At 46.0% G+C, this 60,948-nt stretch overlaps 1 protein-coding gene across 1 annotated transcript; it reads right to left on the bottom strand.

Moving 5' to 3' along the window:
- Positions 1-14,550: 14,550 nt before the first annotated feature.
- On the bottom strand, positions 14,551-60,442 carry KCNA6 (potassium voltage-gated channel subfamily A member 6). Its single transcript, XM_064591673.1, has 2 exons — positions 54,992-60,442; positions 14,551-14,867 (listed from the first exon to the last, which is right to left on the bottom strand). The coding sequence occupies exon 1, from the start codon at positions 59,762-59,764 to the stop codon at positions 58,178-58,180; it is 1,587 nt and encodes a 528-aa protein (XP_064447743.1). The 5' UTR covers positions 59,765-60,442; the 3' UTR covers positions 14,551-14,867; positions 54,992-58,177.
- Positions 60,443-60,948: the final 506 nt, after the last annotated feature.

Consider the following 60,948-nt stretch of genomic DNA (forward strand, 5'->3'; position numbering starts at 1 on the left):
GACTGGCACGGGATCCTGGCTGGTGGGGGGCGGGCGGTGGGGAGTGGGAATGGGACTGAGAAGCAGGATGAGAGTAGAAACTGTTTCAGTGAAATCTCTGAGACAGGGCAGCACAGAGCAGCCTGGGCTGGTGAGGTCTGCTCTCCTATGCAGGTCACTTTGGGAACACTTTAAGGAAGCTGCACCAGAAGCTGGAGAAGAATGAAGGAATCATCAGGAGGGGGCCTCATGATCAGGGGCACCGGTAGCAGGAAAGGTAACCAGTGGGAACCGAGCACTTGCTGCCAGGACAAATTCAAGAGCACAGGAGGCACTTTGGGGATGCTCAACACCACGTGGGAAGAATCCTGGTAGACCTGAGTTTCCTCCTAGAATCCACGGAGGCAGGGCCCAGGAAATGCAAGCTTTCGACTTCAACCCTGACCTGATGTATATGGGGGTTGCTCCCCAGCCCTAACCTAGGAAAATAGGACTGTGCTTATTCCCACAGCCCCCCACCCACCCACCCCCCACCTTACTAACAGACGGCAGTTTGCCTGAGTACTTCCCCTGCGCAATCTGCACCTCTGTTTCCTCCTTTACAATAGAACCTACCTATAGGGCAATTGTGAGGATTGATTTGGTTCAAACATGCTGAGTGCTTTGAGTGGCATCTGGCATACCGAACGTGCTCTGTAAGTGTTGCTGCATCTCACCACCGCCATAATCATCTTCACCCAGAGGGAAACGGAATGGCATAGTAGTTCCAGACCCAGATTGTCGGGGTCGGCATTCCAGCCCCTCCCCTCTTATTAATGGTGAGCCTCTGGGGAATGTGACTCTGTTCTCCTTTCCCTGAGTGAGGGCAATCCTGATGCCCATCCCTCAGGATGGTGTGGGATTCAAGGGCCCAGGGTCCAAACTAAGAGCTGGTGTTCAGTCTGGTGGTCTTGCAGAGTTCTCCTAGCCCCTGACAGCCCAGCACCCCATGGGACAACGCTCAGCCTCGCTGCAGTGTATTAGCCCATGCTGCCCCCCATGTGGAATACTCTCCTTTCCCCTATTGTTTTTTTTAAAGATTTTATTTATTTATTTGGCAGAGAGAGACACAGCGAGAGAGGGAACACAAGCAGGGGGAGTGGGAGAGGGAGAAGCAGGCTTCCCACTGAGCAGGGAGCCCAACGTGGGGCTCAATCTCAGGACCCTGAGATCATGACCTGAGCCTAAGGCAGACGTTTAATGACTGAGCCACCCAGGTGCCCCTCCCCTATTGTTTTTTAGGGCCTAACTCAATCCCACCTCCTCCAATAAGTCTCCCTCCCACAGTGAACCCCCCCCAACCTCTGGCCTAACGTGCTCCCACACATTGACGCACGGAGGTGTCCTCTGCCCTAGGCACCTGCTTGGGACTGGATCCCATGAAGATATGAAGGACAAGGTCATCAACTGGAAAGGTCCCTGCCCTCAGACTGAGATTCAGGGGGAGACAAACTGATGAGGGGGCGTTTGAGTCGAATGACAGATGTCACCACAGGGATAAGCTCAGGAGTTGACATAAAGAGGAGATCCTAACCAGGAGAGGTGGCTGGAGAATCAAGCCCCCATGCTGAGTCCGGAAAGGGGAGGGGCTGAACTACAGAAACTTACCCTCTCCCATTTCTGGAGGCCCAAAGTCTGAACTCGAAGTGTTGGCAAGGCCGTGATCCCTCCAAAGGCTCTAGGGTGAGTCCTTCCTTGCCTCTCCCAGCTTCTGGTGCCTCCAGCTTCACGTGGCTTTCTCCTCCTCTCCTCTCTCCTCTGTGTGTCTATGGTAGGAATATTTATCACCAGATTTAGGGCCCATGCAGATAATCCAGGATGATTGCATCATGAGATTGTTAACTTCATTACATCTGCAAAGATTCTTTTCCCAAACAAGTCACACTTGCAGGTTCCAAGGGTTAAGAAGTAGACATAGCTCTGGGGCGCCTGGGTGGCTCAGTTGGTTAAGCGACTGCCTTCGGCTCAGGTCATGATCCTGGAGTCCCTGGATCGAGTCCCGCTTCGGGCTCCCTGCTCGGCGGGGAGCCTGCTTCTCCCTCTGACCCTCCCCCCTCTCATGTGCTCTCTCTCTCATTCTCTCTGTCAAATAAATAAATAAAATCTTTAAAAAAATTTAAAATAAAAAGAAGTGGACATAGCTCTTAGGAGGCCCCCACGCAGCTCCCTGCACAGACAGTGGAGCGGCATGAGTGAGGGGCAGTGGCCAGGAAGGTCGGTTGCTTTCCATTCTCCCACAGGCGCTCTGGGACTCTGAGCCTAAGACACCAGTGTTGACTGTGGAGCCTTCTCACTCCTCAGGGTCTTGGAACTCGCTCCCCACCTCACGCTGTGAGCGGCACTGCTGTCCCCACAACTCTCCTAACACACATGCACTGGTGGGGACGAGCAGACGGGGGGTCTCAGAGAGGGAGCCTCAAGGGAGGGCTGGATGGAGCAGCCCTGCTGCACCGGGCACTCCTTGGAGTGACAAGGTTCTTACCAGCCTGAGGCGGGCCCTGGCCAGGCTGACATGTTCCGTGGCCAGAGAGGCAGTTCCCTCCCTCTAAGCTGGGCTCGGAGCCACTTCCCTGAAGCCAGCCCTGATTAACACCCCCTGGCATTTGTCATCCGGTAGCGTTGGTTTCAAGGTCCAGCTCTGCCACTTCCCTGTGGGAGAGACTTTGGACCTGGGACTTAACTTCTCTGCCCCTCAGTTTCCTTAACCATGGACACAGACAATAAATCCTTTACCTGCTCATCTCAGAGGCATATTGTGAAGACATGCAGTGTAAAGGGGTGTGAAAAGTACTTGGCACATTGTAAACATGATAACGTAATGAATTCAGTTGCCCTAAGTCTGTTTGGGTGTAACTTGTACGTGAAAATATCTAGTGCACACACTTATACACACACGAACTCACTTTTATTTTTGATTAATACCATTGCTTTATGACCTGGTTTCCTCATTCTCTAGTTACACGGTTGTCATCATTTCAATTTGTACTTGCAGATTCACATATGTTATCATAGTTCCTGGGTCTGGGGGTTGGACAGGAAGAAATATTTCTTGCCTCCCCATGAGACACTTAGTCTCTGAGCTCAGGGATGTACTTCTGTTTCTCCAGGGTAATGGGATTCCGGGCCAGGTGGGAATCAGTGTTACTGATGAGTGAGCTGGCTGACAGACTGTTGTTCCAGAATCTGAGGCACTTCACTGACTTGTCCTCACACAGTTGCTCCTGCTGATGGCTTGGTGACATCCACATGGGCCACTCCAGATGTGGAAAGCACGGAGTTCGCAGCCCCCTACCTAATGCCCCACAAACTCCCCTTGGTGGGGACTCGGACTCCGCTGGGGATGAGGCTGATGCAGCCCTTGATCACCTCCTGGAAGCAGAGTATATCTCTGCTGTTACGGTTTCTTTACAGCTCATAGTCTGGGTCCTGCTGAGAGCAGACGACTTCACAAGCAGATTTTTTCCACAGCCTGCCTGAGCCCTCCAGCTGGCTGAGAGCCCATGGACTCAGGTTTGCTGATTGGTTTGTCCCAAGTTTGAGGGAAATTCTTCCCCACGGATCAGAAAGACACTTACCTCCTTGGCCTGGGAGAGAATGCAATGTTTACCCCACATTTCTAGGCAAAGAGTGGTCAATGGCCACTGGGACTGCTGGAATTCTCCACTCTCTGCCACTAGTTGGCTGTGTGATTCTAGGCAGTTTACTGCACCTCTCTTTGGGCTTTAGTTAACTCTTCTGCACAAATGAGAGGCTTAGATCTAATGATGTCTTTGGCCTCTTCCTGCTAAGGTTCTGAATGGCTTGTTATTCTGGGGCCTAAACTGATGTGTGTGTGTGTGTGTGTGTGTGTTGGGGGCTGGGGGCTACTATTTTTACCCCATCCCCTCCCTGAACACTCTGCTGACCTGGAGAGCACACTGGGAGGGTCAGAGAGAAGGCCTCCCATGGATGATTTTCCCACAGCACATTTTGCTCTTTTTATTAATTCATTCAACAAATATATATGTTCAGTGCTTAAAATGCGCTAACACTGGTCTAGGCACTGAAGGATTTGTTGTGAACAAAAGAAGTGATATCCCTATCCTTGTGGAACTTAGGCAATGGATAATAAACCAGAGAGGATAAGATATACATTCAGAGTGAAAAACTAAAAATTAAGCAAGCGGGGGTAGAAGGGGTGGGCACTAGAGAGATCTGGGAGGGAAGATGCCAATTTTAAGTAGAGTGGCAGGGAAGGATCCCCTGAGTGTCATGGAATGAGAGTCCAGAAAGAGGGGTGTCCCAGAACCCCGGGCTCACATGGAGCCTGACATAACAAGCAAAGAGGCCACAGTGGGATCAGCTGAGTCTCAGGTAGTGGTGGGGAGATATGAGGGTGGAGAGCATGGGGGTCTTTTCAGGGGCACTCAGAGATCTGGCCCCTTCCCCTTCCTGCTGGGGGCCCTGGAGCAAATGGGTAAGTACCAGGAATGGAAGGGGGAAAAGCAAGATCTAAGGGAGCCTCTGAAGGACACACAGCACACCGCCCCATTAGCATCTCTGCTGAAGTCAGTCCTAACCAACTCCCAAGCTTTCCCAAAAGCAGCCCTGCCCTCTGAAGCCTCGGTTTCCTCCTTCCTCTCTTCCTCCTGCAGAGCCTGTGACCCCCAGGGCTCTGCCCACCTGCCTACTTCCTGCCACATGCAGAGTCCATCCACCCCTGGCCACTGCCCATGGCATACCTGGGCCCCCCATCCTCTCCTAAGGCTGACTCTGTGCCCAATCCATTGTACAAAACCTCCCACAATGCAGCTCTCCTCTACAAGGTGGTGCCACTGGAGGGGAGGTAGGGAGAGAGCTAAGTGTAGAAATGTGGCAAAAGAAGAGAAAAATGTGGTAAACTAAACCAACTGCCACCACATTTGAGGGCAATGTCATTGCAGCTGCTGGGATGTGAGTCAGGCTGCTTGGGCCCGAAGCCCTGGGCTATTGGAGGGAGGAGCATGGTAGGTCTTCATGGGCAGCTCCCTAGCACAAAGATGTAGCCCTTCTCCCCTTGCCTGGGGTCCAGCTTTTGCCAACCTCCCTTAGGCTTTTCCTGACCCCCCTCTCCTCTTCAGGAAGACCTCTGACCCCCATTGCCGTGGCCTCTCCCACCTAACGCCAAAGTCCTTACGAGAAACACGATGATTTGGCTTCCGTAAGGGCTTTAAAAATAGGCTGTGGATCCCCTGCAAAAAGAAGAAAGAAGAAGAAGAAGAAGAAGAAGAAGAAGAAGAAGAAGGAGAAGGAGAAGGAGAAGGAGAAGGAGAAGGAGAAGGAGAAGGAGAAGGAGAAGGAGAAGGAGAAGGAGAAGGAGAAGGAGAAGAAGGGGGAGAAGAAGGAGAAGAAAGAAGAAAAAAGGGAAAAAAATCTCTGGCTAAAAATAGCTCTCAGCATCTAGGGGAGGAAAAAAAGAAACTGCAGCAAAATTCAGTTGGAGCAGTGACTTTCCTGCCTCTGATGTTCCGGGTCAGTTACAGCAGTGGGGAAGGCTGGGAGGGAGGGAGGGAGGGAGGGAGGATGGGGGTCCTACAAGGACAGGGAAAGGATCAGCATGGTAATCTACAGCACACACTGCCCTGCAGCCCCTGACTTTTGGTCCTTGGACCCCTTCCTGGTCCTAGCAACCAGACAACATTCAAGACAGCAGAAGGAAGCTGCAGAGCCCGAGTCAGCAATGGGCGCTGTGCAGAGTAGCAGAGAGGAGCTGGGGGCAAGCCCTGCAGTATCCCAAAGATACGAGTTCAGGGATAGTGATACATCAGGCTAGGATCTGATGTTGAAAATTCCTGCCATCCAAACAGCTGCAGAACGGTCAAGGATTCAGGGCAGGTGCTCTGTCTTGAAGAGCTACTCCTTTTGCTCCCAACAAGGGACAAAGCCTTTTTTGGAAATTGTCACTAGGAAAGTCGGAATTTTATCAGGACATCAGTGCAGGGGGGGAACCCCATGGGCTCTTATTTAAGATCCCTTTCAGTGGCTGGCAGGAAAGAGAGCTGTGTGGGACAGAACAGCATGGAGACATGGTTTTGCTTACTTAAAAACACTTTACGAAGTGTGGTCAAGGTGGGAACTCCACACACACACATACACACACATGCACGCTCCTTTTCATTTAGATCTATTAAAAAAGGACTCTGCTCATTTGCTCATGCCAAAAAACATCACAGTGAGATGGAGAAAAATCAGGCAACAGCCCGAGGAGAAAGGGTTCTGGTCCCTTCATTTAGTTGTAAGGGTGGGGGCTCTATCTGAACATGGGATTTGCATGTGTTGGTCACAGGGACAGGAAAATGTTCATAAGCTAATTCGAGAATTACTGGGGGCAATGGAAGGATTCCTTAGGGGAAGTATGGGTGGGTCCAGGAAATAATACACCAAGTCCCCAAACTAAATGTTTACTGCCTGTGTTTTGTTACCATAATTTGCCATAGGGGCTGCAATCCCACGTGCACACAAAGGGACACACTTACACACACACACAGAAACTTGTCCCTCAAATGAATTAGGGTTCAAAATACATATGCTGTGCACCAACAATCTCACCTGTTTCAATGTTGCCTGGCCTTGTATCTTTCTCCAAAATCACAAGGCAACCACTTTCATGCCAAGAAAGGAAAGAAAGGAGCTTTGGGGGGCTGAAATGCAAATCCCTTCCAAAAAATCTGTGAGAGATTCATGCCCCCCACCCAGTGGGAAGAAGAGGGCTTACTGAGTGGGGAAGAGGCAGGGATTCCGTGGAAATGTCCTGTGGCAAGCTCCCGGACAGTGGACACTGTGTCTGCTTCGCTGCCTGCCTGCTTGCGGTGCTGCTCAGAGCGCAGGAGTCCCCAGATGACACTGGCTCACAGGGCACAAAGAGGGGACACATGACAGCTCCTGGACACACTTCTTTGCAAAGGCAGGGCAGGTAGATACCCTTTTTGTCATTTTGTGTGTTCGCCTTGAGGACTTCCTTACCTGATCTCTTTCCCCCTAAAGAATTCCTTTGCCTTCCCCACCCCAAGGAGCACAGTCTGATCAGGGACCATGGCCGTTTGTTGGGATCGACAGAGACCTCAGAGCTGGCCAGTCCACCCCAGGCCTACACCCCTTCCACAGGACACCTGGGCAGGAGATATTTTGGTCCAGTCAGCCCAGCCCTCCCCTACTGTCACCTGGCACAAGCCCCTTTCCGTCTCTTCTCTTCTCAGGCTACAAAACAGGGGTAGTGATCATCTCCTGTCACCTTCCCCCTCTTGCCTAACGGGGTCACCATTGAATGCGCTTTGAGACAACGGGAGGGAAACCAAACAACTTGAAAAGCAAACCACCCCCGTCCCCACCCCCTCCCGCCAAGCCCGAGTTCCCGATGGTGTCCATGCCTGTCAGGATCGCAGTGCCGTGCTACAGCTCCGGTTTTGCTCATTCTCTTCAGTACTTTCCTCTTCTCAGACCCTCAGGCCCGTGAAGAAGCAGTTCCGGCGCCCCCTGCTGGCCAGAAGCTCCCCGCAGGAACCTGGATGCTTCCCTCAAACATGGTAATTAACCAGTAGGCAGCTCATTGACTAACAGTGGGAGAAGGGACTGTCCTTGTTTCCTTGGAGATCTAGCTACTCACACATCTATTGCGTGGACTGCTCCCTATAAGCTCGACAGTCCCCAGCTTATTATTTGCACAGTGCTCGCTGTGCTGGATGTAGATGACAATAGGAGTCCTCACTGAGTTCCAGGCCAATGCTACTCCAAGTGTGGTGTCCTGACCTGCAGCGTGAGCATTAGTGGGAGCTTGATAGAAATGCACATGCCTGGGACCCTTCTCAGACCTGAATCAGTAACTCCAGGGTTTGCAGCCCAGAAATCTGCATTTTAACAAGTTCTCTGGGTGATTCTGATCCACGGTGAAGAACAAGGACTGTCCTAGACCAAACATGCCCTGGCATTTTGCTCCTATTAACATCCAGAAGCCTTTCTTGACTATTAAGGCACTGGGCAAAAGCAAAACTGAAAAACACTTTTTCCTTATCCCAACACTGTATTGACTGGAATAATGTATTGATTGGCATAAAGAATGCCTCCTCCCAGGTTTACCTCTAAGGAAACCCCCTCCCTACCCTCGCTGTCATCCACTTCCTTTTTCATCAAAACCCAACTTGGAACCAAGTCTGTGCCATTTCGGCAGCTTTGAGAGACTAAGTAGCGCTTGGAGATTAAGAGTAATGAGGACCCGGCCCCAGGATGTGGGGCAACCTCACAGAGCCCCTAGGGAGCTGCCACTAGCCTTTCAAAAGTCAGGAGAACCAAAACAGAAACCAGACAACAGGCAAGTCATTGTGACATAGGGAATGTAAACCTTAGCCCTGTTTTTGGACTTCTCCTGCCTATTGCTGTGACCCTGTTAAGCACAGAGGGACTCAGAATCATTTTTAATGAGTTGACTAGTTCCAAGAGGTCAACCTAATTTTATTGTTACTGATACTTTTAAAAGATGCTTATGTAGGAATGCCTGGGTGGCTCAGTCGGTTGAGCATCGACTCTTGATTTCTGCTCAGGTCATGATCTCAGGTTGTGAGATGGAGCCCCATGTCCAGCTCTGCACTGGGCCTGAAGCCTCCTTAAGATTCTCTTTCTCCTTCTCCCTCTGCCCCTCCCCACCCCACCCCACCCCCACTCACATGTGCATGCTCTTTCTCCCTCTAAAAAAAATAAATAAATTTAAAAAAAAAGATGCTTATGTGGAAGAGGGAAACCACTTTTAACATGGTTTAAGCTACAGAGAGCAGAGAGTTGGTGATAAATGATCCATAATGCAAGAGGACAAACTGAGCATTGGTCTGTTGCAGGGGGGATCTTGAAGATCATCACCTCCCTGCTTGGCAGAGGAGGGAACTGAAAACTTGCTCTGGAAGAGAAAGTTTGTGCACAGGTCCCCTATTTAGGTAGGAGCTCAAAATAACTCAGCCTGATTCCTGGCCTGGTGAAATTCCAGATCATCTCTGCAACCAAGTGGTATTTGAACTGGAAAATCATTTTTTCCAAAAGACACTTGATTTCTTTGCGATATTATTGCCTAGCCCCTATGGATAATTTCTCTCCACAGAGAGCAAATTGGGCAGAAGTTCCTAGGATGCCAGGCCTCTGTGTGGAGTTTCCAGAGCAGTTTCCTGCTGCTCTCCATTGCTCTGTCGCCTCTTCCAGGAGGTTGGCCTCCCCAGGCAAGGGCCCCTGAAGATGCCCACTTGACTTCACAGGCCATACGATCAGGGAACCTTGAAGCCCTGGCTCCCACCACATGGGCCCAGGATCCCTGAGCAGCCACGTTTACTATTGCACCCATTTCAGGTCATATGCAGGTCATCACCCATTTCACTGGACTACCAGTTATTCAGGACTGCTGGGAGGAGAGCCAGGCAGCCCCCAAGGAGGGGCAATGCAGACTCTTAGCCCTGCGTGGATTCACACAGCAGGTTTGTTTAATCATGCAAGGACCCCCTCGAATGACCTTTTTTTTTTTTTTCCATTCAGCCTGTGGGAGAGATACAAGTGGTGGTGGCTCCCTCTAGTGGAGTTGTCAGAAATGGAAAGTGGCTCTGAATCTTACCTGGAGATTCAGAGCTGATGAGTGTGGCCCAGATTCTCAAGTATGTCATCTCTATTGTACATACAGTTTTTGGAGGAGTTATTTTGTTTTGTTTTTTATCACCTCCAGCATGGGAGGCTGTGGCTGCAAGGACAAGCACTCTTGATTTCTGGCTTATAAGCCTCAGAATCAGCAACATTCCAGAAGCCAGAGGGTCAGGAGCTCTGACCTCCTATGCAGGAAGCTCTACCAGCCACTGCCACACCGTGGACAAACCCCCTTCACTTCTCTGGGGCTTGCTGGGGGTGGTGGCGTGCAGGTCAACCAGCTGATCTCCCATCTCTGAGATGCTCTATGACTGAGTCAAGCTCACAGGCTATTGTTCATCCAGGAGGAAGACACAGGATTGCTCATAACCTCCTATGTTTGGAGGGAGCCTGATGGTCACCAAGCACTTTCACGAACATCACTGCATTGTGCTCTCACAACAACCACCTGACACACCTTATCCTGATCTCACTGACTCTGCTGCAACCACTAGGCTGGCTTGGTGTTCTGAGACTGAGCTGAGAGATGGAGGATCCTCCCATGTGGCCCACAGAGCCAGATTCCTGGCCAAGAGTTCCATCAGGCTTGCTGGCTTGAGTTTGGAGCTCTATGAAAATGAGACTGAGAAGTTCCATTCTTCTTTATCAGGAGAAGAATGTCTGTGTGATCCATCCTATAGTAGGGATGAAAATAATGATGATGGTGAGCACTTAGACATGATTCCTGCAGGCCAGGCACAGTTCTAGGCACTGCTTAAATATTAACTCATTCTGTCTTCACAACAACCCTATGCCATAGATAATCCATAAACCTGCTATTCTTGCACAGATACCAGAATAATTTTACTAAGAGTCAAAGTCACCTGGCTGTTATAACTGACTGCCATTGAGTATAGATGCTTAATAAGAATTGAATAAACATGACTCTCCCTAAGCAAGGGGAGAGGGCTTTCATTTTCTATCATGTACCTGGAAATTAGTTTGCCCTCAGTTATCCACATTGTCATACTGTGAATTCCAATAAGAAATATATATGTGATCTTCATCCTGTTTCTCATGCAGAACTCCAAAAACACTGGGAATTTCCTAAATGATGAGAGCTATCAAGATGTCTCCTGTTATGTTAATGAGGCAACTTCTGGGCTGCACCTAAAGATGAGGGCTAGTGGCCAGGAGAAACAATCATGTGATTAGAAGGTTGGAACTTCGAGTTCCTCCCCTCTGACCTCTGGGGAGGAGAGAGGGGCTGGAGGTTCAATCAACTGCCAATAGCCAATGATTTAATGAATCATGTCTGGGGAATAAAGCCTTCATAAAACCCCCAAAGGACAGGGTACAGAGAGCTTCTGGGTTGGTGAACACATGAAATTGGGCAGAGTGGTATACCCAGAGCAAGCATGGAAGCTCCATACCCATCACCCCAACTTTGTCCAATATAGCTCTTCATCTGGCTGTTCCTGAGTTATACCCTTTTATAATAAACCAATGAGCTAGTAAGTAAAATGTTTCTCTGACTTCCCTGAGATGCTCTAGCAATTACTGGAACCCGAGGAGGTAGTTGTGGGAACTGGTCAGTCAGAAGCATTACCTGGACTTTTGATTGGGGCCTGAAGTGGGGTGGAGGCAGCAGTCATGTGGGACTGAGCCCTCAGCCTGAGGGACTTGAGGCCACCTCCAGGCAGACAGTGTCAGAATGACTTGAATTGTAGGACATCCCACTGGTGTTGAAGAATTGCTTGGTGATGTGGGGAAAACCCCGCACGTTATAAATGGAATCAGAATTGTGCACATGATGGAATTAAAGATCTTGAAATTACAAAGTGGGAAGAGATATTGGAGATCATTTGGTCCAGTTCTCCATTTTTCAGATGAAATGGAGGACTCGGGGATAAAAAGGTGACAGGTCTTGATGTGCATTGCATAGTAAGTTTAGTGGCAGGGCCAGGACTAGCCCCAGGGCCCCAGAGTTTCAGTCCAAAACTCTTACCACTCTACCATGTTGTGACCGTCATGCACTTGAGCAGATGAACAGAGATCCACTCAACCCCATTCCTTCTGGCCCACCGAGCTCCCTCATCTTCAGCCAGCCATTCTGAGCTCAAGAAGCAAAATCCTTCTGGTAGTAGAATAAGGCACCCAAAAGTGGTCTGGTACCTCACCTAAAACAAAGACAATAGTCACCCTAGAATGGTGTGTTCCACAGGCAGTCAGATGGCAGACAGCAGGGACAGTCTGAGAGCAGCCCATGAGATTAGGCCTCCTGCTCATGACACGAGGCGTGTCCATCCTCCTTGATCCATCTACTCTGGACAAGGCCTCCATGACCCCTCCTTAGGAGCCCATGACAGTGGTCTTCTCAGCCTCCTGCTGATTTTTCTTCTTTTCTCAGACTGATTTGGGGTTCTGCTGGTCCACTTCATGCACCCCACTTTTTCCTTCCCCATTATCTCTGCCTTGGGGTATTTTGGTCTCCTGCTTCCTATTTAGGAATGTGATTTTCGCCAGGATGTGACAACACTTTGCCTGTCATTTCCCAGCTGGGGCCAGTGTCAGTCATATCCCCAACTTTCCCAGGAGTGGTCTGAGTTGAAAGAGGACCTTCCGGACAACCTCTCTTTACTGTTCTGTGGCCATAGACTTGCGTGGCAGTCTCCTGATCCAAGGGCATTCTGCTATGGGTGTTCTGTCACTTGGCTGAGGAGCAGGCTGCTCTACTCTTGTTTGAGTGGGGAGAGTGAAGAACGTGCAGAGAGTAGTGAATAAAATCAGGGAGTGGGTGTGTGGAGTGGGGGGTACTGAGAGACTGAGAATTTCTCACAGAAACTCAGACATAGCCCATCCCAGACATGGATTCAGGAAGAGAGCCTGGCAGGAATGACAATGGTTGCAACTCCCCCACTGGCTTCCTGGAGAGGAGCTGAAGTGCGGGCAGGTGCTCAGCCTGCTTCCCTGAATGAGGGTCATCCCACCAGCCAGCTTCTGGGAAGGGACCACTGGGCCTCCAGCAATAGCCAGAAAGGGTGGTCCAGCTTCCATGTCTTCCCTTTCTTCCACACACCTCTCAAACCCCCAAGCCTAGAGTCATCCTTGCTTCTCTCTTCCTCTCACACCCACCCCCTTCCAATTCCTTCTGTCATCTCCCCCACTGCTGACAGTGGTCCAACCTGCCGCCGGCTCTCCCCCAGACTATTCCAATAATCTCCTAACTGGTAAACTCTGTTAAATCCTATTACTTCTCTGCTCAGAACCCTGGAGGAAGGACTTCCCTCCAACTCAGAGTACAAGCAAAGTCTTTTTAGGATCATCAGAATCCCTGTCTAGTTGGCCACCCACCTATTTCAGGCTTCATGTCCTACTCGTCTCCTGCTTGCTCACTGTCCTCCAGCCACAGCGGAGGACACACTGGACTCCCTGATGTTCCTAGAGTATGCCAAGGATGCTCCCACCTCAGGGTCTTTGTACTTGCTGTCCCCTCTATCTAGAATGTTTCCCCCAGTTACCTTCATGGTTCACCCCTTGACCTCCTCCACTCTTCGCTTAACATTACCTTCTAGGTCAGGCTTTCCCTGTCTCCCCTATTTTAAGCTGATTTCCACCCCCACCCCCCACTGTATTCCATAGTCCCTTTTCTTGATTTTCCTCTATTGCCTAAACACTCATCTAGCGAACAATATATTTTAGTGATTTATTGTACCCACTGCCTATGTCCCCGCACCAGAACCTAACCTTCACAAGGACACGGATTCTTGCTGATTTTAATCATTGATATTGGCACATAGACACTCAAGGAACACTTGTTAAATGAAGGAACAAATGGTAGACACAGGTTGGTAAATAGACCTTCATAAAAAATGTCAGAGTTATAGGGCTTCTCTAGTAAGAAGAGACACCTAGGAGGGAAAAGGGTGTGTACATGTGTGTGTGTGCATATGTTTGCATGGGTGTGCATGTGTGTATGTGTGTGTTGCAGGGTGGCTTGACAATTCCTTCACTTCTAATAAACAATGTATAAGTTCTTGATGATTCATATATACGCATTTTAATGTTACATATTAACTAGAGTCAACACCTCATTCACTCATGTCCTCACTCACTCATTCACCAGACATCTTATGAGTGACAATTCTATGTCAGGTGCTCTGCTAGACATTAAATGGGCACATGGCTAAGAATATGGTCCCTGACCTAGAGACTTCCACAGTGTGGTAATGAAGCCCCACATTTAGCACATATCTGGGAGGGTCCAGGCATTATAGCAAACTGTAACCCCAGACACACTTAATTAGGAAAGTAAAGTCAGGGGGGAAAATCAGCCTCATCACTTGGAAGAGTGACAACCAGGTAGAATTTCCCCCTCCAGAGAACCAGGAAGGAAGCTGGAGAGAGGGGTAAGTGGGCAGGAAGGAGGGACCTCCCCAAAGTAATCTTGCTCTCCTTCCTCTGAGAAAGACCAAGAGTGAAGAGCTGTCCATGACAAGAGCAATGTGGGTCACACACCAGGAAGAAGTCCTTCCAGCTCCTAGGAGACCCTGCACACAGCATCATCTGGGTCCTGGGAAAGCAATGGGAAATATAACTCTGACCTTGCCATTTGCCCACAGGCATGTATATAGAAGAGGCTAACAACTCTTAGAGCACAGGTTGCCTTCTTGGAGAACATCCCCTGTCCACAGTGGGGTCAATGCAGAGGGTATTCAAGCACCTTTTCTGATCATCTGCGGGTGGCACCTGGGAAGCTGCCCAGGTGCTCTGGCATCCTGGATACCCACCTGCTTTTGTCAAGAGTATCTGACTTGTCTGCTTAACTTAGCTGTTGAATTCGTCATGCAGCAAAACACACGGCCTCTGAGACTTTGCCATATATTTATTTGTTAGTCTTCATGGCCACCCTTTTCCTGGGTGGGTCTGTAGCACAGCCATGCACTTTCTGGCATCCCTTGACCCTGACCTCCCATACCTGCTTTCTTTTGCCCACACCACCACCTTTCACCTTCACCCCACAGCCTCACCCCAACATCCTGGGCCCCATCTTTAATGTCAGCAGGTCTGGTCTCAGCTTTTTCTAATCTGGTGACTGCTTGTGGGAGGCCACTGGAGAGATGTCAGGCCTTTTGATCCAAGGAGGAGTCTCATCTTCCTGAGAAGTTGGGGGTCAAAGCCCTCTCTGTCCAGCTGCTACCAGAAGTGCATGTATAGGTCTTCTTGCTGTGCCAGTCTTTTCCCTGCCAGGGAGAATCAGAACAAAAGGAAGTACAGTTAGGGTTATGAGGGGGAGCTACATGAGCAATGGCACCAAGAAACCTGGGAATGATCTCCAGCCTTTTTTCAGCTCCTCTGACATACCAGTGGTGGTCCCTCACCTGGCCACTATTTCTGGGCTCTCTGGTTCACTCAAATGATACTTCCCACCGCATAGGCCCAACAAGGGTCCCTGCAACCCATCAGCCACTGCTGAGCACACCCAACCTGAAGCCACTCCTGCAAAAGTTGTCTTTAAATACTGTGTCACTAATTCTCTGCCTTGGATGGAATCAAGTCAAGCAACGTGCTCAGCCCTAGGCCTAGTGAAGCCTCATATAATCTACTCACCTGGGCTCCCTTCTCTCTAATGCCTTGCACCATCTACCTTGGTCCCAGAGGCCCATCTTGGACACTCAGCATACACCAGGCCTATCCCTCCCTCCATGAAAGAGTTCTGGCCTCTGCTTGCCTCCTCCCTTGCCTGGCCCACGGGATGCTCTTGTTTCTCCTTCCCACATTCCTCAGTCCCACCTTCCTGCTGGGCCCAGCCTGGCCCTACCACTTTCATGAGCTTCTCTGGCCATCCCAACAAGATTGATCGCTCTCTTCGCTGATCTCCTGCTGCCTTTGTGGCCTGCCCCATACCACACATGCACATTGTTTTCTATTGGAAAGTGTGTGAGATCCAGAGCCCATAATCCTATGTTCAAGGCATGCCCCTACCAGGCCCTGTGCAAAGAAAACTAGACCCCTGGTTTCTCCCAATGTGAGGTGCATGTGTCTGTGATCTTTGTGATCACTTCAAGAGCAGACCAGAGTTTGGCTAAACACAAACCAACCAACAACTTGCAATTTCCATCTCTGCATGTATAAAACAAGGATGACCATGGACAGACCATGACCAGACAAATCAGCTCTAAGCTTCTTTAGAGCTACCAGTGAAACTGCTTTAACCTAGTGAAACTGCTTTGGAAAAGGTAAGCCTTACCAACATGTCAGGAGGTATTATGGGGCCTGTGTAGTAGCCTTCTGCAGAAGTAAAAGATTTAAAATTTGTAATTTCAGTTATTTGGGAACAAGCCCAAAGGTTCATAGCATGGAGTTACTATAATTTTAATAAAGCACAAATGTGATGCAAAAGCATACTGCAAGCCTGGTGTTCTGGGGGCAGCAACTCATCTCATGGCTGTCACTAACTACATGGCATCAGACTCACAAAACCAGCACCCACATGCTTTCCAGTGGGGGCATCTGTGTAGTAATTTCTACCGAGGGTTTCTTTGTGAAATTCCAATGGTCATCAAGTGAAAGATAACACTCTAACAAATGGTAAAAAATATATATATATGTATATATATATGGGTTTTTTTGTTGCTTCAAAGGAAAGAGAACATAAAATTTCTTTTTTTTTTAAGTTTATTTATTTACTTTTAAGTAATGTCTATACCCAATGCGGGGCTTGAACTCACAACCCCAAGATCAAGAATTGCATGCTCCACCGACTGAGCCAGCCAGGTGCTCTGAGAACAGAAAATTCTTGCTCTTCTCACACACTGATGATTAGGAAGAAGCCTGTATAAGCACTTCTGCTTTCAAATTGGGGTCGTGTCGGATGTCTGGACACACCTTCCAAATGCCAAGGGTCTGTGTTAGGCTCACTTCTCAAGATATGAATGTAAATTATACACTGTGGCCTTTACCCCAAGCCTGCCCTTACAACTTCTACAACTCTTCATGTGTTCTCAGGGAATTCAACACACTTTTTACAACAGCCCCCCAAAAAACATCATTGAGAAAGCATCTGACCTATAGTTAAAAGTGGCGAATTAAAAACATGGGTTTCTGTTTTTTGTTTTTTGGGGGTTTTTTTGTTCCCTCCTGAAACCCTACTAAAATAACTGTGAGGGAAATTTTTAAAGAGACAGGGAGGTAAAGGTTCAAAGACAAATAAGTCAGGATAGTAGGTCAAATATAAGTAAAAGCCAATTTATAGATGACAGGAAACCATTGGAGGAAGCGTACTGGACTTAGGAGAGGAACAAGATTTGAAACCTGAGTGTCTGCAGATGAGGGTCAATGAGATGTGGAGATTTGCTCCCAGGGAACCCATGGAGGCTCAGGACTTGGCAACACCCAATACCTTAGAAACAGAATCAAGGGGGAGGGCTAAAAATTGGTTGCAGTTGGGCATACTTATCTAGGTCTCCCCCTTAGTCCCACAAAGCCACTTACCTACTTGATACCCATCAAAGAGAAATTTGAGAAGAAAGTAAACCAGAAAGGCCTGGATTCAGGGTCAGCTGGTACCAAGTAAGGCAGAAGCCATGTACTGAAAGTAGGAGTGGTTACATGTGGCATGAGTGTCTACATGCTCAGTGTGAAGTCTGGCATCTCCGCTGCCTTGTTCCCAGAAAATCAGGCAGGCAACTAGAGAACTTCTTCCTAGAGAAACCAGGGAATCCAAGAGGAAATGCCTCTAGACATCTAGAAGTCCCCAACAAGATGGTTTAGACTCCACTACATTGCTCTTGCCACGAGCTCTCCACTCAATAAGCCCCACAGACACAGAGCCTCTGTAGCCCTTTACCACCTCACTCTTGAAAATAAAGTTATCCTCTGTTGCTGGTAATGCAAGCTGGTGCAGCCACTCTGGAAAACAGTATGGAGGTTCCTCAGAAAGTGGAAAATAGAGCTACCATATGATCCAGCAATTGCACTACTAGGTATTTACCCCAAAGATACAAATGTAGTGATCTGAAGGGGTACGTGCACCCCGATGTTTATAGCAGCAATGTCCACAATAGCCAAACTGTGGAAAGAGCCAAATCGTCCATTGACAGATGAATGGATAAAGAAGATGTGGTATATATATACAATGGAATATTATGCAGCCATCAAAAGGAATGAAATCTTGCCATTTGCAGCGATATGGATGGAACTGGAGGGTATCATGCTGAGCGAAATAAGTCAATCATAGAAAGACATGTATCATATGACCTCACTGATATGAGGAATTCTTAATCTCAGGAAACAAACTGAGGGTTGCTAGAGTGGTGGGGAGTGGGGAGGGGGTGCCTGGGTGATAAACTTTGGGGAAGGTATGTGCTATTGTGAGCGCTGTGAATTGTGTAAGACTGTTGAATCACAAACCTGTACCTCTGAAACAAATAATACATTATATGTTAAAAAAAAAAAAAAAGAAGAAGATAGCAGGAGAGGAAGAATGAAGGGGGGTGAATCGGAGGCAGAGACGAACCATGAGAGACTATGGACTCTAAAAAGCAAACTGAGGGTTCTAGAGAGGAGGGGGGTGGAGGGATGTGTTAGCCTGGTGATGGGCATTAAGGAGGGCACGTTCTGCATGGAGCACTGGGTGTTATACGCAAACAATGAATCATGGAACACTACATCAAAAACTAATGATGTAATGTATGGTGATTAACATAACATAATAATAATTTTTTAAAAAGATCGGAAAAAAAAAAGAAAATAAAGTTATCCTCATATTACAAGTATCTGAGGAAAACTTGAACAGGCCAAAGTAGACAAATTCAGAAGAAATAGAAAATGCCAGAACCAAAGGGGAAAAATATTTTCAAAAATATTGGAAATCCTCAGATAAATATTTTATCCACAAAACAAGAATAGGTTGCTATAAAGGAGGAACCATCCAAGAAGAAGAAAATAATTCTAGGAAATTGAAAGTATAATAGCTGTTTAAAAAAAAAATTTCAACCCAGTAAATGTAAAGACCTAATTGGTTTTGTTGAGTGATTCATGAATCAGGCACCATCCCATCTAGCAAGAAAGGGGAGCTCTGAGTAGTACAAAATGGAAGGTCTTTATAGGAAGGGGTGGGGTAAGAATGTTATCAGAAAAAAAAAAAGGAAGGAAGGGAGGAAGGGAGGGAAGGAGAGAGGAAGGAAGGAAGGAAGAAGGGAAGGAAGGAAGAGAGAGAAAAAGAGAAAGAGAAAGAAGAAAAGAAAAGGATTGTTTCAGGCAAGGTCCCTTCCCCTGGGAGGAAGGGCAGGGGGTCTTATCGTGCAGATTACCTTATCTTCCTTTGGGAGATGGAGAGGGCCCAGGTGACAAATTGTCTCCTTGGGGCTGACCAGAAAAATTCCAGATTGATTGGTTTAACATTCCACTCTTGGCGAGGTTGTCCCAAGGGCAAGTGACTCCACCTCTGACCTGAATTTCTTTTTAACATAACCGAAATAAAACTTAAATAGGTCTAGAAAATAAAGTTGAGGAAATCTCCCAGAAAGTAGGAAAAGTATAAAGACAGAGAGTAAAGTAAGTGTGATACTGTAATTTATAAGAAATATATATTTTGGGGGTCCCTGGGTGGCTCAGATGGTTAAGCATCTGCCTTCGGCTCAAGTCATGATCTCCAGGTCCTGGGATGGAGCCCCATGTTGGGCTTCCAGCTCAGCGAGGAGTCTGCTTCTCCCTCTCCCTCTACCTCTCCCCTTGCTTGTGTGCTCTCTCTCTCTCTCAAATGAATAAATAAAATCTTTAAAAAGAAAAAAAAATAAATAAATATTTTGGTCTTTGTCAATGGTTCCTGGCTCAGAGCTGCCAAATCCCATGTAATTTCCTAAATGATTAGGGCAATAGGAGCATCTATTGTTATATTTGGCTTTTGTCCTCAGTTTCTGAAATAGCTTCAGAATACTAAAGGTGAAATGGGTGTCTTTTACAAGCCCCTTTGAACCACACCTGAGTTTAAGTGAATGCAGCAACTTTTGGAAAGACCCTAAGGATGGGGGCTGGTTGCCAGGGGAGCCAACCAGAATTAGAGGGTTGGAACTTTCCATCCCACCTCCCCCTCCCACCCACAAACCTCCTGGGAGAAAGAAGGGCTGGAGGTTAAATGGATCGCCAATGGCCAGTGATTTACTCCATCACTGCGTATGTGATGAAGCCTCCACAAAACCCCAAAAGGACATGGTTCAGAGAACCTGCAGGTTGATGAACATGTAGAGGTGCTGGGGAAATGGCACCCCCAGAGAGGACACTGAAGCTCTGTGCCCTTTCCCCAACCTTGCCTTATGCATCTCTTCCACCTGACTGTCCTGAGTTACATCCTTTTATAAGAAGCTGGTAATCTAGTAAGTAAATGATTTTCCTGAGTTCTGTGAGCTGCTCTAACAGTTAATTGAACCAGAAGAGGGGATTATAGGGCTCTCTAATTTATAGCAAGTCTTCAGCACAGGTTGACAACCTGGATTTTCTATTGCTGTCGAAAGTGGGGAAGAGGGCTGTCCTGTGGGACTGAACCTTTAACATGTGGGATCTGATTCCGTCTCCCAGTAGATAGTGTCAGAATTGAGTTGAATTATAGGACACCCAGCTGGTGACCACAGAATCTGAGAATTGCTTGGTTTTAACCATCCCCCCACAAACACACACACACACGTTTTGTGGCCCAATAGTGCTGTGAGTGTAGTGTAAGAGTAGAGGACACACAGGAGTGATTTTCCTTAGAATAAAGAAATTTAAGAACCAGTCAGGAGATCCAAAATCAGTTAATAGGAGTTCTGGAAAAAGATAATAGACAAAACCAGAATAGAAGAAAATAATCAAAGAAATAATTCAAGAAATTATCAAAAATGTCCACTAAACACCCATGAAAATGGATAAAAATATACCTACATCAAGGCACAGCATGATAAAATTTAGGAACTGGGACAGCATCAAATTCTACCAAAAACAGCACTAGAAGCTAGAAGACAATGGAGATGATTTTCAACCTAAAATGCTATAATTATTCAGTCTGGATAGGAGGATATCTGTATTGCTGGTGGGAAGTTTGGTAAGCCCCATTCTCCTTTTGGGCATCAAATAGTGACAGGTATATAGAAAATTAAGCAACAAAAAAGAACATATTGAGTAGCTCTGGAGGAAAATAAAAAGCATAAGAAGGGAAATGTAGTTATACCATAGCACACTACTTGGCTCAGCAAGAAATAATATTTGCAGTCATAATAAAGTAAAAGAGCATACTGAGCTAATAAACATCATGCCCACAGTAGGTTGAGAAGGTATGTGTCTACGCTGTGTAGAGTAATATAAACTGTGTTAGAAAGAAAGATCCTTATCATCCATAATAGGAAGTCAGTTTTTCTAAGACTTAAAAAATCGGGGAGTGAGGGAGGGAAGGAATGTAAGTGCATTATTGAGAAATATAGTCTAGAAATGCTAATCTAGAATAAAGACCTAAAGAGTTGAAAGAGATTTTTTTTTTCTGGAAAATACAAGATAGGGATGGGGAGGAGTGAGGGCAGAGGTCATTAATTTTGGTTCTAAGCCTTGTTGAAACAGCTTACCTTTTTAAACCTAGACTAATATTTTAATTTAGAGAAAAATAAATAATACATGAAAATTTCCTTAACCTGAAAGACACGAGTCTCCTGATTGAAAAGCCCAAGTTCCAGGGTTGTCAGATATAGCAAAAACAAACAAAAACAAACAAAAAAGACGGACACTCAGTTAAATTTGAATTTCAGATAAACAGTGAGTAAACTTTTAGTAAAAGTATGCCTCATATATTGCAAAATTAACTCATAATTTATCTGAAATTCAAATGTAATAGGTGTCCTCTATTTTACTGAGTAACCCGAGGCCCAACACAAGCATACCAAGGTACATAGCATGACAGTAAAAAAACACTGGGGCTAAAAGAAAGATGTTAACAACTTCCGGGGGCGGGGGGGAATGTCACATGCAAAGACATCAGAAAAGCATTGACTTCTCATGGCAAGATTGTAAATTTGGAAACAGTGGAACATGCCTTCAAAATTCTGAAGAAAACTAATGTCCATCCTGGAATCTTTTATCCATACAATCATTAACCAAGTCTGAGAATTGAATAAAGGCATTTTTAGGCATGCAAATGTTCAACACTGTGCCTACCACTACTAGAGGATCTGCCCCACAAAAAAAAGAAACAAGGCAAGAAAGAAGAAAGTATGGGCTCCAGGAAGTTGGAGACCCAACGTTAAAAGAGAAGGGACATGACAATAGCCAAACTGTGGAAAGAGCCAAGATGTTCATCGACAGATGAATGGATAAAGAAGATGTGGTATATATATACAATGGAATATTATGCAGCCATCAAAAGGAATGAGATCTTGCCATTCACAATGACGTGGATGGAACTGGAGGGTATTATGTTGAGTGAAATAAGTCAAACAGAGAAAGACATGTATCATATGATCTCACTGATATGAGGAATTCTTAATCTCAGGAAACAAACTGAGGGTTGCTGGAGTGGGGGGTGGGGTGGGAGGGATGGGGTGACTGGGTGATAGACACTGGGGAGGGTATGTGCTCTGGTAATCACTGTGAATTGTGCAAGACTGTTGAATCTCAGATCTGTACCTCTGAAACAAATAATGCAATATATGTTAAGAAAAAAAAAAAGAAGAAGAAGGTAGCGGGAGGGGAAGAATGAAGCGGGGGAAATCGGAGGGGTAGACGAACCATGAGAGACGATGGACTCTGAAAAACAAACAGGGTTCTAGAGGGGAGGGGGGTGGGAGGATGGGTTAGCCTGGGTGGGTATTGAGGAGGGCACATTCTGCATGGAGCACTGGGTGTTATGCACAAACAATGAATCATGGAACACTTCATCTAAAATTAATGATGTAATGTATGGGGATTAACATAAGAATAAGAAAAATTAAAAAAAAAAAGAGAGAAGGGACATGAATTCCCAGGACAATAGCTGTGCTGGGGCAGAGAGACAGCAGGCAAGATTGGAGTGGGAGAAAGGAAGGCTCCGGAATGGAAGACTTCAGGGTAAAAAAAGGAACTGATGGAGAGCCTGATGTGTTTGGTCACATGGAAAATGGTCGGCAGACAGGTTTTCCCCCTCTGTTGGAGAGTTTGGAGAGAATTATAAATAGATGCACAGAAAATAAAGCAGGTGAAGAAAATGCTATTAATGAAATGCCTACAAGAGATTAAATGAACATTATCATCATATATTGCTTGGCAATGCAGAAAATAATACTTGAGAGTGATAATGATGTAAACACTAAACACTGTTTTAACCAAAAAATTATTCTGGAGGCAGAGAACATGGGTATATGGTGTCAAAAGATAAGAGGTAATATCCCATCACTCAGAGAAAAAAAATCAAAGTCCTGAGAGTAGCCCACAAGACCCTACACAATCTGTGTTGCCCCTGTTACCGCTCTAATCTTATCCCTATTGTTCTCCCTTCATTCACCTTCCTCCAGCAAAAAGGGCCTCTTTGCTATTTTATTCCTCAGGTATACCATATGTCCTCCTACCTCAGGGCCTTTGCACTTGCTTTCCCTTTGCTCAGACCATCCTTTTCTACACATCCTCAGGGCTTCTCCCTCCCATCCTTCAGGTCTTCGCTCAGATGCCATCTTCTCTGTAAGGTCCTCCCTTCCTCCACTCATATTTAACATTGCATTTCTTCCTCAGCATTCCCCACATCACCCCCATGGATCCTTATTTTTCTCCATATTATTCATAACCATTCTATGTAGAGCACCACCTCTAAATAATGAGACAGTGAGACTGGTATTTTATTTAAACACTTGCTTATTCTCTCCACTGCAGTGAAATCCTTATGAGAGCAGGGCATTTTGTTCACTACATGTATCCATGATTTGTTCAGTAATGTATCAATGCCTAGAACAGTGACTGGCACATAGCAGGAACTTTACAAATACTTGTTAAATAAAAAAAGAATTCAAGATATAGCAATGTAAGCATTTATGGAGAAAAATAAAAGACCAGAAACAAACTGTTAAAATTATTGAATGTGGTTGCTCTGAGGACTTGGATTTGTGGTAAAGAGAGATGCAGGGCCTGCTGGTTTTCCTCAGAAGCCTTATAGCATTATTTGGCTTTTTAAACCATGTTTATGTATTACTTTAATAAAAATTAAAATGATTTTAAATATGTTCACTGTTTTCAACCCCTACACACACTCCTGAATCATATTTTCTTTTGATAACAAAAGGAAGTGACTATAGGATTCCCCACCCGTTTGTATTATTAATCCTAGAAGCCATCCTCTTCCTCTCCTCCACCTCTTTCTCTCTAACCAGTGCCTCTAATCCATCCCTGTGTTCTGAAGCTCTCACTTCCTTCATGGCCCTCCAATTCATTCACCTTCTACCTCCAACACTGTGGCCCTAGTGCCATCTTCCACCTGAATGTTGCAGAAGTTTTGTAATAGTCCTCTACATCCATTCAGTCCATCCAGCCTATTACACCGTGGCCAGACTGATATTTTCAAGTACAAATCTGATCACATCACTCCATCGTGACTTGCTTTAAATATGTTCATGGCGTCGTACTGCTCCTCTGCTAAAGTTAAAGCTCTTAACCTTCTGCCTTACTTGCTTGCCTTTTCCTCTGCCACCCCAGTCTCTCATGCTCATCATCATTTTTCCACCATAGGACTTTTGCACATGCTGGACTTAAAAAAAAATAAAGCATGCTGGATGGAATGCTGTTTCTAGAACTTTCGCCTACTTACCTTCTGCTCATCATTCAAATATCAGCTACAATGTCACTAAGTCAAATCCCCCTATTTTAACCTCTTATAGCACAGTGATGTGGATATCTGTACTTGGTCACACTTGTCACAGTTGCAGTTTTACATTTGGGTTTACATTAGTATCTGCATCCACCCCCACCATCAACACACACACACGCCCACACACGCACACATACACATGCACACACACACATGAATGCACACATACTTACAATCTCTCCACTAAAAAAGGAAATCATTTTTTTTATCATCATATCCCCACTGCCTAGTACATAGTAGGAATTCAATACATATGTACTGAATCTGTTGAAAGACCACCTTTTACTACTGCAACAACCACTATGTATTACTTGGGTTTGAATAACATTTATTCATCAGTCTGATCTCTATCCTAAAATTCTAGGACTTGGAGACTGCATGCTTTATTTTTATTTATTTATTTATTTTTGAAGTCCTGCTGCTCACTCCTCTCTATACTTCCAGTTCTCATCTGCATCCATAATTTCTGGAAATGGGCATTGACATAATATGTGCAAAAGATTATGTGTTGTATGGGGTTTCTATCCTGGAAAGCTTACATATATATTATAAAATCCTTCCTTACACCTTGCTTTTAGACATTGTCATCCATGGTACATTTCTAGCACTTCACATATGATCTATAAATGTATTCTCTTCCTTCACAATTCAATACACATTCAGTTGTCTGAATTCCAGTAAACACTTGATTAAAGCTAAAGATTCAGCACTTTAGGCAAACCTAATGATTTTTATCTTGTTTCAGTTCAGTGAAGTTTAACACTTATGTTTTGTGCTATAGCCAAATTATTACGCATTCTTTACTGTATAGGAAAGATAGGGGACATTGACTAGTTGATAGGGCCATCATGAAAATAACCACTTCTCAGCTAGTGCACAAAATTCCAAGTCCAACATAAGACAGGGCATTTGGAGGAGTCTAAATTTGAACATCTAATGTTGAGCACCACTTGTTCATAATTCCTATGTAAGTAGAGACTACCTGATAATCCAGCATTAACTTAACCCTTTGCTGAATAAAACAAGTATAAATTAATCCACTGTTTTCTTTTGACTTATTCAGAATTGTTTGAGAAGCCAAATATTCTTTAAAGCTCCTTCTAGAGAATAAGACTACCAGGTTGTCTTCCTTTAAATTAATTTCCCATCAGACACAAGCTAAAATAGTCATGGGAAATCCTAAATTTCTTATGTCTGCAAAATAATATAATTGAACAATACTAAACTCGAGAATTCCACATGCAGGTATTTTTTTTCTTTTTGAGATTTTATTTATCTATGAGAGAGAGAGAGAGCAGGAGGGAGAGGGTGAGAGAATCTGAAGCACATTCTGTACTGAGCACAGAGCCCCATGTGGGGCTCATTCCCACAACCGCAAGAACATGTACTGAGCCCAAACCAAAGTCGGACGCTTAACTGACTGAGCCACCAGGCGCTCCTCCCATGCGGGTATTTTTAAAGACTCCTTCCTTTGCCCCCCAAATCAGTCTCTGGAAATAGCTAGTGGGCGTCACTCTACAAATGGACTGCCCTCCCCAGGGTTTGGCCATGCCACATCAGCAGGAGATGGCTGGGACCAGAATCTGGACGATCCTGCCTCTTGCTGGACCCAGTGTGAACCATTGACTGTCTCAATCTTGTCTCCACACTCGCTGCCTTCATCACTGTTTTCAAAGTTAGGCTCAACAGCTCTTCCCCAAGCATTCTGCCATTTCTGTGGGTGATGTGGAATTTGGCATTCCTTGAAACCTTGAGCTTGATAAAGTTTTTTACTCCTCAGGGTATATCACCAAAGCCCTGTGCATTCCTAGAAAGGTGGAGAAGTAGCATGCAATGAGTTTAGGGCTGGGGCTTGTGCTTCAGACAATCAGAGTGAAATAGTCAGGACACTCTCATGGCTTGGTGTTCACCATTACCTTTAAGAGCATGTATGTGCATTATAATTCACCAGTGAAATGCCGATTAAACAAGGTACCATTTAATACCCATCAAGTCAACCGCCCCACTAGAATATTCAGAGCTGGTTGGATGCCATGAAGATTCTCATACAGAGTTGGTGATTTCTTCTATCTGTGTCGCCTTAATTTCAATAATCACCCCTTATCATTTTTCAAGATGGAAACGACTTTCTGATCCTAAAAAATATACACTCATTCACCTTGCTTCAGCAATAAGGACCTTCAGAAAGCTATAAAAGAGAAACTGAAAATCACACATATCCCTTCCGCACAGAAAACAAACAAACAAACAAACACGTTGCTTTTGGAGTGCCACAGAGCCAATCTTAGCTCAGTTACTCTTGTTCATCTAATAAACGAAAACAAGAATTGAAGCTTCCTCACGCTGTGAGGATTTAAGATAATATTTTCATATAAGGCATAGTAACCGGTAGTTGGTAGCTATAACCATTACTGTTATTAATATACTGCCAGGAGAGAGAGAGAGAGATAGTGCACATTTTATGTTTCCACAAGATGGCTTTGTGTGCCAAAAAAATGTTGTTTAGAAGATATGTTGCTTTGATAAATTAACATCCAGTGTATTAAGGTTACATGTCTTTCAAAGGAGTTCTTCCTTAAGTTTTTTAGTCCAAAGGACAAATTTTGTTATTCTATTTATAAACAGAAGTTGCCTGTTTTGTTTTTTAAAAGCCTGAATTCCTCGAGAGTCTCCGAAAGCAATAAGAGAACACTTTTAGAATATGTGTTATGGACTGAATATTTGTGTCCTCTCAGTACCCATATGCTGAAGCCCTAATGCCCAGTGTAGCTATATTTGAAGATGGGGCTTCCTAAGGAAGTAATTAATGTAAGCTTAAATGATGTCATAGTGGTGGGACCCAGGTCCCACAGGACTGGTGTCCTAGAAAAGGGAAGAGACAATGACCCTTTCTCTCTCTGCGAACAGAGGAAAGTCATATGAGAGCACAGTGTGAAAGCCGTGGTCTGCAAACCAGGAGAGAGATCTCACCACAAACCAAACCTGCTGGCACCTGATCATGGAATTCTAGCTTCCAGAACTGTAAGAAAATGAATTCCTGTTGTTTGAGCCACCCAGCATGTGATATTTCCTTATAGCAGCCCTAGTAGCTAATTCAATATGAGAAGCAGAGATTCCTCCTTTACATCCGGGGGGTGGGGAGGGGGGCAGTCAGAGTTCAACAATAAGAAAAGAGCAGAGGGGGGTGGTGCCCAGGTGGCTCAGTGGGTTAAGCCTCTGCCTTCGGCCCAGGTCATGATCTCAGGGTCCTGGGATCGAGTCCCGCATCAGGCTCCCTGCTCTGCAAGGAGTCTGTTTCTTTCTCTCCCTCTGCTACTCTCTCTCTCTCTCTGTCAAATGAAAGAAAGAAAGAAAGAAAGAAAGAAAGAAAGAAAGAAAGAAAGAAAGAAAGAAAGAAAGAAAGAAAGAAAGAAAGAAAGAAAGAAAGAAAGAAAGAAAGAAAGAAAGCAGGGACACACATACTACTAGATGGATGCATCCCTGGAGATGGCCAGACCTTGGAGGGAATGGCTGTTGAGCACGCCAAGGCCAGACCTGAGACACAGGGCTCCCAGCCTGCTAATGAGGCTGCAGAGCCACTGCTGGATTTGTGAACTGAGATTTATACCCATTCTTAGAGTTGCCAGATTGAGCAAATAAAAATATAGGCTCCTTTCCTCCTCCAAGGAAAGAAAATCTATTGTGCTTCTCTTGGTATTTCCAGTGTTTAATACACTGCTTGGAACTTTAGTAGACTCAGTGATGCTGTTTAATTAATTAAAATAGCCCTCAAATGTTAAAAAAAAAAAAACACACAGGATCCACAGTTAAATTTGAATTTCAGATGATTTTGCGATATTGGGGACATTCTTTTTTTTTTTCTCTTTGAATTTTTTTTCTTTTTAAGCTCAAAAGAAAACAAACAAACAAAAAACCCAGTTCACCCATTTGGGACATTCTTACATAAAAAATTATTCACTGTTTATTTGAAATTCAAATTAATTGGGCAGATCAATTACTTTCTCTGACAACCCTACCCAATACAGGCATGATTTTCTGGAGGGCATTTTAGTAATTCACGTCAAAACCTTTAAACCTAATTATCAGCACAGCAATTCCACTTCTAGGAATTTATTCACAAGAAATTACTAGATAAGAAATACATGGGTAAGGATATTTCTCCAGTGTATTGCTCATAATCACAAAAAATGGTATTAAGGTAAGAGTGGTTAAACAGTTGTATATTTGTTCAAATGTATGCAACCTTAAAGTTGTAATTTTTAGTATATGTGCTGCCAAAGCGAGCACAAAGTTGTAATTTTTAAAATCTATACTTATCAGTATGAAAAGATGTCCGGAACATATTGTTAAATTTAAAAGGGTAATAAAGTAATTTTACGTTTGATTTTATTTTTAACTATTTATAGCAAGACCATCCCTCACTCACATATACATGAAAAACATCTGGAATTATACCAAAATATTGACAGGAGTTATCTCTGGATTGTGGGATTACTGGCAATTTACTTTGTTCTATATCCCTTCATGCACGTATTATCTTAATAATCAGAATGATACAATGATTCTATTACAATTTTGAAAAAAGTACTTGTAGCTTTCTTAAAAGAAGTATGCAAAAGCATTGATAATTCTATAATCTTAAAATTTGAAACAAGGCTACTGGATATTTACCCCAAAGATACAAATGGAGGGATCCGAAGGGGTACGTGCACCCCGATGTTTATAGCAGCAATGTCCACAATAGCCAAACTGAGGAAAGAGCCAAGATGTTCATCGACGGATGAATGGATAAAGAAGATGTGGTATATATATATATATATATATATATATATATATATATATATATATATATATATATATACAATGGAATATTATGCAGCCATCAAAAGGAATGAGATCTTGCCATTTGCAACAACATGGATGGAACTGGAGGGTGTTACGCTGAGCGAAATAAGTCAATCAGAGAAAGACATGTAGCATATGATTCCTCATTGATATGAGGAATTCTTAATCTCAGGAAACAAACTGAGGGTTGCTGGAGTGGGGTGGGAGGGATGGGTGGCTGGGTGATAGACACTGGGGAGGGTATGTGCTATGGTGAGCGCTGTGAATTGTGCAAGACTATTGAATCACAGATCTGTACCTCTGAAACAAATAATGCAATATATGTTAAGAAAAAAAAAAAGAAGAAAGCAGGAGGGGAAGAATGAAGGGAGGGAAATCAGAGGGGGAGGTGAACCATGAGAGACGATGGACTCTGAGAGGCGGGCTGGGGGTTCTGGGGGGATGGGGGGTGGGAGGATGGGTTAGCCTGGTGATAGGTATTAAAGAGGGCACATTCTGCATGGACCACTGGGTGTTATGCACAGGCAATGAATCATGGAACACTGCATCAAAAACTAATGATGTAATGTATTGTGATTAACATAACAATAAAAATTTTTTAAAAATTTGAAGCAAGGAATTCATGTGTGGATTCAGCAATTCCTTACCTAAAGTCACGGGTGTGATCTTTATCATATTTTAGTGTTGACTTACCTAAGCTATGACATCTTTCTCTTGCTAAAAGAACCACAGAAACACCTGGATGTGGTAGATATTTGCTATTTTTGTTCATTTTGTTTGGGGTTGAAGGAGTTTTTTCTTCTACCTAACATCCATTTTATCCCTTCTTCTTGCACCAGTTTTCCTTCAGAGAAACCATCCCCAGACCCCATGCTCAGTCCACATACTTGGGGTAAAACTGACTCCAAACTTGGCTCCAAGAGTGTGCATGTGATCCAGATATGTCCAATCAGAGCATGCCATTCCCCTGGCCTAATAATTTGCCCAGATAAGAGAATGAGATAGAATTCTGACCAATGAAAATCAGATTACGGGATTTTGTCGGGTCAAGAGAGATACTCTTTTTATTGGACTAGAACCCAGAAGAATATGTGCCTGGAGTTACTAGCCATCTTACTGCCATCTGAAACCAACATGGACAGCAAAATTACATCAAGAGAAGTGAAAAAAATTTACCTCCTGGATTATATGGTACCTAAAGCTCCGTTTTATTATTTTTTAAGCCAAATTCTTTAGAATAATTTTATCATTTTCAAGTAACATAATATGGACCTTAGACTTATTGTGCATTTTCCAGCAAAAGGTCTGGTTAATTTGATTGATATGAGAAATGAAATTAGTTGAATCTACCGTCACAGTTCACAGGTCTGAGTAGAATTTCACTGGTGTCAAAACCCCAAGGAGAAGGGTTGCCAGGCATCCTGTATATACATAATGTGTCCCTTATTTAATGATTTTTGTCCTACTTCCTGTACTGACTTTCTCAGGACATCCTAAACATCCTGTATTTAGCATTTTTCAATAAATTAAAAAATTCAGCAGTTGGGGTTTTTATCAAATTTATCTGGATATGGGTATTTTTATTTGCTAAATTTGGTGGTCCTACTGAGGAGTCATTCACCCTCTACACCCTGCCATGCTTCACCTCCTCTACCGTAGCTCTGCCAGTTGATGCCCAATTTTAGCTAAAGTTATATGAGTTAACAAATTTTTCTTTTTATTTTAAGATTTTACTTATTTATTTGTCAGAGAGAGAGAGAGAACACAAGCAGGGGGAGTGGCAGGCAGAGGGAGAAGCAGGCTCCCCGCTGAGTAAGGAGCCTGAGGCAGGACTCAATCCCAGGACCCTGGGATCACGACCTGAGCCAAAGGCAGATGCTTAACCAACTGAGCCACCCAGGAGCCCCGAAATTTTTTTTTCATTAAGATGGTTTGAGCCAGAATTTTAGTCTTTTGTAACCAAAAGAAAACTAACTGAACCCAATTAATTGCAGAACCACCAACACCTAAGTTCTACAGCCTAATTATAGTAATAGCTATATTTTACATTAATCACGTATTCAGGACATTTTATTTTTTTATTTTTTTATTATTTATTTATTTATTTATGTTTATTATTATGTTCAATTAGCCAACATATAGTACATCATTAGTTTTTGATGTAGTGTTTTGTGTGGTGATGGACACCGTTTATTAAACATACAAGAAAAATTCCCCCCACCATTTTTTTTTTTATTTAATGTTAGGCCAAACCAGTGAAAGTCTTTGACTAAGATGGATCAAGCATTTCTATTTTGATTCTTTAGCTACTAAAACTGGTTAAATGTGGCAAAGACAGCGTCAAATAGTATTCCCTTAGTTTAAACAATACAACAAAACCTATGGGATGCTACAAGATCCTTAGAAGGAAATTTATAGTGGCAAATGTATATATTAAGAAAAAAGGAACATCTCAAACAAATACTGTAACTTTATACTACAGGGGATGAGAAAAAGAACAAACTAAGTCTAAAGGTAGTAGAAGAAGGGACATAACAATGATCGAGGGCAAGTAAATGCAATTGACATTTTAAATACATTATCTAATGAATAAGCCTACCCATCCTTTGAGATAGACATTATTTTCTGTATTTCACAGATGAGGGAATTGAGTCTCTACGAGGTAAAATAATGCACCTCAAATCACAAAGTGAGGTGCATGGAGCTGTATACCAACACACCAAGTCTGTTCTTCCACTGCACATACCAGTCCAGACTTGGAATTCTCAACTTCGGTTTCACGCCACAGAGAGAATTCTTCCATTGGTTCACTACCGGTTGAAGTAAAATAAACCAGAAAGCCTAACTTCCCACAAATAGCTCTGATTTGAAGCCAAGCATATAAAAAGTGCCCAAAGAGAGCCGCAGTTTAAAGTGGGTGCAGGAAGCCCACTCCTTACTACTGTTTTCTCTAATTTCCAACCAAGGATTATGATCTGAAAGCAAGTTTTTGGCTCACTTGAGTTGTGTCAAGTTAATCGAGGTCAGTCCCATTGTTGAAATTAACCAAATAACTGCAAAATTTTCCACTGTTTATGGACACTGCCTAAAACTGTATAAGCTAGACATGAACTACGTAAAGGCAGGCCTGAGAGAGAGGAATCACAGGGTTTCCAATAAATCGTTGTTTCCTGCAAATACATAAAAATACATAAAAATAAAATGACTCCTGCATGTTTACCTGTGACGTGACATTCTATGTGCAATTCATCTCGTTTTTGTGACTTTCACAGTAACTCTGAAACTAAGGTACAGCAGAGAGATGATGTGCTCTGTTCAAAGTCAAGCAACAGGTCAACAGCAAACAGATAAGACCCCAAACAAACAAATGAACAAAAATAGCAAGTATCTACTGTATCCAGGTGTTCTCTGAAAAAGATGTCATAGCTTAGATAAATCTACAATAAAATATGATGAGGAATATGTCTATGATTTCAAATAAGGGATTCCTGAATCCTTACATGGACTCCTTGCTTCGGACTTTCAGATTACAGAACTCACAATGTTTTTGACAAATAGGTTTAATTAGAAACAAACGGAAACTCTTTGTTTGCTAGCCTCCACCCCTCCAGGCTTCCATAGGAGCTTCTTTCGGTCCCTGCCTTTGCTGCCCAGGGAAAACAGTCGCATTGTGCCAATCACACAGCTAGGCTGCCGATGAGTATTGTAGGTGCTCTCCTTGGAGGGCAGAAAGCGAGGACAGCCGCAACACTTCCTGGACCTCTGCTGGCTTTTCAAGTGCAGCCCAAATGAATGTGATAATGATGGTCCAAGTGACTCTGAGAAGTGAGAAACATCTATTTGTCAAACATCTCCCCTTGACTAGTTCCTGGCAGCCCTGAATATTTTATGGAGGAAGTTCCAGGAACAAAAGAGACGCTGTTCCTTACCACCCCCTCTCAGCAGGCTGCGGAGGGCTTCTCAGGCTCCTGGAGAGGGTCAAGGGAGACCAGTGTGGCCAGAGAGATTGAATTTGTGACATTCTGCCCCCTGAGGTCAGTGGGATGATGACAACCACTCCCATCCCATGTCTGTTCCTTGCCTTCCCAGTGTGTGTGCACATTTTCCACTAGTAAGAAACTCTCAGAGGAGAATTTTCTGAAGCCTGGCACAGCAAAACCTCAAATACAAAGGTTCTTTTCAAATCCATCTCTGAACTACAGAGCCCACACTCAGCCCATCCGTTCATGAGCTCTGGGCACATGCTCAGTAAGTGACTATAATGTCTTCTACCTGGATTGCTGTAGGAGCCTTCCATCCTTGGCACACCAAAGGCGGTGCCTTGAGAGAGGTTTGCCCCCCTATAGGCAGAGGATTTAAAAACAATAATAAAACCGACCAAAAGTCCCACTGCTTTTTTTTTCTTTTGTAAAATCAGATTTTAGTTATGGCATCTCTGCCATGAAACACTGCAGAAGTGTCCATGTATTCCCGAACAGTTAAGTATGTGATACTAGGAGCACTTGGAGAGCAAAGTTTATCACATTTTCTTCCATGCCACAAATACCCCACCAGCTGCTTTTTATTTCACCTGTGTCAGGCTGTCGTGACTACAGTGGACTCCGGTCTCCACCCGCAGTCTCTTTCCTGCTCCTGCCTCCACTTCAGCCAAAGGGATCCCTCCAAAATGGTATCTGAGCATGCCATGCCTCTGATTAAAACTCTTGCTTGCTCCCCTTCATTGCCTTCAGAATGAATCCAACTTCTAGCACCTTCATGGCTCTTCACAGTCCGAGTCCAACCTATTTTCCAGCCTCCCTTGTGCCCTTTTACCCCATGTGACCCACACTCCCAATTCCTTGAACACATTGTCCGTTTCTCAGAGTCTGTGCCTCTATTCAAGCCATTCCTTCTATTAAGAGTTTTCTCTTTGATCTCGAAAACCCCGACTCCTCCTGCAAGGCTGGCTGACATGTCCACTTCCCTGGGACACCTTCCCCAGGAAGAATTCACTACCCTTCCTAACTTACTGGGAGTACCTGCTACATAACTCCACAGCAGCACTTCCATAGTTTTCCGCATATGGCTTCCAAGGAAGGCTACATTCCTTGTTACAAGAGTAGAGCCCAAAACATTTGTTGGGCTGCATTTTACTAGCTAACAGAGTTGCTGTGCCTTAAATCAGTCCTCATAAACAGCCCAACTTTCAGTTCCTGACTCCTTAGGTCACAGCAGACTACTTTCCTCTCCGCCCATGTGACCCTCAATCTATGAAACCAGCTGGGAAAGTGGGCTTACAGCCACTTGGAGTCTTGCTCTCTCCCTCCCTCCTGCAGGTCACCCCCAAGAGAGCTGGCCCCAGAGTCTGGTTCCAAGGTAGATAGGAATAAAGACCCTACAAACACATCATTTGTCTGCAGTCTCAGCTGTGTTTTAATTCAGCCTGCTACTCCAGAGCCCTGAGTTGCAGGTAACTGGGTGCTACTTTGGATACATAATAAAGTTGTACCTTGATTCCTGCACTTGTCTGTGCACTTCACTCCCTCAGGCAGAAAGCAGTGGTGATGAGAGAGGGACACCAGGGCAGGATCTGGGCCTTCATGGATGCCCTGAAAGTCTGCCCCCCAGTGTCTGCCACTCACCACACTGAACACAACTGTCAGTTGCTTACATGTGTCTGCCATCTCTTATAATCTCCCTAAAAACATTAACGTGCTGCTCACTTTGACTCCCCAGGGCCTGACACAGGCAGGCTTAGTATAAATGTATATTAGAATGACAGCCTTCCTGGATAAAGTATTCTCTGCCGCATATTTTTCCCATTTAGTATATTGAATGTGTCATGCCAGTCCCTTCTGGCCTGCTAGGTCTCTGTGGACAGGTCTGCTGCCAGGCTTATGTGTCTATCCTTGTAGGTTTAGGACCTTTTGTCCCAAGCTGCTTTCAGGATTTTCTCTTTATCTTTGTAATTTTCAAGTTTCACTATAATATGTTGAAGTGTTGACCTATTTTTGTTGATTTTGAGGGGAATTCTCTGTGCCTTTTGGACTTAAATGCCTGTTTCCTTCCCCAGATTAGGGAGGTCCTTAGCTATAATTTGTTCAAATAAACCTTCTGCCCCTTTTCCCCCACTCTTCATCTTCTGGGACTCCTATGATATGGATATAATTTCACTTTGTGGAATTGCTGAGTTCCCTAAATCTACCTTCATGATCTAATCGTCTTCTTTCCCTCTTCTTTTCAGCTTCCTTGTTTTCCATCCTTTTATCTTCTATATCAATGATTTTCTCTTCTGATTTGTTCATCCTCATTTTTATGGCCTTGACTTGGGACTGCATATCGATAATAGCATTTTTATTTCAGCCAGACTAGATTTTAGTTCTTTTATCTCTATAGCAAGGGATTCTCTAGGGTCCTCTATGCTTTTTTTCATGCCCAGTGAATATCTTTATAATCATTGTTTTAAATTCTAGTTCAGACATCTTACTTATATCCGTATCGATTAAATGCCTGGGTGTGAGTTCTGCCTCCTGTTCTTTGTTTTGGGGTGCGTTTCTCCATCTTGTCATTTTGCCCAGAAAAGAAAAGAAGAAAGAAAAAGAAAAAATAACAATAACGACAACAACAATAACAAACAAAACAAAACTAGGTCCTGGGTGTGTTTTGGTCTGCTTGTTAAAAGAAACGAAATCCCAAAATAAGAAAGAAAGGAAAACATATATGGTAAAAGATACTTTGTAAGTTGCTTCCTCCACTCCCTACTGATTCCTGTCCCAGCTACCACTTCTAGCCCCTGCTTCTTTGCTCTCAGAACCCCTATTTTGTTCAGGTTTCTAGAAGCCAAGCACCTCAAAGAAGTTGGGGCCCTCTCAGCACTATGTTGAACAGTAATCCTACCCACCTCTAATGAAACTGGTTAAGATGGGCTTGTGTCCTAAGTGTGCCCTAAGACAGGTTGGTAGGAGACACCTGGAGGTTTCCTCATTTTTAGAAAGCCTTGTCCTTTCCTGCCTTTGGACATTGTGGTGTGAGGGCATGGTGCTTGGAAATGCTGCCATCTGTAAGAAAGACAGGAAAGACAAGTGAGTCCCAAGGAATAAAATCCTCTGAGCCCTAACATGGCTATAGCAGGCTGATTGCAAAAATGGCTCAAACTCTCCATGCTCCATTTGCAATATGACTTTGAAGCTCCTTCCACCAAAAGGCAAAGTCTATTTCCCCATTACTTGAGTCTGGACTGGCCTAGTGAATTGTTTTAGCCAATAGTATACAGCAGAAGTAACTGCACCTATTCTAGTCTCAAGTGGCTTTGACACTTCTGCTTGCTCTTGGGCCCCTGCATCCACCATAAGAAAGAGCCTAGGCCACCTTCCAGAGGGATGAGGAAGCCACTGGCAGGAGCTTAGGCCTCCTGGCCAATAGCCACCAATCCCCAGAAGGAGTACCATCTGATCAACACAGAGCTGACCACAGAGGCATAAGGAAGCATCAGTCAGGCAAGACCAAAAGGGCTGCCAGGCTAAGCCCAGCCCAAATTGCTGATCTGCTGAATTGGGAGCTAAGAAATAATGGTTGTTTCAAACCCCTAAGTTTTGAAGTGGTTAGTTACATAGCAATAGCTAAATGACTTAACAATCCTAGAAGTGTCCCTCTTCAAGACTCCAAGTTATAAGAGATAATAAATGATCTTTTGGCACTTTGTTCTTTGTTTTTAAATACTATGGTTAGATGCAGCCAATAGCTCCCTGATACAGTGCTGCTGAGGAATGAAAAGAGGAGAGCGAGCTCCTGCCTTCAAGGAAATGACAGTCCAACTGCACTTAAGACACACACACACACACACACACACACATATATTTAGAGAGAGAGAAAGAGAGTATGTTTGGGGGGAGGGGCAGAGAGAGAGAGAATCTTAAGCAAGTTCCATGCCTAGCATGGCACCCAATGTGGGACTCGATCTCACAACCCTGAGATCATGACCTGAGCCAAAATCAGGTGTCAGCTGCTTAAACAACTGAGCCACCCAGGTGCTCCAAGACACATATTATTTAACTAGGCTGTCAACCCTTTGAGGTGAAGGACTGGTGCTTTATGTATCTATAGAAAGGATTAGAATCTGAAATTGTACATATCAACACAAGGTAACCTCCACTACGTACAAAATGAGCAGGCCAGTCCATATGAAGGATTCATGAAGGAAGCTGGATATGAGCTACGTGTTGTTTGAAGGAAGTTTAGGATTGAGAGAGATGGGAACCCAAGGGGAAGTAGAGAACTAGGATCTTCTCTGGCCCTGGTGAGATGGACATTCCATGGGGATTTGTTCTGGGAAGAGGTGAGTGACTAGAAGTCATGCTCAGATGTGGTGGTTTAAGGTATAAAGGACACAAGGAGGAAAGAAGAGCTTTCTCATTGCAAGCCCAGCAAATGTTCCTTCTGTGAGGTCACAAGGCATAGCCATCAGGAGGTACAAGCCAGTGTTCTCCTTAGCCACTCTCAAAAGAGTTTCAAAAGGCACATTGTCTCAGGGGTCGATAGGCCAATGCCCATGGCCTCAGAAATGACCAGGCCTGGTAGACAGTTGCACGCTCTTCACATGCTCTTACTCAGTGAGTCACCTGCCCACCTGGGGTAGGGGAGGGGGCCACAGAGTAGTCCTTTAATAAAGATCAGATCACAGGCTGAATGGATTTCACAAACGTAAAAAAAAAAAAAAAGTAACAGAGAGGAACCTGCTTCTTTCAAATCGCCAGGGTCTACCACCTCTCTCTACATCTAAGTTGCCCCAAGCCTGACAGGAATGATCAGGCCTAGCAGGTTGATACCCAGGCTCTGTGCAGGGCCACCCCCCCCCCTTGGAGTCTGGAGAAAAGGCAAAAGGAAGCCCCCTGCTCCCCCAACTACAAGGATGAAGGTGCTAAATAATTCTGAAAATAAACAAGCTACAGAATTTAGAGCACATGAAAAGAGGGAACTATTATGTATTTTGGCCAAGAAGCCTTCTTTTTTTTATTGAACAATGATTATGTGCTAAGCATATCTTATCCACATTAGAAAACTTTCACAATATTTCTCTGAAATAAGTGTAATGATTCCCATTTTACAGTTGAGGAATATCAGCCTCAAGAGAGTGAGAAATGGGGGTAGCTGGGTGGCTCAGTCAGTTAAGTGGCTGCCTTCAGCTGAGGGCATGATCACAGGGTCCTGGGATCGAGCACTGCGGTGGGCTCCCTGCCTCTCCCTCTCCCTCTGCCCCTTCTCCTGCTCGTTCTCTCTCTCTCTTTCTCTCAAATAAATAAATAAAATCTAAAAAAAAATAATAATTTAAAAAAAGAGAAGGAGAAATGTGCCCACAGTCTCAATGCTAGTGAGTGGGAAAGGCAGGATTCGAACCTAGGTCAGTCTGATGCTGAAGTCTGTGGGCTCCCCACAGAGCTCGCCTACGGGGCCTGCCTACTAGGATTTCTCCAAAATCTGAATGGAACCCAAGCTTTCATTGGAGATTAGTTGTAGAGGCATCACTTAGTGTAGAGAGTACGTGAGTTAACACTTTGGACTTTAAACCAGCTCTGTAATAAAGTAACCATAACAGCCATGTGGCCTTGGCCCAATCGTGTGATTTCTCAGGACCTCATTTTTTTCATTTATAAAAGGAGAACGTGAATCTGGATAGTAGATGAGACCCGCTCCATCTCCAGTGACTGGGAGGTTTTCCATCTCTTCTATAGGGAGGCTACTAGCGCAGACTGATCTGTCCCAGCTGAGAGTTTCTGGGAAAGAGGCTTAGACTGGTTCAGATTCAACCCTCCTGCAATCCACCCAAGTCAGGGGTCCAAGACTACTGACTTAACTGTTGGAGGCTCAGCCTTGTGGGTGACAGGGCTGTTAAAGGGGCAGCTGTGAAGGACTCTTGGACCCTCTTACAACCGTTCTATCTGATAACATCCAACCGGAACAGTAAAGATTCACCATACCAGTCACACTCGACCATGAGAAACTTCATCACTACTTCCCTTGCTTTGAGGAAGGAGAGCTTGTCCATCGCACCCCCTTTCCCCTCCTTCCAAATCCTCTGATGGGGCAGAAAAGCCACATAGGGTTGTTATATAAGAGGAGGGGGCCGGCCCTGCTAGCAGAGAATGTGCCTTTCCTGAAAGTCAGTCCTAGGGGATCAAATGTCATTAAGGACATTGACTGACCTTCCGCACCAACCCCCCAAATCAGCCAGCAACCCGCAGTGGGCAGGCCCTAACCAAGGGAAAGACAAGACTGGGGCAGGAATCTGCCGGGCGGCGGCTGCATCTCAGTCACAAGGCTGCTGAATAGGTAGGTGAAGGGAATCCTGCCCAGGGCATTTACACGCGCGGTTCTGTGGCCCCGAACTGCCGCGGAGGCAAAGCCCCGCCTCCTCCCCGCCCCCGCGCCCTGCATCCCGGGGAAAGAGGCTGTGGGAGCCTGACCCTGAGATCCTGCATTCGCTGGGAGCCGCTCCAGGACACAGCCTTTGCGAGGGAAAAGGTTTGAACAAGGAGAGGAAGAGTAAAGGGCAGCCAGAGTCGTTAGGTTTGAGTCGGGAGAGTTTGAGCCAATAGTTGGTTGCTGGGTGAAGGGCGGTGCAGAGGCGTGTGCAGTTACCTGGTTCTGTTCCTCTCTCCCTGCTCCACCTTGTTGAGCTCCAATCAGCCAGATGTCCAGAGTGGGGACTCACCACTGCAAGGGCCTCCAGCCCTCAGAGCAGCCTCACAGGAAGGACTCAGGTGGGCTTTAAGGCTGTTGGGGTGGGGTGGGGAGGCAGAATGCAAGGGTGGGTAGGTACAAGGGAGAGAAGCTTTGGGGGTGAATGTGAGAATTCAGGAGGAGAGCTGCCAGCTGGGGAGAAGGGAATGTACCCCCCACCCCCAACCCTAGCCCCTCCAGGCAGCTGCTGGTGGATGTGGCTTCCCAGCTCCTGCCATGCACTGCGCTCACTGCAGAGGAACAGCAGGGAAGGGCTAGATTGGAGGCTGAGGTCAGACCGCTGTGGGTGATGTGCACTGTCCAGGTCCCTGGGCTTCTGTCCCTCAGAACCATTGTCTAACTGTACAGCAGGATACAGCTTGGAAGGGGAGGAAAGCGTAACTGCACATTGCACGAGGATGCTCTCTGAGGAGGAAGAGCGGCTGCAATAGGAGGGATGTGGGTGAGAATGAACAGAAAGAGCCTCCCCAGCATCCACACTAGGCGAGGCAGCTGATGGAAGTTAAGATGACTTGATCCTAGAAGATCTTAAGGGGAGGAGAGGCTGCCCCCTCCCAGAGGGCCTGGCAGGACTGGCCTGGGCGCTGCTGCTGACTGAGGGAGAAGCTGTGCAACCTTGGGCCACTCAGTCAACGTCCCTGGGCCAGGGTCAATCATAAAAATGCCAGCTGTACTGACATTAGTGGATTGTTGTGATGTTCATTTGTGAAAGAGGTTTATAAAATGTGAAGCGCACTTAAATGTAAAAGCGTAAAATGATTCTCGCCAGAATTTCTTAGACTAGTAGCTCCCAACTCCAGCTGCATGTGAAAGTCTCTTGAGAAGCTTTTTTTTTTTTTTAAATGCTGCACCTGGACCCCATCCTAGACCAATTATTCAAATTGGGGAGGGAGAGGGGACAAGACAGGGGCAGGAAGTGGTATTTTTTAAAAAAAGCTTCTCTGTGGTTCTGATGCTCTATGAAGGTTGAGACCCACTGCCTAAGATTTCACAAATTTCCTGAAGGTAACTGCTTGGAGCACGTGTCTTATAAAGGCAGATTCCTGGCTTCTTCCAGATCTGCTAAGTCAGAATCCCAGGGAGGGCCAGCAATCTCTCTATTGAGCAAGGAGTAAAAGCAGCGTGGACATGTCATTCCAGTGATGAGTCTGTCGATGATCTCTTTCCCTACAGGATGAATGATCATACCCAGCAATGCTCTCGACAGTGCGGGCACAGCAGCTTGGGGAGGGGAGGTGCCCTTCAGATAATAGGTGCAGACACATGCTTCTGGGATGGGGTTGTGCTAGACACAGCCACATCCAGTCCCATCCCTGCTGTGCCGAGGTGACAGTCCAATTATAAAATGACAAATTTCCCAGCCAAAGAGCCTGAGAACCTTCAGATAAAAAGGACACCTTGATGTTATCTATAACTAATAGCAGAGATTGCCCTTGTTTTATTGTTTTGTCAATAGATTGTTCACGCTTTCTCCTTTCACCCTCTTCTCTGCTGGCTCCGTTCCATTCCAAAGATTCTATAAGCACACACACATATGCACCCACTCACATCCACTCACACACAGAGACCCCCACCTCATCAGGCACACAAATGGGCAGATGAAGAGGAGTCAAGGAGCCGGCGAACTCCTACCAGGAACCCATGTTACCTGGGCACATGGCTAGTGTAGAATAGAACAGTGCAGCTAATGTTAAGAGGGAAGGAGGCCTAGGGATTGCTGGGTTTAGTTCTTTCCTTGGAGGGCCAGGTGAGCAGAGCAGTTCAGGGCAAGAACTGTGAGCCAGACCCCCTGGGTTGAATCCTACCCCCTCCTGACCGGCTGTGCCACTTTGAGCAAGCTACTTCTGTGACAGGGAGATACCCACAGGGCCGCCAGGGAGGTTAAATGAGTTAGGACATGTAAAGCTCTTAGAAACAGGGCTGGCGCATGGTATGCCGGGAAAGTGTTTGCTGCTATTATTGTGGTTTCTGCTGGGCTCTATTATAGGTGAGGAAGTTGGAGCCTAGAACATAAGCAGCTCCGTTTGTTCATCCTTCTTGACTCTTGCAGGAATAAAGCCTAAGGAAATAATCATAAATGTGGACAGATATCCATATTAAAAATAGTCACCATAGAATCATTTAGAAGAATAGAAACCTGAATGTCCAACAGTAGGGGGTAGGTTAGCAAATAATGGTGTATCTAATGATGGTTATGTAATAATTGCATGAGAATATTAAAGATACATGAAGCTTTTTTTTTAATGAAATACAATATGACCTCTATAGAGATATAGATACCGAGACAGAGCTAGTCTAGAAGAAAAACCCAAAACAGGCCAACACTGAATGTCTCTGGCTGTGGGATTATGGGTCTTTTATTTTTTTCCTTGCATTTTTCTGAGTTGTATGATTTTCCATAGTGAGCAGAAAAGTCAGAAAATAAAACGTGTCAAGCAATTTGTTCAAGGTCAAACAGTGCATTAGGAGCCCACATAAGCTTTCTATCCCTGTCCAGGGTTCTGCTGCTTCATCAGGCACACTAGCAATAGTGAGGGAAGCTAAATGGGATAAGGATGATGAACAGACACCAAAAGCACCAAGACCAATATAGCCACACAGGACTGGGAACCAGCACAGCCATGTAGGACTGGGATCCAGCACAGGGGAACTCTGGTCTGGACGTGCAGCTCCAGCTGTCAAATGCTGAGCTGGAAGGGCAGAGCTGGACACTTTCTATCCAACCAAGACCTTTCTATCCAGAGTCACTGCATAGCACAGTGGGGCCAGCATACAACCCAGCACCTGCCCTTGGGGTCACTACCACTCTCCCAGAAATGGACAAAGTCAGCTTCTACTTGGTCTGAGGATACCAAAGAATTATACCACCTTTTCTTTCCTCTGTCTTTGCTACAGACTCCCTCGCAAATGGGGAGCCAGAGACCCAGAGAATACTAGTTAGCCCCCCTGCTGGTCTGCATTCCCCTGCTTCTCCTTAATATAGAAGTGCCTTTCCATGCCCAACGTTTTTCCAATCATAATGCCAAGGTACTTGACACAGCCCAAACCGAGAAATGTTTATTTTGCAACTGTGAAATAAAAAAGATCTGGAAGCACTTAATAACTAAGAGCTCATCTAAGAAAAATAGGAAGGAAGGAAGGCAGAAATGAAGGAAGGAAAGGAAAGGAAGGAAGGAAGGAAGGAAGGAAGGAAGGAAGGAAGGAAGGAAGGAAGGAAGGAAGGAAGGAAGGAAGGAAGGAAGAAAAGCAAGAGAAAGGCAGAGGGGAGCGATTTATCCCCCTTGGTATTACATAAAAATTATTATATCTCTTTCAAAATTTTACTATAACCTGCTCCATATATTTGTAAGTGGTAAGTTCTGATCTTTGTCTGTAAAATAAGAGACAGGCGTGGGTGAGCCCTGAAATCCAATGATTCTATATAAAGTTGAAATTTAGTAACTCCAGCTCCCTTTTTAAAAGATCATTCTGGTGGCAAAAGCCAAGCAATAAAGTTTGCCAAGTTATCAAGGGAACCAGCTGTACATTCAATGAATAAGTGAAGCATCCCACAGAATTTTCAAGCAAAAACTCAAAAATTGTCTAGTCCAACCATCTCATGTTACAGATGGAAACACTGGGCCAGAGAATAATACCAGGAGCTATCATCTGCTCAGTGCCAGGCAGGTGACTTGCTCAGGGCCACACAGCAGGTCAGTGACAGACTCAGAATTAGGTGTGATGCCCACCATCTCCGCAATCCACTTATTCAAACTTTTAGTGGATTTAAAGATTTAAAGATGAAAGAAAGAACTGGCTCTTAGGAACTCCTCACAGCCCAAGATGTCCAGAAAAGGAGCAACAGGTACAAAGGCAACAGCAGGTCAAGAGCCACCACATCCTCTCTCCTTTTACCTCTAAACACAGAAAGGAAGCCATGGAAGAAAGAATCTAGTCCTGGGCCAGCTTGGGGTGGGGGGAGGAGTAGACAGTGAGCATCAAGCCTTTCCTGGGGCGAGCAGAGTGAAAGGTAAGAGCCCTTAGTAACACAAAGAACACCTAGCCGAAAGAGCTGCCCAGCAGACTTAAGTCCCAGTACTGGAGGAACTGGGTCTGACTGGGAGGTACCAGCCTCTGAAGCACCATGCGAGAATACCTTGAAAACGGTATTTAGGAGCACTGGAAAGAAGACTGAAGAGCCTGGTTACTTAGAGCTCACTGCTAGTATTTCTTTGAGGCTTGTTCAGATTGTGAATAAGATTTTTAAAATATGATATTTAGTAAAGGCATGCTTGAATATTTTCATCAAAAGGTCTAGTTAGGTTAGGTGTCTGACTCTTGATCTCCAGCTCAGGTCTTGATTTCGGTGTCATGAGTTCAAGCCTCGCATTGGGCTCCATGCTGGGCATGGAGCCTACTTAAAAAAAAAAAAGAAAAAGAAAAATGTTTAGTTTAGTTAGAAAAGTAAATAGAGACACACATTGTAATCTTTGTTAATGAGATGCGTAGAATTTGGACTGTTACACCACAGGGCAACGCCATCAGGAGGCTATCGGTCTGGAGAAGTGCATCTCAAGTGTGGACATTTGCAGCAAATAGAATAGAAACTCCAAATCCAGTTTTACAGTTATTTTTCTCAAAGACTTCTATTTCCAAAAGCTTGGATATCAGTGAACAAGCCGCTATCTTCTTTCACAGTATTCAGAGCCTTATCAAAACACTGATTATGTATGGCTCTTCACAACTCAACAGGAGTGTGGAGAATTTTCAGAAGATTGATAAGAGGCCATGGAATGGTCCATTGGAGAAAACCTTTAAGGACTGAGGTTCCTTGGACTGAAATTCGTCATAAGGAGTTTCAGAAAGGAACTTCTCAAAATTTATTCCCTGGGTTATAGTTTTTGCGGGATGTAACTAGAAGTGACCCCCAAAAAGGGGGTGGAGATACTATGGTAAAAATAATTTGAACAACACAGGTTTAAGAAGTGAAATAAGTTTATTTGCTGCAGGACTTCTCAGGGCCTTTAATCTTATGTTCCCATGCATCGTGTATCTACAAGAAGCAGAAATGTAGTGGCTAGGAACATTTCCATGGAAATGCCGTGTAGGACTAGGACCCTGCAGATCACATTTGAGGAACTCTGGCATAAGGAGTTATTCTAGGTAATATGGTCAGTTGAATATCCATCCTAGTTGGTACAAAATAGCAGGAAGGAAGTTTAAAGTGCAGCAGCAGATGTGTAACTGAGGTAGGAGGAAAACATCCCTACAACACAAATACCAGGGAGTCTGGGTGTTGGAATCTCTCTCCCTCTCATCCCCTGGTTATAGGGATGTTTCAGAACAGGCTGGGATAATGAGGGACTTTTCCTAATGCAGGACAGAGTAATGGATTCTTTGTCTTTTGGAAGCCACTGCTTGTTCAATATCTGTATGTCATTTTGTCTTATTCTCTACTTACTTATACGTCATTGAGTTCAGCTGACTTCCTTGCAAATGAAATATATTCCTGAAATGCTGTATCGAGTCCTATTTTCCACTGGCTGGTATTATAATTCCAAAGAATGTCAACCCCAAATGCATCATGACAGGCACATTTCTGAGCCTGTTCGGCACCCAAGGAGACCTTCTTGCTGGGTCCTTGTGCAGCTTCCTTACAGAAACTTCTCCCAGCTCAAGGCAAGCCCAAAAGTCAGGCAAGTAAATGGCTGGCTGTCCACATTCAGTTATTCGAAGTCCCAGTTAATTCCTAAGTGTGTTGGAAATTCTCACTGCTTCCCAGAATTTTGTATGGATAAGTCACTTCATTGCTTATGTTCTTTCTAAATGGATTATCAGAACAGCTGGGTATTCCTTTCTGCTGCCTGTTTTAGCAGGGAGGGAGTTTTCAGTCTAAGAGGGCATTAAGCCCCTTTCTATGAGTCACCTATGTTACAACCAAGTACTGGATAATTACATAACTGAACCACGGTCAGTGTTAGGTCAGGAAACCTAGATTTGCAAAGGGAGAGAAACTATCGTACATATATTTCCTAAAGGCCTTGATTTACATGAGTTTTTAGTGGTTCTAATTATTTCTAAAGGTTGGGCAATTTTTAGAGGCCCTGCCTATGCCTCAATGTCCAAAAAGAAAGAGGTCATGGAAAAAATAACCCATTTTTATTGAATGCTTACTGTGTGTCAGGACCTGCGATGCACCTAATTAGCATTATGTCCTTTAACCCCACTGGCCACCATGAGGGATGTTCTATCAATGGCCTGATTTTACAGAGGAGAACCACAGCTCAGAGAGGTTCCCAGTGTTCCCAAGGCCACACAGTTACACAGACAGGGTGGCAGCCCTGGGCACTGACTCCTGGGTTGGCTGACATCACCCTTTCCCACAGAGTTAACAGACAGACATGAGGGACTTAGGACCGTGACCTCATTTCTCCCATTCTGCCTCACCTGACACGGCTATAGGCATGGGAGATACCATGCTGCACACGTGGAAATTCATCATCTGGACAGTCAGAATGCAGCAAGAAAAAGAGAAAATTGTAATAGAGTTTGTTAGAGTTCCCACTTTTGAATATACATTTTGAAAAACATCCTCTAGTTCCTTCAGTGAATAAAAAGGCTCCTTCTCAAATCTGGTCCGTAATTCTGCAGTTTGGTCCATAATTCCTTTTCCTTCCACTGGACAAAGGAATTACAACTGTATGAAGTATGCCACAAACTAATTTAAGTTCATTTTTATACAGACCATATACTTTCTTTTAAGTTTAGCTACATCCTCTGATTTCATTTAAACGTGAATGGGTCCCTGCCTGTTAAAATCACCTGTGATAGGAAAGTGATTCTGTTACTTTTGTACACACACACATGCACACACATTAAAAACAACTTTTCAGAACTACATCTATGGGGAAAAGTGAGGCAGACAGTCATTAAGATGGAAGACCCATGATGATTTCCTTTAATCGAGCCTGATTTAATTTTTCCTGTGCTCCTAGAAAGGGCAAGTATGGGAGTCAAGGGGATGAGCAGGGTTAAGGGTCATAGAATCCTTTTAAATTTGGGTTTTCAGAAGTGAAAACAGTCCCCAGTAGGAGATGACCAACATGAAATCTGCTCCTCTCTTGGGACCCTAAGGATTTGGAGATGCCTCTAGCCCAAACTGCTGTTGAACTCTGGCCCCGGAATATTCTGATGAAATAACAGGTAAAGCAAGGAAAAGAGGAGAACCTTTCTTATCTCTCCCAATACAATAATGCTGGACACAGCTCCAACTCTACAGTCAGCTCACTTCTGGCCAGTAAGCCCATAAACAGCAGAGCCCAACTGAGAGCTGAAACCGACAGGGAATAATCTAGGAAGAGAGAGAAGAAAGGGCGTGGGGAGGACCAGGGCCTTCTCAGTGTCGCACAGATGCAGAACCCCCGGATGGTGGGCAAATGCTCCCCAAGAGAGCTATAGGATCCCACTGGCGAGCCCCGACTCATAACGCTGAGTCCCAGCCAGCACCAACAGAGCGATGTCTCACTATCTGACATCACAGAAGTAGGCGGCTGGCCTCAAGTCAGAAATACCCAAACACCGAGGTTTGCCTTTTTTGCATTTTAATAATTTTAGATGGAAATCCTGAATTGCATCACACATTTCTTTGCCCACTTAATTGGACAGAGAACATAACTTAGCATGTTCTTGATTCCTACCAGGTCTCTTCTCTCCAAGCAGCCACCCAGTTCTGTCTCAAGTTGTGACTGCCTCCTGCCCGTGCTGCCAGGCCTCACTTCTCCTTTCACTCTGTTCCGAACAACCACACCTACCCCCATCCCATCCCACAGTCCACTGAGGTTCAGTGAGATCATTCAAGGAAGGCTCTGAGAGGGGCCGCATGCACCAGTGTCCACGGGGTCACCAGGTGAAGTGCGCTGGGCGTAGTACCTTTGGTAGAAATTCACACATAGGACATGTTTCCCACCTAGAACCAAAACAATGCTGTGGGCACAACAAAATGACAGATGGCCCCAGCCTCAGTGGACACTGGGCAAAAGAGAACCCCCTGCGCTTTTGGAAGGGGGCAGCTCACTCAGCCCCTGCCGACTGATGGCGGAAAGCTGAAATGCAGATCAACAAGACCAGACCTTTCGTTTTTCAAAAGAAAACAAAAGTCAAGCTCTGCATGTGAAATCTCCCAATATTTCTTGTATCTTTTCCCAGTTTTATTGAGGTAAAATTTTCATATCCAGTATTTCTTAACACGGCATCGTATTTGACCCACAAGTCACTGATTTAGGACCTATTATCAGGAATAAGCTGCACAGTTTTGGGTTAGGTGCTCTGGGATTATTATTTGGAATTCTGCGGGGATATTAAACCATCTGCCAGGAGACTGTAGGTGCAGAAAAAAAAAAAATTAAGCAAATAAACAAACAAACAAACACACCTCCAGAGGAGCAGAGGGTAATTACTAGGCCTAGAGTGTGGCTAGGTGTGGGTGGGTGAGAGCTTGGGCTCTCCACGCGCAAATGTGTGTGGTGCTCCTGGGTAAATGTGACCCCCCTTCCCTGAAGCATCGAGAGCAGTCCTACAGGAGACACACTCTTTTCCCCATCATGCCAGACTTCTCTCTCTTCCCAGCAATGCCAAACTGCCTTAAAGCTGCTGGGGAGCACCTGATTTATGGTTCAGCCACCACGGCTTCTGGAAACTTTGTTCTTCCTGACACTAGTCCTATGATTTATAAAAGGAATCTGTAACCATCAGTGATTTCTCTTTCTTTCCCAGAACAGCTAAGTACAGAGAAGAATCTAGAAGCTGATTTCTGTTTCCCAGGGTGTCAGAAATCGACACTCCTGGGTAAGATTCTAACTTTCTGCATCCCTCCTATCCTTCTTAAAATACAGAAGTCTCAAATAACCTGCTTTCCTAACTTCCAATTTGTGACAGTTTCCTGCAACCTGGTCACTAAATTTAACAGAAAAACTATAGCCCTATAAGGTTATAGAACATCTTACTTGGTAAGATTAAAAGCGCAGAGCTTGGCTGCCCAGGCTAGACAGAGCCTGAACATGAGCCTGTCTTTGCCCAGTGTGAAAATACCTTTGGTACTTAACTAGAGTAACAATTTTTTAGTCGTTCCTTACAAATCCAAGAGCTGGTTATCTGATGAAGAATTTCTCTAGCTAGACCTGCTGCCTCTGTACCTTCAAAAGTCAGGGAAGAGAGAGCTGAAATTACAAAGCACTTAATTCCACTTCCTACGGACAGCTGTGCTAATGAGTTTGGCTGGATAGGAAATGAATAAAATTGGTAAATTTAATCCTTAAGTTTCTGTTTTCCATAAAAAAAAATATACTGGTGGTGAAGTTAGAAAATGTGAGTCCTAGACCCAGCTTTGCCCTGAATTACCTGTGATCATGGGCTAATCTTTCCACTTGTCTGCGTCAGCCTTCTTCATAAAGAGGAGCATTTAGGGCCCCTCCCAACCCCCTCCCCGTTCTGTCCCTGTGACCCTAGGTACTATCCCTCCCAATGCTCTGGTGCTCCTGGGAGGGGTTTTCTATCTTGGTTGAAAAAAATATCACCAGTATATCCATTCTATTTTTACAAGGTACATTCAGATTACATTTCTATGTATTAAATCACGTCTTAGGTGCCATTATTTAAACAGATTCTGCTGTGAATCCTTCAGGCAAAGAGCCTTCTGGATAAAATAGCTAGCTACCATGAGTCTATTTTTTATATCATATTTCATTTAAATGTTTGTTTCAGAGAACAGAACTGAAGTCGACAGGGATCCTGCCTTTTTTTTCGAGTACAGGTGGTTCCAGCCTCACTCTACGGTGGCTGTTCAATGTCACTGAGGCTCCCTTGGCCCTGCTCTGCTGAGAGTTTACTTCCTGCTAACCTCTTTAACGTGCTGCTTGTTTGAGTCTCCCAACAACTGTGTGAGGCAAGTGGCATTAGCTCCCCTATTTTGCAGATGACAAAACTGGAGAGGCTAAATGAGGTGCAGCTAATAACGTTGATTCAGATGCAAGCAAGCCAAGAAGTCAGAATGGTGTGGGGGGCAGTCCCGTTGCCCTGCCTGGGCCAGGTCTTCTGGGCAAGCTGGAGTGGCTGTGGGAATGAGCACAGGGTGAGGAGAACATTCGGGCCTGATTTGGGACCGCCAGTGAGAGCTACAGTGGAAGCAAATGGGGACCCACAGAAATAGGAGGAGCTAGCTTCTTCCAACTCCAGTGCCTCCTGGCTCCTCCCCCTGAAAGGAGCAAAGGGAAGCAGGAACACACCCTATGTGTTACAGGGTGTCACCACCTGCAAAATGCTGGGGGGGGGGGGTGGAGTGGGTCGTGAAGATGGCCCGGGAACAGAGAGGGATGCTGAGGATGAGGACGAGGGGAGGTGGGATTTTGAAGGCCACTGGAACAGTATAAGAAAACAGAGCTGGGGTCTGACTTATGTGTTCTATCCTTAGGGTTAACTGTGGGACTCTGCATTTGTCCCAAGGGGGAAGACTGGAGGAAGTATGTGAGGAAGGCTCTAGTGGAGCGCCATCCCCTGGGAATATTAAAATGTGGAGGGAGGAGAACAGTGATGGGTAGTAAGGAAGGGTCTATAGAAAGATGTACAGGTTTTCCCTGCTATCCAAAAGTTCCCTTTACACCACTTTTTTTAAAGACTTATTTATTTTAGATGGGAAAGAGAGAGGGAAGGGGAGAGAGAAAAATCTCAAGCAGACACCCCATTGAGGGCAGGGCCCCACACAGGGCTTGATCTCACAACCCTGAGATCATGACCTGAGCTGAAATCAAGAGTCAGACACTCAACTGACTGAGCCACCCAGGCACCCACCCCCACTTTTTTTTTAAATACCACTTTGCTTTTACTAAAGACCTGTGTTAGTACCTGATCTCAATAACCCAAAGAAATCCGAAGAGGATTTTTGCTTTTACAATATGGTAATTGCTTCTTTGCTTTACTTCATCTGGCTTATGAAAGGTTTCACAGGAATGCTCTACTTTTGGATAGCTGGGGAAACCTGCATATATGTATGTGTATGTGTATGTGTGTGTGTGTGTAAATCTGTGTGTATGTGTGTGTATATATATATATATGCATATATATATAGCTAAGTGAGATATATAGCTATGTGAGATTATGGCTCTGTGAGATATATAACTATATACAGAGAGGAGTGGGGAGAGAGACAGGACGTCTGCTGGTTTTCCCTCAAAGAGACAAATTGGCATGTAAATAAAAGCCCATATACACATTTAGGGACCACAAATCCATTCCCTCTTCTTGTTTAGTATTAATCAGACCCTCACTGAGTTCTGTAAATTATGTCTCCCCTGAGGACGACGGGTCACACATTAGTTGTGTGCCCTTGAACATGCCCTCTGAGCCTCAACCGTCTTATCTGCCAGAGGAAAACAATGCCTAGCCCGCCAACCTCATTTGGTTGTTGTAGGATAACAGTAATAACAGCCAATCTTTGTATAGTGCTTATATATTGTTACATATTATACCACGTACCTATTATTACATATTACATAAACACTGCACATATATTAGTTCATGTAATCCTCAAAACAGCTCCGTGAGATTGGTACTATTATTATCCCTCCCTCTGCAGAAAGGGAAACTGAGGCACAGAACAGTTTCAGAACTTGCTCCATGTCACCTAGCAGGCAAGTGGCAAGGTGGGATTTGAATCCGGGAAACTTAGCTCCAGAGTCCTTTTTGTTGCTCTTAAACTTTTATTATATGACAATATGTTTGAAAGCATTGAAGGCATTTTAAATGCTTTTTTAAATGAATGGTGCCATCCTCATTCTTGCTAGGACCACTCCCACTGGGGAGGACCAAAGCAGGGGAAGAATTCACCGGGCAAGGACGGTGCCCTAGCCTTAGACCTATGGACCCTGGACCCCGCCAGCCAGGTGCCGAGCCTCCTGGAGGAGAGGGAAGGAATGGCCTGTCTTCCTGGCCCCTCCCAGCTGCAAGACTGTCTTCCTGTGTTCTTTTTCAAAGCAAAATGTCCCTGCTGCCAAGAGCTGGTCTGTCTGTCTCCTGGAGACTGAGGTTGTCAAGCCCTGAGAGAACAGCGAGCACGTCAAAAATAGCAGCACCAGCAGACTGCGTGGCTGTGATTTCCTTTTGAAATGTTGGTTTTGCGCTCACCAAAGAGCAGGGGTCTGTCTGTGCTCCCTGCAGCCTGCAGCGGAGGCTGCTTCAGGATCCAAGATGTTTTCCAGGGGCAGGCAAAGAGTGTCTGCTGAGGCCCAAGGCAGACTCGGGGAAAAGCCTCTTCATAGTAACAACGATGAGGTCAGAGTTATGTTTAAAAAAAAAAAAAAATTGTTATAAACCCCCACCCGGGTTAGGCCCCCAAGTAGTTTAAGTGATAGCCAAGATGAGACCAGTATTAATGATACTTACGGCCCCTTTTGCTCTGTTGTTCTGGGGATGAGGGAGTCAGCACCCAGTTTGTCCTTCAGAAGTGGTTGCAAATAGACTTTCACCCCCTCTTTAGGGTACCAAGGGAGTGAGAATGAAGAAGGGACAGGGAGGCAGGGTGAACTCCTCTCTCTAGGGGCTCAGAGCAAAGGGACATGACATGACAATCTCCAACCCCCCAGGGACCTCAAGCCCAGAACAGGAAGGTGTTTCATTGGGAGACACGGTAACATGAGAACTAAGAGCCCATCTGTCTTGTATTCCCCGTGGCCTGAATCTGGCAAATTCCCTCTCCCACGAAATCCCCAAGCTCTGGGCCTTATTCTGCCAGAAGCTAATCTGTGCCACCCGAGGCAGCCCGGTATAAAGCAGAACGGAGAGAGGAAATCCTACGGTTTAAAGAATCTCCTTCCCTAAGTGACCTTGACAAGCTAGAATCAGACCCCACCTCTCTCCCCAGGGCAAGAACACACAGTCAAAACCGATCAGAGCTGGCACGGCAGCCAGATTGTCCCGGGAGGACAATATTCTCTGGGAATCCATTTTGGCATTTGTGCGGAGATGCTGGATGACAGAAATACTGCCAAAAGCAGCAGGACTGGAAAGTGTTATGTGAGGAGAAGCACCAAGGGGAGGGACGGATGGGTCCCAGTAAGCAAAAGGCAAGTGAGAGCAGGAGAGCAATGTCTGATGAACAACCCTGGAGCCGGGTGAGCTGACTTCTGTTTGCCCAAAGCACCAAAGACTGCGGACCCCACAGTGGCTGTAAAGGGAGGAGGCTGGGAAGGCGGCCAGCAGAATAAAACCTTGACTCCTGTACAATTTCTTAAGGAATTCTGAGTTTACAGGTGCAGAGACTAGGTGGGGTTTTTTGGTTGGTTGGTGGGGATTTTGAAGCTTTTCTTCTTTGTTTTTGTTTTGCCAGCAAAGTATGAACCCCTCAGGCAAGTTCACTGCCTTAGTCCTATGTAATGAATAATGCCCAGCATACTCACCCAAGCCCAATACATGCTAATCATGCTCTGCACTTACCAAAAATGGCTTTGACCTTTCTTTTGCTTGAGCAAAGAGGAAAAATCCCACAGTGATTTGATTGTCAAAATTAAAAAAAAAAAAAAAGAGGGCAGTTCTTGGCAATGTATTTGAGTAGCAAGGAGCAAGTGCATGAAAGCTCTGAAGTGTCCCCAAGTGGCAGAAGGAAAAAACTGTCATTCCATCCTGGATATTTAGACTGGTCCATCTTTAGAGATGCTAACCTTCTAGATTTATAAAACCAAACAAACAAGGTGTGAAACTCTCAGGTTATCAGCCCCATGCCACTTCTCCCCACCCCCCCACAATCCAATGACTTTTTTTGGTTAATGTATAGAGTTAAACAACTATCACATGTTTTAGAAAATGTCCATTACCCTCCACCCCACCCCACCCCATCTGCCTCACCCCCGCCCCATCCTAATGCAGGGGGTACTACCTACAGCCTACCACCTCCAGCAAGGAGAGGGCACAGCTCCCCTTAAGAACTGGGTAGAGAATTTTAATCCATCTTGTCAAGGAGTGTCCCCTGCACCTGGCACCCCTGGGATATATGCCCTTACTTTGTCCTGCCTTCAGTGTGCAAGAGAGAGAGCTGGATGCTATGAGGGCCTTCAAGTGAACTAAGGGCAGCTTGAGGGCCACTTCTGAGTTAAGGCTTTTTCTAGGCTAATTCCACTCCTAATTCCATTTCCTACTAAGTTCTTGTTTTTGTGTTTAGCTTACTGTTCCTACTGTTCTTTTGTTTTGTTTGGAACCTTTCTGTAAGTTTCTTAAGGTTGGGGGACTTAGGGGTTCTCTCTCTCTCTCTCTCCCCCTCTTTTCTTTTTCCTTCTCTCTTTTATTTTTGAAGATTCAGGAAATTTCTGCAGAGACATTTTTCTAAACCCAGCGCAAACTCATCTTGCTCCATAAATTCAGAACTTGTGATCACAGGGGCGAGCTTGGCAGGAAAGGACAGGACACTGAACTGGCAGGGAATTGTGTGTGAGGGGGGGTGTCCTCCAGCTGGAGAACAGCCTTCTTAGCAAACACCTGAGATCACTGCTATCCTAGAGTTCAGGGTGTGATCTCAACAGAAATGGTACAGCTGCTCCCTGCCACTAAAAAGGTGGAGAGAGGGAGAAAGAAAGAAAGACACATAGAGAAGGAGGAAGAGATTAAAACAACAGCAGGGCAAAAGCCAGAAATGTGACAAGAAGGCAAAAAAAAAAAAAGCCATGAAAATGAGAACACCTAGGAGAAGGGGAGGGGAGTGAAGAGAAAAGGAGGTGACTAGAAAGGGTGGGTGAGGCAGCAGTGAGGGAACAGAAATGGAGGAAGGAGAGTAAAGTACAGGAAGTCACAGAATATACACAGAAGGAGAGGAAGGTGGTCATTGAGGACGAGGACTTCAAAGCCCCGGGTCTCCAGGATGATGTGCTCCCCTCCCCGAGTTATAATCTGGCCCAGAGCGCCGAGCCAGGAACAAAGTTCCCCAACAGGAGAACCTACCTCTGGTGCAAAGGCGGCCAGCTCTCCACCTCTCTCCTTAGGGATGATCAGGCAGGAGGACTATCCCACATCTCAGCTGAGCCTGACAGATCCAGGAAGGCATTTGGGCGCTCCTGCCGGCGAGTCAGGTGTAACGGAGGCCTGACCCTTGCCTTTGCTGGCAGCTGGGAAATCGCCACCCCAGCCGTCTCAGGCAGCACAGAATGCGTCTTCTCTCGATGCTCGGGGCACAAAATCCACACAAAGAGGCTCAGAGTCAGAGGGATCGCTTGGCAAAATCCTTCACAGAAACTAGGTCAGGTCACAGCCTCTCCGTATTTCTTCGATGTCTTGAGAAGAGCCACCTATGAGATTGCTAGGAACAGAGCTAGATAATTCCCCGGGAGGAAGAAGTGTCATTTCTCTCGGTCTCTCTGAGAGCAGGGAGGAGCCTCTCTCTGAGGAGATGGCAGTTCCATGATACTGTCATGGACTATAACTGTCAGGACTCTCGGCAAGGCCCAGCCTGGCCGCCTCTTGAGGAGCATGTCCCCTCCAAGTCTCCCTTTGTCATTTTGAAAAAGATAATATTGACACTGGTTTAACTGGCAGTTGCTTAGCATTCAAATTTCTGAAGAATCAGGGGTGAGATGAGGCAGCTTCGATGACTGGATGGGGAAACCAGGAAGAAAGGTCCAGGGAGAAAGTTTGGGGGAACTGCGTCCCCCCCCCCATTTTCCAAAGGTCACACATCCTACTGGTCATTACCAGCCCCTAAAGCACTATGTAGGAGGTGTTCCCATTTCAGAAGCTGGGAATATGTAGTCTCCTGTTCTCCCTTGCTGCCCAAATCAGAAGATAGAGAGAACAGTCTGGAAGGTTGCTATAGCAACCAGAGTCCCTGGAGAGCCCAGCTCTCCACAAACCCTTTACTTTCAGGCATGCTCTGACTTGAAAAGGAAATGTTTGATTAGGGATGGTGATGAGGATGATCACATACACACATATAGAGATACATGCATACATGTTCCAACATTTACCCTTGCTGAAATCATCCCCATTACCTCTGTAGTGGGCCCTTCTCCTTTCCCCAAATAGCCAGAAGTAACTGAAGGCATTTGGAAAACCAGAACTTTATGGCCTCGGAGCAGATTTCTGAATCATGAACTCCTCTTATCTGTATTTCAGGTTTGGAGAAGCCAAGCTCCCAATCAAGGCTGCCTCTGGCCCTGGAAGGATCCCACTGAACCTGTCTAAAGAGCATCCTCCTTGCTGAAGGGTAAGAAGAGAGACTGAGGCCCAGTTCAAGAGGCTAAACAGGGACTTAAAGAGCCAATAGCCCAGGATAGCCTACTCTTGGGCTTTGGATCTTGGGCAAAACCTGCAGAGAGGTTTTGCCTCTGGGAGATAGGAAAACAGGCTAATGAACTAAAAACTCAAGTTCCTTACTAAAATTCACACATTTGCATAGCATCATCCCCAGCTTCCCAGATGAGTTCATCGACATTCCCCACGAGGTAGGGGGGGGAAGACATTAATGTTCCCATTTAATGGGTGGGGAAACTGAGGCACGGAGAGGAACTGTGGCGCCCAAGTTACCCTGTCAGGCTGTGGCAAAATCCAGATTTAGATCTGGCCCTCACAGGAGCCACAGTGTCTCTCAAGAAAACCCTCAAAAGGCCATCCCTCATAAGTTGCTCCTTGAGAAAATAATTTTTTTAAGAGACATTCTCATCAAAGAGTCTTAAAGCATAGATATAAAATCTAAAACATGTTAACAGTCCTTTCGGTTTCTGAACTGCACCCAGAAGAGCTCAGAACAGTACATCACAGTTTTTCAAGGCAACAAACAAATGACAATGTTACCAGGAGAGAAATGAGGGGAAGTGGGCAGGTGGGATGAAGGCAGCAGTTTCACGCTAGAAGAGGATGGCTTATCCGGTGGTAACACCGCCACATTACTTTACCAGTTAGAGCAGGTCAGCTGCAGCTCCAAGGGGCAGAGCAGGGGAATGTTTGCTTGACTCAGCAAAAAAACCTCTAACAGTGAAGCTGTCAACGAAGGAATGATGTTTCTTCCTTACTCTAAACCTACTTCATTGCCCCTAAAATGGGAAGAACCCCACGTTAGCATCCAATGGATGCTTTTACCTGTCTGCAGGTTGAAGCTAGAGTTTGCTTTGGAAAACCTTCAACTGCAATCCTAAGTCAAATTCCCAGGAAGAAGGGTGGGGGGGCCTGAGAGGGTTGGGGGAAATTGTGGGAGAGAAATTTCCCATCTGCAACAGGGTTCCTCTTTGCACACCTCCCAGATGACAATGTCTGCTTTAAGTGATACCTCTCCTTAGATGATGCGGTCGGGCTAGTTGCTTGACTCTATTCAGCCATTTCTCCTGGCTCTGTGGTTCCCTCTTTCCAGTTCCTCTGCACAGGAAGGCACTTGCACAAAAGGAGTATTTGGCTCTGAAAAGGAACCTTCCTGGAAGCTAGACAGTCAAGGAGGGAAGAACTGAATGTAGACCAAAGGCTGATATCCACTGTGCCAGGACACACCTGGAGGAATCCTTTGGCCCCTTTGGTCTGGGACTGACTCTAATGTCCTCCAAATGGCTAAGTTTAATTGCAGTTTCTCTAATTCCTTCCAAAATTCGAGATGAATAACAAATTTGGAGGCTGTGCAGCTAAAGGCTTTACCAAGGGTCTTCTGCAGGATGACCAGCAGATGTTACAGGGCAGGGAATAAAACAGAAAGATGAACGCTGTTTCTGTCTTCCAGCTTCTGCTAGTTACCACGTAGCCAAAAGCTGACAGGTGTATGCCCCAAAGCAAAGGACACCAAGGAGAGAAATAGGACCCAGGTATGCCTGGTTTCCATCCTGTTGACATCTCTGTTCCTAGAGATATTACAAGCCCCAGACATGAAAATTTAGTCATGAGGGAAGATCAGACGGAAATCTCATCCACGTGACAGAAGATGGGCATGAATGGGTGGCACCGTTAGAATTTCAAGAATGTCATTTAGATGGATAAACCTTGAATGCTGGAGAGATCAAGCAACAAGGTTGACAGTCCAGGTATCTGGACCCAGTGCAGGGGAGGGAATCAGGAATTCGTCTGGAGCTTGGGTGAAGGGAGTGGAGAATGAGAAGGAAGCCTGAGGCTGTTTGCTCAGGGTCGTCCTTTTCATTCACACCCTGCCTGCATCTGTCAAACCTCAGTGAGCATCCTTTTCTCTGCATATGCCCGATGTGGAGGAGGAAGGTAGCTGGGTCTCCGTTCCCTAGCGGTCTCGGAGAATTCAGGCTTGCCAAGTCCACTGTCGGCTGCCTTCAGGTCTGGTGCAGGCTGCCCACAAGTGACATGGGTATACTGGCCTTGCTCCTCCTGCTCCGTCTCCCGGTGGTAGAAGTAGTTGAAGTTGGAGACAATGACGGGCACAGGCAGGGCGATGGTGAGGACCCCAGCGATGGCACACAGCGAGCCCACGATCTTGCCCCCCACAGTCATGGGGTACATGTCTCCATAACCTACCGTGGTCATTGTAACCACTGCCCACCAGAAGGCGTCTGGGATGCTGGGAAAGAGTGAATCATCATCGTCGGCCTCTGCGAAGTAGACGGCACTGGAAAAGAGGATGACCCCGATGAAGAGGAAGAAGATGAGCAGGCCCAGCTCCCGCATGGAGGCCTGCAAGGTCTTGCCCAGGATCTGGAGCCCCTTGGAGTGGCGGGAGAGCTTGAAGATGCGGAACACCCGGACCAGGCGGATCACTCTGAGGATGGCCAGGGACATGGCCTGCTGCCCGTTCTGGCTGCCGCCTCCACTGGCCGACTGCTGCTCCTGCTGCTGTACCAGCTCAGTGCCCAGGGTGATGAAGTAGGGGAAGATGGCCACCAAGTCAATGATGTTCATGATGTTGCGGAAGAAAGCTGGCTTGCTGGGGCAGGCAGAAAAGCGAACCAGGAGCTCAAAAGTGAACCAAACTATGCATAGGGTCTCCACCAGAAAGAATGGGTCAGTAAAGAAAGAGCCCCCAAGAGTACTTAGTGAGGATGAGCCACCTGCCACCATGCTCCCCGGGGGGAGGCCAGGATGAAAGGTATAGGAATCCTCTTCATCTTCGTCTTCCTCTTGACTACCCCTGGAAATTGGGGAGTCTCTGCTCACACCATTGCTTCCACCTCGACCATCTGCACGGAACTGGGGCAAGGTCTCCAAGCAAAAGATGACGATGGAGATGAGAATGACCAACACGGAGACGATGGCGATGCCCCTGGCGGGGCCTGAGCTCTCAGGATACTCGAAGAGAAGCCAGACCTGGCGCTGGAAGGGCTGGGAGGGCAGTGGCTTCTCGTCCTCGCCACCTTCGGGCAGGCAGCCCTCGTCCTCCCGGAAAGCCGCCAGGGCCTCGTCCCCCAGCTGGTAGAAGCGGATCTCCTCCAGGAAGATGTCCAGGGGCACGTTGACCGGCCTCCGCAGGCGGCCGCCGGACTGGTAGTAGTAGAGGATGGCGTCGAAGCTGGGCCGGTTGCGGTCGAAGAAGTACTCGTTCCTCAGAGGGTCGAAGAAGCGGACTCTGCGACCGGGGTCTCCCAGCAGCGTGTCGGGAAACAGCGACAGGGTGCGCAGTTGCGTCTCGAAGCGCAGCCCGGAGATATTGATCACCAGGCGCTCGCTACTACAGCAGCCCCCGCCCCCGCCGGCCTCCGGGAAATCTCCCGCATCCTGTTGCTCCCCCTCCGGCCCACGGACCTCCCCCGGCGCCGCCAGCGTCAGGGATTTCTCCGACCTCATGTCCCCTCCGCGGTGCGCTCCCCGCCACTAGGACGGCGCCCACGACACAACCTCTGGAGCGCGGCACCTCTTCCCCGCTCTCAGCGGCGCCCTCCGTGTAGGGTGGGGCTCGCGCTCCTCCGAGCTCGCGGTCTGGCCTGGCCGCTGGGTCTGTGAGCCCCGAAGCCCCGGTCTCTGCAAGGCTAGGTCTGGAGAGGGGACCCGCACGCAGAGGATTTAGCTCCGCGCCTCCAGATATCCGCGCTTGGGTGCCACAGCTTACTGGGATACCTGGAACCGCAAACTGGCGCGTGTGAAACGGGCTGCCCGAAAAGACGCGTGGCTTCGCCCCCTGCCGTGCCTGAGCCTGGGCTCCAGGACGCGGGGGTCCGCCCTCCGGACGGGTTAGCTCTTCCCGGCTCCCACTGCGTTTCTCCAGCCGCTCAAGCCCCCCGGCAGCCGCTGGGAGCGAAGCGCCAGATGCGCCTCCCTCCGGCTCGGCGGAGACTCCTGGCGGGGCTCGGCCTCCGCCCTACGTGCACCGCGGGCTCCGTCTGGCCAAGGTCGCCGTTCCCGCCGCCACAGCCGCCACCTCCTCCCTGTGAGTCGCGCTGCAGGCCTCGCAGAGGGCCCTGCGGCTGCCCTGGCGCCAGGGCGCGGGGACCCACCTCCCCACCGCCCAAGCCTTCGCTGCAGCCGCGGCAGCTGCAACGGCAGCGGCTCGGCTCTCTGCTCTGCCCTTCCTTCCCAACACTCACTCTCCAAGTGACGTGGCAGGCCCCGCCTGCTGCCCCCTCCCACCCCACTCTCACATCACACCCCTCGCCCAGCCAGGGGCTGCCGCGAGCCAGGGCGCCTTGGAAATAGACACACACTTCCCTCACCAGTAATCTTTCCCGCGCTCGCCTGGCACGCCTCTCCCTTGCTCGCGTTCACAATCGCGGCCCCCTAAACAAGCACCAGCACCCTAATAGCACACCCCCTCCACCTCCTCAATCAGCTTTCCTCATTTCAGTTTACGGGAGGTGATCTGCGCAATGCATTTCACCGATGAGAAAACACACCCCGCCCCACCATACGACACATAACACGGAGCACTGTACCTCCACTCATCCAGAAATCTAATGAAAAAAAATCGAATCATATTTTGTCCCTCGGTATTTGCGAAGACCCATTTGCCAGCTTCCCTAATCTACTTAAGAGAG

Source organism: Mirounga angustirostris, unplaced genomic scaffold, assembly GCF_029215605.1.
Source record: "Mirounga angustirostris isolate CCGP_5_RB_7025 unplaced genomic scaffold, mMirAng1.0.hap1 SCAF_5, whole genome shotgun sequence".
Lineage (NCBI taxonomy): Eukaryota > Metazoa > Chordata > Mammalia > Carnivora > Phocidae > Mirounga > Mirounga angustirostris.

Coding starts and splice junctions, on each gene's coding strand:
- KCNA6 (XM_064591673.1), bottom strand. CDS start 59,764: ATGAGGTCGGAGAAATCCCTGACGCTGGCGGCGCCGGGGGAGGTCCGT.